Source organism: Nuphar pumila, chromosome 4, assembly GCF_984573655.1.
Source record: "Nuphar pumila chromosome 4, dmNupPumi1.hap1.1, whole genome shotgun sequence".
Classification (NCBI taxonomy): domain Eukaryota; kingdom Viridiplantae; phylum Streptophyta; class Magnoliopsida; order Nymphaeales; family Nymphaeaceae; genus Nuphar; species Nuphar pumila.
This window is the reverse complement of record NC_143252.1, coordinates 5,296,813-5,368,901: the sequence shown is the minus strand read 5'-3', so window position 1 is coordinate 5,368,901 and position 72,089 is coordinate 5,296,813. Positions and strand designations below refer to the sequence as shown.

General features: G+C 38.9%; 2 protein-coding genes across 2 annotated transcripts; both read left to right on the top strand.

The window, feature by feature from the left end:
• Window positions 1–32,655: 32,655 nt before the first annotated feature.
• LOC149839148 (Golgi apparatus membrane protein-like protein ECHIDNA) lies at window positions 32,656–38,738 on the top strand. Its single transcript, XM_090004015.1, has 6 exons — window positions 32,656–32,801; window positions 34,920–34,976; window positions 35,081–35,284; window positions 35,444–35,503; window positions 36,188–36,314; window positions 38,373–38,738. Exons 1-6 carry the CDS (start codon window positions 32,787–32,789, stop codon window positions 38,459–38,461), a joined length of 552 nt encoding a protein of 183 aa, XP_089860141.1. The 5' UTR covers window positions 32,656–32,786; the 3' UTR covers window positions 38,462–38,738.
• Window positions 38,739–40,266: 1,528 nt separating this feature from the next.
• Window positions 40,267–71,725, top strand: LOC149839147 (AP-3 complex subunit mu-like). The gene is made up of 8 exons (XM_090002320.1): window positions 40,267–40,369; window positions 44,815–44,914; window positions 58,784–58,894; window positions 59,322–59,411; window positions 69,804–70,051; window positions 70,150–70,359; window positions 70,473–70,680; window positions 71,333–71,725. Exons 1-8 carry the CDS (start codon window positions 40,335–40,337, stop codon window positions 71,576–71,578), a joined length of 1,248 nt encoding a protein of 415 aa, XP_089858446.1. The 5' UTR covers window positions 40,267–40,334; the 3' UTR covers window positions 71,579–71,725.
• The last annotated feature ends 364 nt before the right edge of the window (window positions 71,726–72,089 follow it).

Sequence of the window (72,089 nt, the reverse complement as noted above, 5' to 3'; positions counted from 1 at the left end):
AGTTTTAAAGAGCATCGTTCATGGGTTTCAATTCATGTTATTTGTGGATTAAGATATATAGTTTAATGTACATGTTCACTCACACATGCACACACATCTATTATTTCCTTTAAAAAGTGAAATATATGTATATATATATATATATATAATATTTGGGTGGTGTGCTCAGAACACAACTAGGTCTACATGACCCTAGTTCACTTCCATCTAAATCACCAGGCCAATGAGTCAGGCCAACCTACTGGTTAGTCTGACCGACTGGGCCTGGGTCGGTTAAATCAACCAGGCTCAGTGGCGTGGCAGGGTGAGTTGCACTTGTGTCTGGTATCACTAATGTGCACATGATGAAATCTCTCTCTCTCTCTCTCTCTCTCTCTCTCTCTCTCTCTCTCTATATATATATATATATATATATATATATATATATATATATATATATATATATATATATATATATATATGAGGCCACCAGTGATGTACACTCGCCTATGCGCACGTGATTAGCATAGGTGCACGCGCATGCACAACCACCCAAATGAGCCAATTGCGCATAGGACGGCCAATAGCGAGCAAGGCAGAAAGGGCGCAGTCTCAAGAGCTCACATAAGATCATGGCCAGCGAGACTTGATGTGTGGGCCGCCCATTCCTAAGGGGCGTATTATGTGTAAGCACTATAAATAGTGCCACCTTGTGTAAAAATAAAGAAGATTGGAAATTGAATGAAATTATCATTTCTCTTAAGTCTTTAATATTTAATCTCTAGAGTAAATTTTAGTTCTTAGAGTAGACCGAATAGAAGTAGATCCCTTTAGATAGATCAAATTGTGATCTTGAAGAGTTCAAGTAGTGCATCGATAATCCAACTTCAGTTGCAACCTCTTCTCCGGTCCGATCGCACTTGGATTGTGGACTTTTCCAGCTGATCGACCCATTTGAGCATCGCCTTGATGCATCTAAGAGTTTATAACTCTTGATCATCTAATCTGAGTATTCAGATGAGTGTTTTCACACTTGATTGATCCTCTTTATCTTCTGTTCACGTTAATTGCCAAGTGCATGTACTTTTTTTGGAAATTTGAGGTGATTTACGTATCAAAACCGCAGATCAACCCTTAAGCCAGATCGACTGCAATGCATTGCTGCACAACGTTGTCTGCAGCATGTGCGTGAGATCAAGAGCGTCTGTAAGATTTAGACAGTGTCTCTACAACCAGTCTTCACCTGCGTGTGTGCTATTATGTTTATACATGCATGTGTGTGTCATATTTCTCTTATGCATGCCTATGTGTGCAGCTTCATACTGAGCGTCTGCATGCACTGCTTCACAATGAGTGTCTGAGCTTGTTGTGTATGTCTGCATATGCCACACTGTATGCCTTAGCGTCTGTGTGTGCCATACCCAGAGATTGTGTATTTTGCACATGCGTGTGCAAGCATTTGCAGTTTCAGAACATGTACCTGCATGCACAACTGCATAAGTCCTATGCGTAGGTAGCTCAAGCACATGACGCACACGCTCCTGGCATGCACGTGCATGGCACACATGCACACAACATGCATGTGCATAGCGTTGTGATGCGAAACACACATGTGCATGCACATGCGCATGGTGCCTATATGCAAGGCACCAGTAACGCACATGTGCCCACGCGCAACTTCTACATGCACAACACGCAAGCGCAGAGTGCCTATGAGTTGCACGCGGATGTGCAAGGTTATGGACCGTCGGTAGGCTATCAACTCGGTGTTTACATGCCTCGTGCTCATGTACAAGACAATAGTGTGTAAGGCTAATTTGTGCAACAAGCCTATGCGTCACACGCCTATGTGCAGTTCGGATATGATTAGCATGAGCTTCAACAGGGCATGCACACGCACAACACCAGACCACACGGTGTACCCGCACATGCACATGATGAATTGAATGAGAATGACCATCACAACAAAAGTAGGCCAGGCACGGTCCAGCCATGTTTACATTCAAAAGGGCATGCATTTGAGCCCAATGCTCAATCGCTTGAAGCATATGATGATATAGGTCTGGGCATGAATCATGTTCACTCATTGTATGATGCACTGTATACACTGGATTACCCACACATGCGAAATGAATGTCATGAGTAGCTCAACCCATGCCGCCGTCCATCAAAGTGTCATTTTCAATCTTTTTTGGCAAAGAGCCATTAGATTGGATTTACAAAGTTAGGTAATATTTTATAATCCATAATAGGGGACAAGAACACAAGGTGAAGTGTGCAGTCATGAACCTAGAAGGCGAAGCTCTAAGGTGGTTTCGTTGGTATGATCAAAGACATAGTCAACCAACTTGGGACATGCTAGAGAGGGAGTTTCTCAAGCGCTTTGGACCTACTCCATACACAAACTATGGTGTAGAAATGAAACAAATTAGACAAATGGGAACAATCCAAGAATATCAAGTTCAATTTGAGGATCTTTGTTCCTTATGTGATGCTTGGAACAATGATGCTTTATTGAGTGCATTCCTTGAAGGATTGAAAGAAGAGATTCAGAATGAGCTACTCACTCAAAACCCTCATACACTTGAAGAGTGTTACATGCAAGCAAGGGTTATTGAAGAGAAGCAAAGAAGAATGTGGGGAATTCGCAAGAGTTTGTCAAATCTGAATTCCAGTACTGTAAGACCCGCAAATTTTTCAGATAACTCTGAATAAATTCCTGAGGCATTCTTCAGTGAAAAATAGCATTTTTACCGTAAAGCGAATCGAACCAATTCCTGCGAGCCAGTTACACTTAGGATATTCGTCGAATCGCGAATATATGCTCAAACACTCTGGAAGCCATAACTTCCTATCTGAACAAAATCAAAGGATTCCTGCGAGCCAACTTTCTTAGTGGCATCAATACGAAGATAATGGCGTACTCAGAATTTTTCGGAAAAAAATCGCCGAAAACCCGAAATTCTTGCGGGACCCACAGAAATATGGGTGGGACCCACAGAAATATTTCTCAGAAAATATTCTAGAAGATTCTAGAATATTCCAGCACCTTCCAGAGCCTTCCAGCTCCTTCCAGCACCTTCCATGGAAGGGATTCTCAGAAAAGCCCAAGGGTAAAGAGGGGATTCTGAAACTTGGGGCCCAAGTTTCAGAACCTATAAATAGAGGACCCCCCCCTCCTTTAGAAAATTGCCAACCCCTCTCTCTCTCCTCCTTTTCCAAACCTCCTCTACCTAGCCTAGCCCACCTGAGCCCACCTGACCTGGTCTGAGCCTGCCTGACTTAGCCTGAGCCTGCTTGACCTGGTCTGAGCCTGCCTGACCTGGTCCTAACCCACCTGACCTAGGTCTGAACCTACTTGACCTAAGTCTGAACCCAGTTGACTTGACTTGAACCTGGTTTGGTTCAAAGTCAAAGTCCAAGTCCTTTTTCGTCCAAAGTTCGAAGTTGATCCTTTTTCGAAGTCGAGCCTCGTTCGAAGCGTTTGAAGCAATCGGAGTCGTTTCTTCCTCAAATTGAAGTAAGTTCGCTTCATTAAACCATCTCTCTCAAGTATTTGATTGTTTGTATATAGCATATACTTTCTGAAGTAGTATCTTGCTTTAGTTCTTGGTTGAGCCCTCTAGGACACTTCGGTGTTCACGCGCTCGCCTCGTAACTATCGTCGGATATATATGTTCGAATACGCAGTATATGCGTTCTTCAAAATAGTATCACACCCTAGTTCTTGGTTGAGCCCTCTAGGACACTTCGGTGTTCACTCGCTCGCCTCGTAACTATCGTTGGATACAGATCTAGGTGTATATCTGCTGATACTGCCGACGCGTCTTATATCGCACAGGCCATGTAATTTACCTTTGCCGTCGCGTCGTATGATGCCAAGGCTCCCTGCTTTCTGTACTTCCGATTACTGCACTTCCGATTATGCATTTACTTACGCTGTCGCGTCGAACGATGCCAAGGCTCCTGCTTTCTGCAATGTATTTACTTACGCCGTCGCGTCGAACGATGCCAAGGCTTCTGCTTTGTTATATATGTAGAATATTTCGTTCAGTTACACACCCTGAACAATAGTATATGCATTTCCTTTACGCCGCCGCTGTATAAAGCACAGGCTTCTGCTTATATTACATATATGGCGCGTAAGTGAGCGTTCAAATGGAGATCAACTCCAAAATCGCCCATGCGATTCCCTTACCGCTCCTCGTACAAGATTCTGCTTGACGAATGAAGCCCCTATTGGAAAGGCTTCGCCTTTTGGCAAAATGCTCTTTACGTAAAGACTAAATCAATTACGTATGGCCTGGCTATGGCCCAAGGTTCCTGCAACCTTGATGGATGCAAAGTACGCACAACGGTGCGCATCCATTTCCCAAGTTAAGCGTAGCGATTTCCCACCAAAGAGGGGAGATGCCGCTGAAATGGATAAAAGAAACGCACGCTTTCTCCGTAAAAGAGAGGAAGTGCTGCTAAAATTCCTGAAGGGCTAAGAATAGCTCAGAAAGAACGTAGCAGAAGTGCTACCCAGTTATGGAACGCCTTCTACGATGTAGAAAGGTTCGTCGCACCACTGCCGGTAGAGCAGAGAAGGTGTTGACAGAATGGTTGGCAGAAGAGCTGCCAAAACCAGTTAAGTGGCACAATGATGTCCTTTGTTGGAACGATGTCAGAATGACTCACCTCCCTGACACCTGCAAGAGCATCATACTTGTAAGAGCCGTTGCGCCAAAGTAGTGGTAGCGCCTTGACGAGGTCCTGAGCTCGTTGCGTAAAAATACGCCGAGTAGCCGATCCGTAGAGATCGAGTCATGTGCATGCTCATTGAGAATTATCAGACAACCAGACTCGTAAGGGCCGCTGAGCCGGAGTGAGTTGTTTCCACCGAAAGAGGTGAAGTGCTCGTCAAGGCCGAAGTGCCGAGAGCAGAGTTAAGCATGCATATGAATAAAACCTTTATTCCACGGTGAAAACCGTGTGGTTGATTGGGGTCGGGTACATACTTCTCAAAGGCTGCCCTATAGGCATGCAATGTTCGTCAAGTAATTGTAAGACCGGCAGGCCCCTTTCAGAATTTCTCACCGAGGAAGACGGTGATGGCGCAGCCTTGAGTGACATATATTTCACCCGAACCTGATAGAGTTCATTGATGGCCTTCGTCACTCAGAGGTATGGAGGTCGTGGTTATCCTTAAATATCTAAGGATTGAACCCAACTACTGCAGTAGCAGAATGCATTCGGATACCTAGTAAGGATCTCTTCCGGTATGTTGTACCGTCCTACTAGGGGGATGGGGTCAACAGGCCTCTGGGGTATCTAAAATACATAGAATAATCAACCCCCAGATCGTCGCGTTGTCGCCCAGATATGAGTCCCCTAAGCCCAGGGGGAGGTGCAATTATCGAAACAAAGCATTAGCTTAGGTACAGCGATACTTTGAATGTATGAGTGGATGACGTTGTTGAGTCAGTCCTGCATAACCTTTGTAAAGGTGTCATGTTCGGTATACTACTGGACCGACTGGGCAAAGACCCGTGTTGTATCCGCACGACTAAGCGAAGCTCGAAGAGTTGTCCTTAGATGCGTGGGATACGGATGTGCCAAGTATGAAGACTTGAGCTAGACATCACTTTGAGACCCGGTAGAGGTCATGGCTAAGTCATGGAGACTTAAGCGGCTATTCAAATCACAGCCCTGAAAAGGCTTGCTCTAAGTCATGAGGACTTGAGCGGATGCTCAACTCATAGCCCTGAGGAGGCTCTTGCGAAATACGCTAAGTCTTGGAGGCTTGAGTGTCGTTATTGCGTATTGCGACCCTGAGTGGTCATTATCATATTTGAGTTGAATGGAGATATGACTGCATGCTTACCAGACCATCAGTGGTTCTGACCCCGTTTAATGGGGATTTCAGGTGTTGGATCTGCGTGGCGATATGCGGAGCAAGGCGGCATCGAGTTCCAGGGTTTCTCTAAACAGAGTTGTACTGCTTCCTTTTTATTGAACCTACACTGCTTTTCTAAGCAGTAGTGTTGTAATAAACATGTGCTTTCGATAAAATTGAACACTTTGGTGGTCAATGAGTTGCTTGGCCACATACCTGCAACGTGCTCGGAGTTTTCTAAAACCGACGACTCATTATCGTCTTATTCCGCTGCTAAAAGCTTTTCTAAGTTCCGCTGCAAAGAAAAAAAAAAGAAATCCATGAAAATTTTAACTTAGCTTTGTTTTGAAAATCCGGGGCGTTACAAGTACCAAGCCAAATTCAAAGACAATGCCGAATAAGGGGATAAAATTTCAAGAAGATGCAAACACTAAAACCGAATGTCTCTTCCAAGCCCAAATAGATGAGTTAAAAAAGAAGGGGCATTGTTTTGTGTGCAAAGTGGAATGGAAAGTGGATCACAAGTGCAAGTCAAAAGCACTTAAATGTTTAATGATTATGGAGGATGAGTTGGATGAAAACTTGAAAGAAGAGGAAGTGCTAAGATAGAAGAAGCTGAATTCATCCAAGAGGCAAGTGGACAATGCTATGCATTGGGAAGCAAAGGCACATCAAATTCTATGAGAGTGTTTGGCACTCTTAAAGGGAAGAGAGTAGAGGTTCTAATTGATACGAGATCTACTCACAATTTTGTGTGAGAAGACTTAGTGCCAAGACTCAAATGCAAACCATATTCGCATCATCATTTTGATGTCATGGTGGGAGATGGAAGTCATCTCAAGTATGGGCAGCTTTGCATAGATGTGTAATTGAATTTGCAAGAATCTCAATTCATTCTTGACTCATTTGTTCTTCCAATACATGGGGCAAACATTTTTTTGGAATGTATTAGTTGAGGTCCTTAGGGAGCGTGACATGGGACCTCTTGAACATGGAAATGTCATTCATCAAGGCAAAAAAATTTATGGTTTTGAAAGCTAATGACGCTCAAGGTGGAAAGGTCGTAGATGGTGAAGAAGCTCTTAGAATATATAGAGCTACACATATGAACATGTTGAGTGAGACACCATCAAACACGACTTCACTCTTGATCACTTATGAGAATGTTTCTCGGGAACCAAAAGGGCTACCTCCAACACCTCAACAAGAAAAACTATTAAATCTGTTAGTTCGTGACTATGAAATCAAATAAAAGAAAGGTGTCAAACACATATTAGCTAATACTTTGGCTAAAAAACTAGGAGAGGATTCTCTCATGGTCATTTCTAAAGTTACTTGTCAAATGGGGAAAATATTGAATCGTGCTCAAAGCAAAGATGAGAAGATTCAACAAATTATTAAGGAGATGCTTGAAGACCCTAATAGGCATCCCTAATACTCAGCGAGAGGAGACAAACTCTATCCTGAAGATAAATTTGTGTTGCCTAATGACTCACCTATTCTCATAGAAATATTGGAACTTTCATAATTCTAGAGAATGAGGTCATGAGGGAGTTCACAAAACTTGACAAAGAGTTAAGGCAGAGTTGTATTGGCCAAACATGAAAAAAGATATCAAGAAATATGTGTGTGAATGTCTAGTATGTCAAGCAAATAAGTATGAAGGTATCCGACCTCTCATATTGCTTCAACCAATATCATTTTCTCCACACACATGCACTGATATAAGAATGAACTGCATTGAGAAGCTTTCTTGTTCTTCACATAGGAAAGAAGTGATCTTTATGGTAGTAGAAAGACTTACAAAGTTTGCCCACTTTACGGCATTGCCAAGTACTTATTCCGTTCAGATGGTGGCATGGTTTTTTTTTTAATGTGCTATATGGGATGCTAAAAACTATCATTTGTGATAGGGATTCGATCTTCTTGAGTGGGTTTTGGAAGGAATAGTTCATATTGATGGGCACCGTGATGTGTTATAGTACAACAAGTCATCCCCAAACTGATGGGCAGACCAATGTGGTCAATAGATCACTTGAGATATATTTGAGGTGCTTCACAAGTGAGGAGCAAAATACTTGGGTCGAGTACATACCATGGGCTGAATGGTGGTATAACACTTCTTTTCATTCTTTCACGAGAATGATGTCATATGAGGCTCTATATGGTCAACTACCTCCTCAACCAATTCTCTATGAAGATGGCATGGCCAAGTCTTCCATGGTCGATAGGCAATTGAGACAAAGAGATGAGATTTTAAGGATTTTGAAACAAAATCTTGAAAAAGCTCAAAATTGAATATGGCAAGTTTACAATTGGCAAAGAAAGGATAGAGAATTTAAAGTTGGTGATTGTGTTTAGCTCAAAAGAATTTCACATGGTCAGTTCTCTCTAAGCAAAACTCTGATCACAAAACACACATCGAGATACTTTTGTCTTTATGGAATTCTTGAGTGCATTGGTCAAGTTGCCTACAAGTTGAAGCTTCCACAAGAGGTGTTAGTGCATCTGGTTTTTCATGTATCAAGGTTGAAGGCCTATCATGGCCCTACTCCTATTGAGGAAACCTCCACAATTATTACATGGAAACCTACAAGAGTATTAAAGACTCAAAAGAAGAGATGTTGTAACAGTATAGTAAAGAAACACTTGATAGAATAGGACAACGAAGGAGAAGACACAACTACTTGGGAGTGGGATTTTGATATCCATAAGAAATATCCAGGCTTCCTTCCTAGAGGACTAGGGAGCTTTCAAGAGAGAGGGGATGATGCACACTCACCTACGTGCATGCACATGTACAACCACCCGAATGAGCCAATTGCGCACAGGCCGTCCAGTAGCGAGCATGGCTGAAAGGGTAAGGTCTCACAAGTGCGCATAAGATCATGGCCAGCAAGACTTGATGTGTGGGCTGCCCATTCATAAGAGTCACATTATGTGTAAGCACTATAAATAGTGCCATCTTGTGTAAAAATAAAAAAGATTGGAAATTGAATGAAATTGTCGTTTCTCTTCTTTAGGCTCTAGAGGAAATTTTAGTTCTTTGAGTAGATCGAATAGAAGTAGATCACTTTAGATGAATCACACTATGATCTTGAAGAGTTCAAGTAGTGCATCGATCATCCGACTTCAGTTGCAGCCTCTTCTCCGGTCTGATCACATGCGGATTGTGGATTTTCTAACTAATCGACTCATTTGAACATCGCCTCGACGCATCTAAGAGTTTATAACTCTTGATCGTCTAATCCAAGTATTTAGATGAGTGCAATCACACTTAATTGATCATCTTTATCTTTTATTCACATTAATTGTTGAGTGCATGTACTTTTTCTATAGAATTGAGGTGATTTGCGTCTCAAAACCGCAGATCAACCCTTGCATCAAATCGAGTGCATGTGCACTGCAGCACAACATCGTATGTAGCCCATAGTGACATGTTTTTATTGGCAATTTCTCATTTTCCAAAAACTTGCAAGAAATTGAAAAAAAATCATAAATCTCGCATTTTTTGGCAAAATCTCGGCAATAAAAAAATAAATTTAAAAAAATAAAAATCTCATAAATCTCATGTTTTAAGGCTAATGTTGGTAGTGAGTGGTCACCCTCATCTTTTGGTCCTCTAACGCATGGCAGCTAGCATGCTGCCCTTCCAGCTACGCCTTCTTCATTCTTTCCTTTCATTTCCTTTTTCGAAAGTTGCCATTTTTGGTTCAGATTCATCGTGTCCCTCCTCCCTCGGACATGACTGTCGGCCTTCTCCACTAGGGCTTCCTTTTCTCTGGTGGTCAGCGAGAGCAATGACTGATCCTCTCTTTCGGTCGTTTGTTGAAGGTTGTTATCTTCTGCTCCAGCCTGCATCACCTCTACTGAGTCCAAAGTCATCCCTTCCATTGCGGACGGCTCCTCCCCAATGTCCCCATGCACAGATGACCTCCCATGGCTGGACTGCTATTCATCCTTCCTTGTGACTAAAGGTTGGTCGAACTTCGAAAGTGCCTGGAAGCCGTTCACCAGTTTCTTCCTTTGTTGGTCTTGTCGCTGTTTTGGGGGTTTGTGGGTCACCGTGACCTTATCACCATCACATTTTGGGTTTTCTTTGGGCACCACCAAGCGTAACCAGCATCGATCCGATGCATAAGAAATGGCTCTGCAAAGGTTGTTGTATCTATTACTCGTCTCGTAGAGAACATCTGGGCACCACCAGGCACAACCAGCGTGTAAATCGTGATAATTTCATAAATATCACGTTTAAATTGTGCTATTTATGTTTTTTCATAAATCTCGCGATATTTTGAAATTCTCGCAAGAAATTGCCGTTTTAAACTTTCAGGCAATTCTTTGTGATATTATCGCGAGATTTTCATAAATTTTGTGATATTTGTCACACTGTTGTAGCCTATGCACAAGATCGAAGAAGTTTGCAGGATTTAGGCGCTACCTCTGCAACCAGTCTGCACCTGCATGTGCGCTATTTAGTTTGTGCGTGCTTGCGTGCGTCACATTTCTCTTATGTGCAACTGTGTGTGCAGCTTCATACTGAGCGCCTATGTGTGTTGTTACACAATGAGTGCCTGAGCTTGTTGTGCGCACCTGCGTGCACCACACCACATGCCTTAGCGCCTGTGTGTGCCAGATTCAGAGATTGTGTATTCTGTGCCTGAGCACGCAAGCATTTGCAGTGACAAAATGTGCATCTGTGTTCACCGGTTATCAGTTTCTCCTCTATGCCTACACGCGCTTGTAAAACAGGCCCTGCGATGTGTGATAGTAGAAAGCCTCGTCAATGAGGTACAACACCAGTGCCTAGTCCGCTACCCATTTCCTATGTAGTCCAGTGTCTATTGCTACCCAACAGTAGACATTTATCTGAAAAGATAATAATAAATAAAATAACAATAAAAATATATATACCGGTGAAAAAGAGAATATACAACAGGCCGGCGGGATCTGCCTCCTCAAGCTGGCTGCCATTATGTTTTGCAACCTATGCTGCTGCCCTACAAAATACAGCAGCGCTAACTGTTGTGTGGAGTCATAGGCTACATCGACTGCCCCAACTAGGTATGCAATAGGCTGGGTTTGCCGACCCCAATCCACCTAGCTCAGACTTGGCAGCCAACTCAGTGTGACACCCTTAATGGTGCATTATATATATATATATATATATATATATATATATATATATATATATATATATATATATATATGTATTTGTATTGAACACAAAGAGAGATATATGAAGAAAAAGATCATTCTTGGTTGTATGTGAATGGCAAATACTTGAATATAGTTTGACTAAATATAGATCCTAAATATTTGTTTTGGATAATAGTCCAAAGAAAATTGGAAATCTGATAAGTTTGATCATCATGTCATGCAAAAATATGCATGCAGGTGTACTTTCGCAAACATGGCTCAATTATTGCTTTATGCTCAAATCAACACATTATTTATTTGAAAGGTTTGCAAAACAAATATTATGATAACTGTGATGTTTCATCTGCAAATGCTTTGTGAATTGATGGACATGACCGAGTTTCATTCACGAACCATGTCCTATTGAATGTATGATTTACAAATATGTTGCATTACAAACTAATGTTGGTAGGGTCATGCTAAGGCCCAAAGATGAGCATGAGGTTATTTAGAACCTTCACGATGTCATATGAGCACTTATAACATTCTACATGTGTCATGCGATCTTATGAATCGTATTCTTAGAAAATTATTGGATCAATTCGTCATAATTTTTATTGATGATGTATTAATTTATTCTAAAAATAAGAAATAATGCATAACTCACCTTTGGATTATGCTAGAAACATTGAGAAAACATTAGTTGGATGCCAAGTTTTTAAAGTGTGAGTTCTGGTTGGATCATGTCATATTTTTAGGATATGTTATCTCAGGCAATAGTATAGAGGTTGATCCAGCCATGGTCGAAGCAGTGTTATCATGAAAGCAGCCAAAAAACATTATCATGATCCACTATTTCTTGGGTTTCAAATATTATCATTGGTTCATCCAAGATTTTTCAAGAATTGTGGCTCCAATTAATTACTAAATTGTTGAGAAAATGAGCTAAGTTCATACGGACTCCTCAGTGTGAAGAAGGCTTCCTTCCCCCAAGTAGACAATTGAGGATGCTATCACTTCTCATCCTAGTTAATGGCATGTTGCTTATGTGTTTACATTGTTGGTAGCCCTGTCTTGGAGAAAGAAGTTGATGCTTTCCTCTCAGCCCATCACACTGATAGCCAAACTTCTCTTTCCTTTATGCATGTGATGAGAAATTTATAGGTAACTTTTTTTACTCTGACCTTGCTTCTCCTCCAAACTTTTGTCATGTTAAGAAGCAAGAGGTTTATATATTGGCTAAGGTTCTGCAATGATCCTTTGCGGGATCTTGCTCCATTACCTTCGAACATGGTCTGGGATCAAGATGTGCTTAGTTTTCATTTGTAATCTCTATCTTGTTGGCTCTTTACCTATAGGATGAGTGAGTACCATAAAATGTAATCACCATCTCATTCAGAGTGTTGATTCATCAATTAGAATCTTAGATGAAATTCATTTTTAAAATAAGAATGAGAATGTTTTTCTGTCAAAAAAACTACTTATATACAGTGCATCAACATGTTTACCAATTATTAACTTGGTTTACTCTTTTTCATGTTGCTTTTGATTGGTTCTCATGGTCACACCGGCTACAATATATATAATATAAGGTCAATAGGTAGGAGGAGTGTAGTAGTTAATCTTCTTGGTATCTGCTGTTTTTTTTTATGACGAAAACCTTCGCCGAAGGAAGAAAAACCCTGGGTGGGGGCCCCACGACCACCCTGCTTTAAGTAGCCCACCTCTAAAAGCTATGGACACACTCATGCACCAGCAGGGTTTGATCTGGTGCCTTCGTCTCGTCACCCTCATAAAAACCTTGCTGGCCACGTGGGTGCGACCCCCACGGTGGTGGTATCTGCTGTTAAATCTACTTTTATGATCTTGCCTAAATGTAATTGTCACTCTTTTTGGTTTTCTAATGCAACAAGAGAGTGTCTCCTATTTTACATATGTCATTTTCTCTCAAATAAAATATTTTACATATTTCATCTGCTTTTTGGATTGTGGGATGGAATTATAATTAAGATGTCATGTGCAGTATAAAACTGTAAATCATAGTCATGGGGACTTAATAATCATCATTATTGGGCCAAGGTCGCACGTAGGTCCAGTCCACACTAACCCAAACTACCAAGTTAACATTATTAGCAGTCTAGAAGGTCCATAATCGATAACCATGCCTCTAATTCGGTCTAACTCATAGTCACAAATATCGGTTTAGGGATTTTCAGAGCAAGGGATAATCTTGTGATATTTTTAAAAAATTGTTTTTGTTAGGATAGTATCGTTATATTTTTATTTTTAAAATTATGTAATAAGATAAGTAACAAATTTTTTGAAATATAAAAATATACGAAAATGTTAATGTCACATTAACAATGCAATAATATCAAGATAAAACTGTTATATTTTCAAAATAGGTAATATTTTGAAACTATCTTGTCATATAAAAAAACAGTGATCATAATAAGTTCATATTTTTATCTCAATTCTGAGTTTCAGTGCAACAACCCTTTTTCTGGCTAGGCTTAAGGGAAAAAATCAAGGCCACATTTGAAAGTGGAAAAAAATCTTAAACTTCCAAATACTCTCTTGTTTGTGTGATATGAGAGCATGGACTTCGAAAAATGCTTGAGTGTGTTGATTACAGTGAGGGCCGCCCTCAGAAAGTTCTCCATCTCTCAAATGTCAAAAATTTTCATATCAAAATCAGGGAAAATAGGAATAAAGGGAAAATGTTGTCATTTTCCTTTCCAACTTGCATTTTTTCCGCTTCCAAACGTGTCAATCTCATATATTGGAATGACCAACTCTCTCTCTCTCTCTTTCTGTGTTCTCTCTCTGTGTGTGTGCGTGTTGGCGGCCACCATACACCACCATAATTGAGCATTTGATCAAATTAGTAATATGTATTTTTTTGGTGTGAAGAGAGAGAGAGAGAGAGAGTTTTAAAAAATGGAAAGCATTGATCCGTATTAATTAAGCAAATAAAATGATATCTGATTAGAAAGAGACTCTTTTCTTTTAATTTTACTCGGAAAAACCAACCCAGGTGCAGAGACCTAGCCGCGAGGGCTCAGCCTGCCGTACCACGGTCTATGTCGGCATAAAACACCAAGGGCTTACCCCTCGACCCCAGGGAGTCGCCAAGCTTCAGATCATGCAGGGGGTGACGCCCATGAGATTTGAACCTAGACTGCCCGTCTAACAGTCTAGGCCCCTATGGGTCTTGATTAGGAGGAGATTTATTGCAAAGAAGAGACGATTCCTTTTCCAAACTAAGCCTCAATGGGATAGAGTCGGTTCCTCTGATTAAGGGCATCCCTACGTGTACTATGCACAAAGTTGGCTGTCAGCCCTCATTTGGAAATAAAATATTTGATGATTTCTAACAGCAAACCTGCTTGGTCCTTATCCCCTCCTCCTCCCAATTCTTATTTAAACCACCATATGAGCCCTCAATTCCTACAAGCTGACAAAGAGAGAGAGAGAGAGATGGCTAGCTCTTCCCTTCGTACCCTCTCTTGCATTGTGATCTTGGCATGCTTGTTGGCCTCACAGGCAGCCGCACTGGACTGCTTGAGTGTGGTGAGCGCTGTGGCTCCCTGCATTCCCTACGTCACAAGGGGAGGCTCAGTTCCTCCTGCTTGCTGCAGTGGGTTCAAGAAACTCATAGACAGTACTAAGGCCAAGGCCGACCGCATTGCTGCGTGCGAGTGCCTGAAAAAGACCGCAGCTGGAATTCCCGGCATCAACTATGGCCGGGTTAATTCAGCAATCCAGTTCTGTGGAGTGAACCTCATCAACATCACTCCCAACATTGATTGCAAAAGGTTGGTTACAATGTCTTAACCATATGATAACTTTCTTGATTTTGGTATATCTTCTTGTTTATTTTTTGAATGCACTGTGCACGCGCGGACACATACATACATACTCTATTATTTTTCATGCAGGTTTTGATGGTTCTAACGGGCTCACATGCATGCTACAACATAAAATAATGTGAGGAGAATAAGTGTGTGAAGGGTCGAGCGTTCCTTGCATTGGAGTGGTCTTCTCTTCTTGGTGTCTGATGTTAAACTTATTTTTGTGAGCTTGCTTAAATGCGATTGCCACTCTTTATGGTGTTCTAGTGCAATAAGAGAGTGACTTCACTTTTGAATATTTCATTAAATTAATTTTTAGATTGTGGGATGGAATCAGCTCTTGAATTGTTTGGTTATAACATGTAGGCAGGAATTTATAAGGCTTAAAAAATTGTAAAATTATGTTTTTTCGTCGAAAAAACATGATCCAAAAGCTGGTTCCCACTATTTTGAACATCATAGTCATGCAGACTTAATAATCGCCATGATTCAACAGGGGCTAGAGGTAGGTCCAATCAACTCGAACCTTGACTGCCAACTTAAAATCTTAAGCAGTCTAGAAGGTTCATGATAGGCTCAGTAAGAAGTTTGAAGTAATATAGTGGATTGATCCTGCTTCTAATTCGGTTTAAATCATAGTCACAAATCTTTGGGTTTGGCATTTTCTCGGCAAGATTGGTACATTTAAAATTTCAAAATATATGAGAAAATATAAATAATAATAACATTCAAAATATAAAATATTTACAAATATTAAAATCAAATTGATAATGCAATAATACCATTAATAATTTGTGATATTTATAGAATAGGTAATATTTTGATAATATCAAGATCATTTTGTGATTTTTTTTTGGGATTTCAAAATATTGCCAATTTTTGTTAGCATGGTAACTGAATGATGCCTCCTTATACTTGGTGACTCATGCCTAAAATTTTCACGTATCTGGTCAGACCTCAAAGAGACGTTAATTATATTTTAACTGTAATGCCCCACCTTTCAAATCTAAGAGATTTTTTTTTAAAAACATACAGGAAGACTTATCAAAACTACCCAAAAACTCCGACGCGTCACAATTTAGAATCAAACCATTACAATTCAATTAAAACCAAAATAATTTCATAAATGAGCTTCAACGTTTACAATCCAAAAAGGCAAAAGCAGCCGAAGAGTCCAGTTCAGTCTAGTTCATCCCAAAAACTTGAAGTCCGTGTGTACCTTAACATTCATCCTTCTACATCTGCGGATCTAAAAAACATTATGAGGTGTAAGACACATCATGTTTCAATACAATACCTCATACCCTTACTAGGACTCTCAAGCAATCACAACACAATGGTTATGAGTAACTGCGTAACCTTTACATCATTCTTAACAAATATAGAAAAGTATAGATTATGTATACTCATATGCATGAAAAATCACACAACATACGATATTCTTTATGTGCATAAAAACAAACAACTTACACATACCTCTATGAGTGCTTAAACATACAAGCCGTGTATACTTTTATATGCACAAGAAATTCAAACATATAATAATAATTACATGTACCGATGCATTCATTTATGTGTACAAGTCATTCGAGTGTACACTTATACTCTCATACAATTCATACATACAGTTATATAGTCGTTTCACTCAAGTCTATCATTAGACTCGCTAGCAACTCATGTATACAATTACACATGTAAGTCATGCTAGTAAATAATAATATTCACCTAAAAACTTATGCATACCATTATATACATTTATTTTATCATGTTATGTCAGTGCACTACTCCCAGCCGGTCTATGGGAACTCATGTCTCACAAGGGGTATTCATTCAACATATGTGTATTTTTTCACATTTTAACCCCAGGAAGCATAAGAGAACTCACACCAGAGTCTACAATACATTATTGCATCGACTCTCAACTGGAAACCTTGCAATACTATAAAGGTACATAGCTATAGCTCAAACTCTGCCAAGCGTATCAAAGTACAAATCCCTTTAAACCATTGGGGTAGAAAAAATGTCCACATTTGACTTGACGAGAATGACTTTTATCTACATTCACTTATTCCTTTGGGTTTAGTGTAGTGCAAGTTCTCATATGACTCACTTGATTGACCTCAGTAGTACGAGCCAAGGTTACGATATCATAGGATTTGAACCTGATCGTATTTTATGCAACTTATCTTATCTTATGAGAACTTTTTTCTCAAAGCTTGTCATTTCACAAAGAATATACATGCACATATATTATCACTTCAGCAATTGCACTTGGGTCAATACTTGTACATTTTATACAAACCAATCATGCATTTTATGCATATCACAGACTATTTATCAAATTTGCAGATATCAAACATGAACAGCATACCCATGTGTTTGAGAACTAATTTTGGACCATGCCCATCACTTTTGCATTTAAAAGTGTATATAGAAACATGTATCACATTTATGACCAACTATTTACCATATTCACAAATGCTAAACACAAACAACAAAACCTCACCTTGATACAGATCATTTGGAGTAATTACCCCCAAGTTTATAGGAGAACAATTACAATGCATTTACAGAAATGCATTTATCTATCTCTACGCGACCTATCATAATCAGATATTTCTAATGCGTGCAATCAGTCCTATGTAGTTAAATTCTAATGCATGTACCAATTCATTCTTTTTTGTTCTAAATGTGCTCCTAAACAATCCAGGATCACAGGTTTGCTTAATAGCACAACCCTAACCAGTAATGCATATTGCCAAGCTAGCATAGTTACATCACAAGGTCAACATTCATCATCAACGCGTACGACATATCAGCATGCCAATGTTACCTGATTTCAATTCAGTTATTTTACAACTATGAACATAAATAACACAAACATTTGTATGTATGTATCAGTTGCATACACATGTGTCGCATATCAACATCTAGTATTATACAAACCACTCAAGCACACGTATATCATGAATATTACCATTTACTCTACTTTTCCAACAATACGAGGCCTAATCAATGACGATGCTCCAACCAAACTAAGCACTAGATAGCCCGTCTGAGCACAAGTATAAGTATATATATATTAGTCCACTAAAAATTGGTTAGCGAAGAAAATAGACCAGATAAGAACTCAACTTTTTGAAAATGAATATTATACAAACCACTCAAGCACATGTACATCATGAATATTACCGCTTACTCTACTTTTCCAATGATACAAGGCCTAATCAATGGCAACACTCCAACCAAACTAAACACTAGAGGGCCCGTCTGAGCACATGAATAATCATATATTAGTCCACTAAAAAACGGTTAGTGAAGAAAATGGACCAGATAAGAACTTAATTTTTGAAAATGAGTGCAATGAAAATGAACACCATGGGTATGTGCACAACATAATTCTTGTATGTATGTCGTAATTGCATACATACTCATCAAAATACACACAATCATGTATATGCTTCTATTGCATAAGCACACAAATTAACATTCATTTATATATTGTTCTGACACACACACACAAATAACAACATATTTATCGTACATATGCTATGATCACATACGTATGTGTCACATCACATATGTCTATGTGTATGCCTTACTTGCATACATGCATAAATAAATATTCATATGTATGTCATCCTGACAGATGCACTCACATATCAAACATACACTTTTAAGAGTCTAACATGCAAAACACGAAGTTTTATATACCTATTTGTATCTTTTCATGTTTAATATTCATTCTCCAAAACAAAACAGTTTAAATGTTCTGGATTACCCTGTTCTATGATTTTAATCTCCTGTCCAGCAATTCTCAACTTCAGTTAGTGCATAAATAATAAATAAATATTTATGAACCCCAAAAAGCCTTTTTTGGGGTCTACATATCTCATCGAAAGTCAGGACAGAACTTGCCCTATCTTCATATGTGATTATCCTAAGATGCAATAAAGACACGAGGATCATACCCCTACAGTCGTGTCCTTCGTTCGAGCTCGGCATGCACTCCAGTGTAGTGTTGACCACGCTTGTGGAGTGTGGTGGGTTCGCACTCGGATCACTGCGAAGATCTGTGTCAAAAGATGTTTGCTCAGCAAAAGCACAAGCGGCGGAAGGGTACTCCAAAAACTACCCTACCCTTTTCAAGAGAAAATGAGGGTAACTATGTGGACGACGGTTCCTACGTTTGCACGAGTAAGGATCCAGCCTACCGAGCTAGGATCATCGGCCAAACCATGTGCCAACCAAAGGGCTGAAGTGGGGTGGCTCGTTTATGCGAGAGATTACAAGCTCTAAATCCACAATCGTGGAATGCTGGTTTACAAGCCTTTAAGGCTAGCAAGGGTGTGCAAACCCTATTTAATACAAACTCAATTGTGCTGTCTTTTAATAGATCAAGATAACTCACAATTATCCCTGGAAGGGACTGAGTTGCTCACACTGAACCGATCCTGGCCTGTGCTGAGTGACGCGCGCCTATGCGTGTTGTTGTGATGGGAGGTAGCTGTGGCACACGGACTGACGCACCCACCTGGCGCGTCCCTTCTGACGGAGTGACTGTTCACAGTGGCTAGCACACCCCTGTGTGCGTGCTTATAACGAGCCTGCCGCAGCTGGCTGTTTCATTGATCAATCTGCCTGTGGACGTAGACGTCGGAGAGCCACCAGAATCATCGGATGTACTCCAATCCGCCTGTGGAATCGATCACAAACCACGACCAGCCCAAGCATGCTACAACCGCCGGAATCCGAGGGTCCAGCAAGCTAAACATGGAGCTTAAGCTCCTGGTTCTACAGACCGCAAAAGAGAAAAGAGCAAACGCTCAAGAGAGGAGAGGAATTTGACTTCTTCAAATTGTTCAAAAGATACTCAAAAAATACAAAGTGAAGCCTTGTATAACAGGCGGTAAATGCAAAAACCGGAAACCATTAGCGGTTTGCGCCCGACTGCACTGAAGGGAGGTTGGGGAACAACTCCACCTCTGCAGGAGGTGGTTCTTGGTCCATGTGGCAGCGCACCCGGCTTGGCCATGTTGGCGCTAGTTGCCACGTCACACGCTGGTGTGGCAGGTGATGCATCATGTGCGGTGGGGCCTGACGCTGTTGCCTATGGTGCACAGGTTGTGCGTGTGTGGCTGCCTTGCTTACTGGTTGGACTGATGGTGCGCAACATAGGTCCGAACTGAGTAGTGTCATCACCCTGGGCTGACTCAGCTGGAGGACCGAGCATGTCTGATTGTGTGTGCTCGATCTCTGGTGCTGCAGGTCGAGGACACATCACACCTGACAATGGTTGTGTTGCGGGCATGCGACAACATGCACGTATATCACGGCAGCGGAGCGAGTGTGGTGCCGAAGCAGGTTATATGTCCCCCTCCCCCCGAAGATGTATTATAGCAAACAGTGTGTGTTCGGGGGTCTGAATGGGCGCCACATATATAAGCACGTGGGGCTCGTATCCCCGTGTGTGTCAGCATCACTTAGTGTCGGAGTTTGGTGTGATTGCAAAGACTTAAGAATCTTTTGTCATCATCTGCGTAGTGGCAACATCGTTGCCACCATTGGTTGTGTCTGCCTTCTGGGTGTTTCTCCTCCACTGTCAGATTACCAAAACTCGTATCATTTTGGTGAGTTTTGTTTAAGGTTTCATTATGCAAACAAATTGATTTGTAAATCTGAATGCTAAATCTTACAACTGGTTGTACTATTCAAGCTAAATAACACATATTTTCATATTGAAATAAATCGATGTATACCAATTCACCTTCTGGCCGTCGAAAAACAGTTAGCATGATTTATTCTTATGAAGCAAAAATGATTTATATGTTTGAAGCAGTAACGGTTTAATAAAATTATCACGATTTGTACTTAGGTTTGATAAATTGTACAACAATGTTTACGTATGAAGCTCGAATGTTACAACGATATGTACTTATGAAGGCTGTGATTTTTACAACAATTTGTAAGTTTGAAGCAACAACGATTTATACATTTAAAGCAGTAGTGATGTGTATTTATGAAGGTACCTCGATTTGTACTTAAGTTGGCTAAATCTTACAGCGATGTTTACTTATGAAGCCAAATATTATGACGATTTATAATGTTGGTGATTGTTTAATGAATGAGATCATTTGTATTATTATATACTTGGGGAGGCGGTTGTAACATATAATGATGTAGTGTCGATGTGCATATTCAACGATGTGATCTAGGTCTTACACCAATTGCATGTACTTCGCATGGATCAACTTTCTACCAGTGTCGATGAACACACATATGTCAAAGTAGAGCATTAATGTTTTCACCTTCTTGTCCACCTTAAAACCGTCCATCCCTCCAACATATGTCAGCCTCTTTTTCATTCAACTTATCTTGTTGGGGTCATAGTTGTTCATCAACCAAGATAACTTCAGCCATTTACTTTCGAACACATTCTCTTTCGCTTCCAAATAAAAATCATGCATGTGCTTGAAATCTTTCCACCAATGTGCACTCACAGACTCCCTATGACACTTAAATTCGGTGATATGTGTCATATCTTCTAACGTGATGGTCATATCAATATCTTCGAACTAAAGTGTATTGATTGTTGGATTCCAAAAATACACAACGCCTACTAAGAGATTGTGACTGATGTTCTATGATGTGACATTCAAAAAATTTTGAAAATGCATCTGATTCAATCAGTCCTTTACATGCCCTGATAGTGAGATGAATCACTCATGTGCTTGAAACTAGTAGAACTGGTACATGTAGCTTGTCGGATTCTCAGAATCTTGAGGTTGTGGGTCCTACAATCATAATAAATTTTGCTATCACTACAAGAAAAATATAAATTAGCGACAAAAAAAATCTACCACAAATTTGCGACGGATTAGCTAGAGAAAACTAGACGTCGCTAAAATTGGAATTAGCGACAGATTTAGTGACAGAAAAAATCTGTCTCAAAATCCATCACTAATTAGTGGCGGATCACGACGGGAAAAATTTTGTCTCAAACTCTGTCGCAACTTAGCAATGGATGAGCGATATAATTTTTTTGTCGCAAAACCGTTGCTAATTAGTGATGGATTTTGAATCAGAATTTTTTTGTCACGAATCTGTCGCTAAGTTTCGATAAAAATGACCCATCTAGGGCACAAAATTCTCCCTCCCTTTCTCTTTTTCTCTTTCTCTCTTTGATTACTCCTAAATCGGCTTTCTGACTGCCACCATGTCGCCTCCTCCCCTTCCCCATCCGCAGTCGGCCAGAGCCGGGTGCTATCGTTGTAACCACCACCGCCTCCGCCTCTTTCCCTTCTTTTCCTCCCTCTTCTTTTTTTCCTTTCCCCGTCTGTGGCCTTGCTGGAGCAGCATCGCCGCTAACACCTCCAGCCGATCCCTCTCCTCACTTTCTTCTCTTTCCCTTTCGTCCGAACGCCGACCATCACCGACGCCCGTCCTCTTCCCATCTTCCTCACCTTCTTTTTGTTTTTTCCCTTCTTTCTTCTTCTCTCTCCTCTGGTCTGTTGCTGCATTCCCCTTTTCGTTCGAGCGCTGACTGAAAGTGGTGTCGTGGCTCATCGTCGTCGCCTGGGTCTCCCGTCACCACCCTCATTCCTACCTTGTTCGGGTATCTATCGTATGAGGGCTGCTATTTGTTTATGTGAATGAGATGAGTTTGTTTTGATGTATGATGCAGATATTGGTTTTCTTGTGGGATGTACTTTTTTTATATGTAGATCAGGATATTTGTTTTGCTACTTTGTTGTTAAGAAATCTTTTATTCATATTGGTTTTAGTTTTTTTTAGTGTCCTCTGCTTTTGGGATCACTTTTTGCACGTTTGAGTTCATGTGGTTCATGAATACTGTGGATGGTTTAGTACTTTTCTTCTTTTTTGGGTTTTCAGTGCTTTCATTTTGGTTTATAAATGCATTTTTGGTTTTTGATGCTAAGAACTGGTTTAGGTTTTGTGTAAAAAAAAAGTTGGTGAACCCCTGTGGGGTTCTCTTAATTTGAGCTTAAAATATAGGGCTTTGGTACTTGTGGTGGTCTTTCTTTCCAAAGTTTTTTTTTTATTTTTCCTGTCTGATGCATTAAATGGTCCAAATTCATTGTCATAATTTGTTTTTGGTATTTTATGTTTGGTGGAAGAGGGAGTCTTTATTTCCATTTTAGGGTAATTTGGTGGGTTTGTAGTCTGGTAGTTCTTTTAGCACAGGGACTTTGATGCATTTGATTTTGATGGATAAGCACACTGGTTGTTGAGGAAAGGTTGATTAGATTTTTGGTGCTCTCTCTCTCTCTCTGCATTTGCTATTGGTTGGAAAATTTAGCTTTTGCTTTTATATATATATATAATTTAATTAGAGATGCTCCAAGTTCAAAGACCTAGCCGCATTGGCTCAACCTGCCAAACTTACGGTTGGCAAAATTTCTTCAAGTATTATGATATTATCGTGATATTTTGTCTTCTGGCGATATTTTAAAATATCATGAGATATTCTCTTTAATATTGGCAAAATTAAAATATCAGTATTTCTGGTCTCCCTTGTCAAAATGGATCTCTTTTGCTCTTTAATTACTATCTCATCTCAACAGTTGTTAATTCTTGCATATCATATTACATTTCATGCATACTTAGCATGTACATGCACAGTTCATGAATAGTTATAAAACTGATTCATGTAAGACCTTTAAATCTTTATATTTCATGCATATGTCATGTCTATGCATGTCATGCTAAGATCAAGAGTTATGTAACTAATCCAAATAACATTTTTATTTGTTAGAATATGGTTCATAGAGGTCGCAGTGGTCGAGCACCCAGTGGTCGAGGACCAAGTGGAGGCCGTGGAATAGCATTAGGTAGATGTCTTTGTATTATATTTAAATATAGACATTCATTATGTTTTTGCTTATATGTTGATATAAAAAATATTTATTGTTAATCATCTTTATAGGATCTCAGCTCAGTGAACGTCAGTCTCAGCCTTCATCTTCACATACACCTTTGATAGGTATATCATTTAAATAATTATATACTTGATTAGTTTAAATGTGCATTGTGTGAATTTCTAACTCATTGTTCTATAGATGATGTTTTGTCTCCACATGACCCACCTACATCAGCTACTCATACACATCACGAGTCAACGCCAGTTGGTATGTATAGTTCCATAATGGTTAAAGTTATTTACTCAACATGTAGATAGAATGTGTACATGAATTTTCTTTTTTTTGTACAACAGTCCAAGAGAGTCATACAGATGCTGGGTCTTCTCAGTCTGACACACGATGACTCATTGAAATAGTGTATATCAATAGTCGACCGTAAGTATTTCATTACCACTTGTCCAATACTTTTCTTATAAATAGTGTATATCGATAGTCGATTGTTAATGTGTACCAATTCATATGCAGCGCAAGATTTCAGCCACAAGAAGTAATTTGAGAAATTAGTAACTCACTAATTCAACATCTTTTAGGATCAGTCGCTAAATGGAAAGAGTACCTGAATGAGGTGTTGGACAAATTATGGTCCTCATTTATGATATACAATTGTTTATCATAGCTAATGTGTTTCATATTTAATTTTTTTTTATAGTCATGTGTACTAACTTTCTGAAATTATTTATAAGCTTTGAATCACTTCGCGACTGCGAAGGAGGAACAAGACGCGAGGATAGTGTGACAGAAGGTGGCTGTCAGTCGATTTGCCGACATGCTTCACAATATGAAGACTGCAACAATAAAAACATCTGGTGGGATAGATGATCCACTGTAGCGGAAGGGTTATGGTCTTTCTACTATCAGGATAGATTATTGGGATGCAATGTACGACAAGTGGGCGAGCCATGAATTTTGAAACCGCTTAACAAAGGCTGCACAAAATCAAGCGAAGATGCCTGATCATCTACACACATGTGGTTTTAGGACTTTTGGGAGCCACCAGAAGAAAATGGTAACTCATCAATATATATATATATATATATATATATATATATATATATATATATATATATATATATATATATATATATATTTCTGCATACTTTCTAATTGATTTTTTTATTATTTAACCTTGCAGAAAGTTAAAAAATAAGGCCATGTACCTTACAAGAATGTGTTTGTTGAAACACATAAACGTAAGAGCGCGGAAGAGTTTGTATCAGAGAAGGCAAGAGCGACAATGATATGTATTTATTGTATTAATAAACATTATAATATATAAGTTATCATAAATTACATTATCTTAAATATTAAAATTCTTATTTTGAAGTTAGGTTTTCACATCGTTAATTGTTTTAGATTTAGCCTTTATCATTAGTTGTTTCCTTATTTTGATTATCATAACTTCTTACTTGTTAATGGTTGCATTCACTTCATCCAGTGGATATTGCTGCCTTCTTGTCCTAATTAAGCTGAAAGGCATAAAGTTATTTTGTTTGTTTGGTTATTAGGTTGATGATACAATCTCTGCTTCAAAGAAAGCATTCTCAAATGTCCAGAATGATTGGAAGAAAACTAAAAGACTCCTGCAAGACATTGGACTAAAACCATAATTTTTGACATTTCGATCATGGCTTTTGCTACTGTGAGTGAGTGACTCTTGCTACCCAGTAATATCAGTTCTGCTTTTTCTTGCTCCTTCATACTAGCTAATTCCTATAATTGATTTGGTACTTGAAAGATTTTCTCTTGGTCACTGCATGTACCATGGGATGAAGCAGATTGTTTATGCTCTGTTGGGGATCTTTTCAATTATGATGCACTTGGAGTAGATGCACGAACCATAAAGCATGAAGAAGTGGATGAAGAGTTCCATAAATTAACAGATGGTGGATATGAGGAATATATAAATGCATATTGCTTTTATGCAAGGAAAAGATACAGTCAAGGAGAGCAGGTGCATGCTGAATCTTTTTGACTCATGAACTAACAGATTGAGTTGATGTGTTAGTACAAACTCTTTTGAGTGCTTTAAGTGTTCCAAATATTTTTTTTGTTGAAGCTTTTTCTAATTTTATACTAAATGTTCCTTGCTGATGACATTTTTAGCAGTTTTACTGTATTGAAGCTTTGTTGGTATCTCCGGCATTTAGCTATTTGTTTAATAGCCATTTAGAGGACATTGTTTGCCTAGATGAGCTATTGTTACTTTTATCCGATTTTGGAGATTCATATGTTGGACATACAAAGGAACAAAAAGAGATGCTAACACCATCCTCAAAAATCTTCTTTTGAGTATGCTATATTTATGATTTATCAGTGCATTTTTCTCCCGTTTATACTCTGTCCACAAAATATCCATTAAAAGAAGGGAAAATCCTTATAGTTTTATGAATGACAACTGTTGTTTATAAGAGGACATCTTTGTTCCATTTCAGTTAAAAGTTAGGATACTGCATTCATTCTTGTTGATATAGTGAACCACATGGCAAGTTCATAGACAATTTCAACCTGACGTGTGAACAGTATCTTGCAGGTTCTCTTGTGTTATGTAACCCATGCTACATGCCTGAAGCCAAGTTTTTCTATCTTTACCAGGGATTCTTTAGAGAATAACTCTAATAAGCACCTACCATCTGCTAAACATCTTTCCTCCAAGAAAGGTGATCAAGTGAATGAAGTGAGAAGAGTTGAAAATGGTAAAAGTTGGCATGCTATTAGTCAAGTATGAAGTTTTTTGTTATGTATAGTTGTTGATTCATGTGTATGGTCAGTGTGAAAGGTTGACTTTGATTGAACATCTTATCAATTGTTGTCATCAGTTTGTTATCATGCTACTAACTTCAATTTTTTTTATAAATGTTGTTCTAAATTTTTTGGGAAAATTATAGTGGCACATCTTGTCTTCATTATGTGCAAGCCACCTACCCTGTCGAAAATCAAATAACCATGTGACAGTTCTTGAAAAACATCAAGTAGGTGCCTCTGTTAGTTTCTTTTGTAAGTTATGAAGCTAACCCACCTGTCAAAACTTTTTTAAACAGATCATATGCATCCAGAAAATGGTAACTAGAATCTTTTGTTTTGGGTGATCTCATGGATGACTTGTGTTTTCTCTTTGTTTTATAGGTACACCACTACAACAATACTTGATCTTCTCCAGAAAGTTGCTCAATTTCCTGGTGTCAAAATTGATTGGAATAGATTCAGAGTTGATGTCCTCACTGTGCTTCCACTCAACAAGATGTGCTGGAAATGGACAGGAAGTTTGGTGTTATGTGAGAAAATCTAATTTCAGGGTCACCATCTGTGGATAAATGTTATAGCATTGTTTTTGGTTTTGATCTTCGACACTTTGCTCTTGAAGTGACTTGCAAGAACAAGACCCAAAACTAACAATGAGGATTTGAAGGTCGTTAGCTTCTGCACATTGATATGGTGTTCTTTTGATGAAAAATAAATGGCTCCCAAGGGGGTATAGTTGTTTTACAGTCGGTTGAAAAACTGCTAATGGAGACTTGAAGCCATCCTTGGGGGTTAAGGTTGACCTGGGTAAGTTGTGCAGTAGTGATGATGGATGTTTGTAGAGATAGCACATAAGATGTAACATGATGAATGTGGCATTGTTTTCTTAATTCAAATAGTTATCCACAAATGACGTGCATTGACTTCTGTGTGATTACTGAAAACATTGCTACAACTTTTTTTTTATGTTAAAGTATTTTCATTCCTATCCTCTGCTTTCACTTGTTTTATTGGTTTACAAAGTGTGTGATTGACATGATCTTGAAAGTTACTTGAAGTTGGTGCATGGGTACAGATATGCCCAGCAATTTGTTTGAAACTCTGTGTGGGTCTCTGACTGGCTCAATTTCCTAGTGTTAATACTTGGTCTGAAAGATAAAGCGTCTTGTATTTCAAACAAAATTTTTTTCTCGACATTTATATTTCAAACAATTTTTTTTTTAGATATTTATATTTCAAACAAATTTTTTTATTTATTTTTTAAAATTTTGTGACGAATTAGCGACGAATAATATCCGTCGCTAATATTTGGTTTTGCGACGAAATGTAATCTATCACTAATACAGCGACGGATATGTATCTGTCGCAAAACCAAATTCGTGCTTATTTAACGATGGATCATGTTTGTCGCTAATTAGAGACAAATTAGCGACAGATCATTTCTGTCACTACTTAGCGACCAAGGATATGTGACGGATAGCCTCCATCGCTAATCCATCGCTATTTCGTCGCTGAACATGATCGGCGACAGATTTGCGATGGATATTGTCCATCGCTAATCCGCATTTTTCTTGTAGTATAATGAATCAAATATCATGATTTAATTAATGAATATAAGACTCAAATTCAAATCAAGCATATATGACAAATTAATTAATGAATTATAATACCCATCATAGTTATCTTACAAATATGCTTCACACACACATATAGCATTTTAAATATTGAATTGCAATAATCAATCTAGTTATCCTAAAAATATGTTTCACACATACATGACAAACTAATCAATCAATTACAATATTCAAACTAGTTATCTTATAAACATGTTTCACATACACACATATATATAATTTTAAATATTGAATTTATCTCTATCTCAAACTAACTATCATAAAAACATGCTTCACACACACATATATATGATAATTTAATAAATGCATATATTCAAACTAGTTATCCTATAAACATGCTTCAAACATATATGATAAATGAATCAATGAATTTCAATACTCAACATAATTATCTTATAAATATGTTTCATACATATACAATACACACATGTATATATATAGGACGACTATTCGGCCCGCTTTACTATATGGTACAGAATGTTGGGCTGCCAAGAGACATCATATTCAAAAAATGAGTGTAGCTGAGATGCGTATGCTGAGATGGATGTGTGGAAATACAATAAAAGATAAGATTCAGAACGAGGAGATACGTAAGAAGGTAGGCGTTGCACCCATTGAAAATAAGATGAGAGAGAATCGTTTACGGTGGTTTGGACATATTTGGCGAAGGCCTAATGATGCTCCAGTTAGAAGGATGGAGAAATGGGAAAATATATTAGTTAAAAGAGGTTTGGGTAGGCCTAGGAAGACATGGATGGAGGTGATAGGAAAGGATATGAATGCTTTGAACCTCACCGAGGACATGGCATTGGATAAAAATGATTGGAGGAGAAGGATTCATGTGGAAGACCGAGAATGATTTTCTTTTTTGGTTCATATCGCTGACCCCAATTGTTTTGGGATGAAGGCGTAGTTGTTGTTGTTGTTGTTATATATATGTATATATATATAGTATTTTAAATATTGAATTGTAAGAATCAACTAGTTATCCTAAAAACATGCTTCACACACACACACACACACACACACACACACACATATATATATATATATATACATATGATAATTTAATCATTGAATGTAAAATTGACAATGATTAAAAATATCTTAGAAACATACATATAAAAAATAACAAATAAAGAAAGTACTTATCTATGAGCACCAAACCTTATTTGTCGTTGTGATAGCTTTTTGTGAGCATTTTTCTGTGCACTATGCACCCCAACCTCAACATTTGGCTGAATATTTGATCTAGTCAAAGGATTCTCATCTCTTCCACTTTTCGAAGACCCTCAATATCAATCTCTACCTCGACACCACCAACTTCTCTATTCTCCACTTGATGAGATACCTCCTTCACCCTTGCACAAGATTCTTCTTCTATTCTCCATATTCTCCCTCTTTATCTCACCACTGCCGCTACTGGTGGCCACATCTCCAACTTCCCCAGACTGAGTCAATGGCTCAAACTTCTTCACCACCGACCACACGCATGAGTCTCCCTCCTCCTCCATAGATGCTTTCGGAATGGAAGACATGAATGTGGCCATAAACTCACCAATCTTTTTTACATATTCAACCTTAGATTTGGGCAACACTGAAGGTGTTAACTGTTGCTTGGTTGAACACAATTTTTTGAGACTCGGCTGACTAACATTGAATTTTTGTAAAAAATATTGGATACCCATGCTTTTAGCCACAGAGCAGCCTCCCTCTCTACCATTTATCAGTCCTAATTTGTACTTTATAGTAGAAAGTATCACTTAACATATAAATCTTCTTCTTTGGGTTTTTCTGCTATGTTCCAACATTAGCAGATGGTGTAGGTGTGGCCCCCTCTGAAATAATATATTTAGTCATCATTTTGTAATAAAAAATTCAAAATTTTCTGTAATAAAAAAAAGGTAAACAAGCGGACAACAGAAACATGAAATATGATATTGATAAATCATTATAAAAAATCAACAAAATAAACTATTGAAAATGTAAAAATATCTAAAAAATGATGCAAGTGTTCCCTACCCATGTTTATAATGCAAGATACACAATAGATAATCAACCAAATTTAAGGATAGAGGCATACCAATCTTTAAGAAAATGAAGCGACAAGCAAGCACTCACATGAAAAATATTTAAACAAAGAAAAAACGTAATAAGTTATTGAATATGCAAAGATAACTTGAAAATCATGCAATTCTTCCACAAAATAACTGACTCTTGCCAATATTTCAAAAAAAAAACTTATTTATATCGTTATTTTAAAAAATAACAGATTCAACCTCTAGAGATAAAAAAAACTTGATGATGCTAAAAAAGTCACTGATGAATTGCCACCGATGAAGTACTACTAATGTATCACCTAAAATAGTTGCCAAAAATAGTTATACAAATTTTTTGCTAGGGGGAAAAATATTGGAAATTACTGATTAGGGACTACAAAAAATCATAGTTTATGCGAAAAATAGTCGCGAAGTGTGGACCATTGGTTTTAATCAAAGAGTCACATTTAATGCTCATATGGAATTTTGCAAAAGCATGAAAAATTCTCATTGCAATCATTCCCAAAATTTGCAAATGTCTAACAATTGCACAATTCAGTTAGCAGTTTCGTATATACATAGCATATTCACAATGAAAAATGTGAAAGTCATGATGACATTTGCAACAATAGGCGAATTTCAGCTAGGAAGATTTACAGAAATGCTTTGCGAAGGTCATACATTATATACAAAGTTATCACATTATTTATGAAGTTTGTTTTAGAGTGTGACATTCACAAACATGTATATGCGAATGTCGCTACACATTTGTGGACCTTCTAGAAGATCAATTACTTAAGGGATATTCACATGGTGGTTTGTGAAAGTCATACTACATATGTCAATGTCGTAGGGTATTTGCGAATCTGCATAGGTTTTCAGTTATAAGAGTTTTGCATAACTGTCTGGATCTGCAAATGCAAGGGGCAGACTTTTCAAGGTTGAACATTTTAATCAAAGCAAGTTCACATGGGTGTTGCGAAACAAATAAGATGCACACATTTGATGCATGAATCTACTTTGTTGGGATGAAAACTATCCAGATTCACAAATTTGTTTATGTGAAATTCGTGAGGTTCGCATAATTATCATGCAAATCTACTTATTAGTGAGAGTTTGTGATATCCGAACAACATACCGATATATCACACGAATCACAGGATTTTCGCTAGTGTGAAGGGTAAAAAAAGCTCCTAAAAAATTCGGGCAACCCCGATTTGGGACAATGGGCACATTTTGCAAATTGTGGGGCATTTTGGAAAATGTCATTTTGCAAGGACATTAGGATAATTTTCCATTTTAAATTTAATCTTTGGCAAAGATAACCAAATATAGTATGCTAAAATTTTTGCTAAAATATTTAATTTTTCCCATAAAAATATATACCACAATAAATCATAATATTCTCATACAAACAACAAAATTATGATGTTTTAAAAATATCCTGATACATCTCATTTTTTTGTTCAAAATATCAGGATATTTGTGACTATGATCACAATTCAAGATCGGTTTGGGTTGGTTCTTCGATTGGCTTTAGAGTAATATTCTGAAATTCAGTCCCCTTTTCGTCTGATTAATTGTATCTAGGATTGATAAAAAAGCCAATGGACCCAACAAGTGGTGCTCAAGCTTTGCTTTTTCTTATGACAAACCACGCTCAAACTAGCTTGTTTGTAATATATATATATAAAGCTGAGAATAATAGAATTTAGGCTATTGCTGCTGAGATAAGATCGAACTGGCTGATTTACAAAATAAATTATTTGATTCAAATATACAAGCAATAGGATTTTAATTTCAAGTTTTATTATTGCAAGAAAAACACTTAAATATCTACACTTTGAAATAAAATAAATATAAGGTACATTTATTAATAATGTCTTCTTCTTTTATGATGAGGAACCCTGGCCGAAATGAGAAAAACCCTATGTGGGGCCCCATGACCACCCTACCTTACGTGGCCCACCTCTGAAAATATATTTATTATTAATAATGAGCTGAACACTTGTTTATTATTAATAATGACCTCTTTACAAGCCAAACACAAGCGAAGCCAAGAGCAACTCATCCCATTTCCCATCCATAATTGTATCTGAGTCACCGGTGCATCCAACTTTAGACCTAGCTAAGGATGTCAATGAACTGGATTTTATCCAAAATATGATTGAATCTAACTCCTTTTAGTTAGATTCGGTAAGCCAAAACAATATCCGATTATAATAAGATAACCGGATTTGATGGATATCCGAATCTGTTTAGCAAATATCCGATTAGTCAGACTGGTATTAGCCGCATCCGATCCGAATCCGAACCATTTACATCCCTAGATCCAGCCCGGCTTTAATTTCGGGTTACAGAATATTGGATCCGACCCTGATCAAGCCGGATCCATTGATAACTCCAACGTTCCGAGGACAGTTTCGTCATTTCGCGACAGACGAGTTCCCAGAGAGGTCAGAGATTTAGGAGTCCGGGTTTGGTAGCTCGCAATCTCGATTTCTCAAGGACGTCGTGGTCGCGCGAAATCGTGATCAGTTCTCGCAGGGGAACCCTCCCGATCCCGATCTGCACGCGGAGCGATGGATCGAAATCAGGTTCTTTGTTCTTAATCCCTTGTCCTTATGCCCTTTCTTTTCGAGATTTTCCGGTTTCTTAGTTTGCTGAATATCAGAGACTTTTCTTGCTATCGAAGGATTTTCTTGATCATTTTTTGTGATTCCCGTTGGTTAGTTTGTGATTTTCTTTATTTTTGTTAGTTATTGTGATTTCTTAATTTGACGATGAATTGCTCGACGTGGTTGATAAGTTTGCATAATGTAGATCGTGTTTGGATCTAATCTTTTTTAAGTTCGATTCTTGAAGATCCTTCGTTTTCTTAATAGATTGTTTGGGTTGTGAACCGTCTAAAACGGTATAGTTTTCCTTTTTCTGGGGTTGCCAGAATTAGGGTTAGGGCATCGGAATTAGTGGGGAGGTAATTTGGGGTTCGTCTCTTTTGTCGGCGGGTTTGAAACTAGAAATAGAATTCTCCCCTCGATGCGCGTTGTCGAACTGTAGGTTTCTAGTGAAGGAGTAGCTGGGAAGTTGATTTCTGATTTTATTTTATTGTTCTTGTAAATTTTTGAGGATATACTTTTTTATGATATTAATGTTGTGAAGATGTAAATTATGCTATTTCTTTATTGTGCCTTCAAATTAGTTCCATGATTTTCTTTTTCCTTCTAAACCAATGTGTTGTTTCGTGAATCTGGCATACGACATTTTTTTGCCGTGATTTTCGTGAGTCTTGCTTCATGAGCATGGCATAGTTGGGATTTTATATGTGGGGCTTGTATTGGAGTTCAAAAATATTCATAATCGTAGGTTTTCTGTCATTTGAGGGTATTTGCATTTTCTAGAAGGTATGGTGCATGATATAGCGCGATACGGTCCCCGTGTAATATTTATCCTAGATTTATGGATAAGCAGGATGATTCTGTGTCATGGATCAAATCGTGATAGGGTTTATATTTATGGAATTGTTGCCACTAAACCCTGGAAGACAAGAGATCATGAAGTGCTGCTAATCTATCAATGAAGATGCAACTACCTAGATGTTTTGTCCAAAATAGCTTAAATTCTGCATTTACTATATTGGTTCTTCGTGGTTGGATTGGGCATTTAACCAGACCTATGAAAGCTGAACTGCTTAAAACTCTTGAAAGGTCCAGTCTTCCAAACCAAGCTGCTTGAACTATTCCAACAGATTTATCTCAAATCTACTGTTTTTGTTATTCAAAATATTTGGACCTATATGTCCGATGCTCTGCACTATTATGCCACTGAAAGAAATTATAAAATATGATAGCAGTTGTAGATTGCACTCGCTGACAATCTTCATAAGTTGATATTTTTTATTGTTTTGTGCAACAAAGATGCAGACGTGTTTTAGATACATTTATGCATATGTACTTTGCTATGTCCTTGCACTTATTTCCTAATTTGTCGATGATAATCCTACACTTTTCAGTTAGAAAAGAAATGATGCATTCCCACTAGAGGCACCACTTTGAGTACTCATTTCTGATAATTACCTTGTATAAATATGTTTGCAATTTCATGATCACATAGCATTTGTTAAACTATAGAAAATTAAATTTTCTGCTCAAACTAGTATTGTTTCTGGAATTGTTCCTCTTGTTTTATTTTGTTACTAAGCTTTTATCTTCAGTTTTTGTTTTACTAGTTTGATATACAATTGTGATGGCCCTGGTATTAGTCTTTCAGATAAAACAGCCAATTGGGTCTTCAGAAAGTTGATTCAAACTGCAAAAATGACAATGCAAGCATGTTGCTTGTATATGCATAACATGATTAAACAAGTGTCTAATGCACCCAAATTGATAGGAGAAATAATTTGCTGCATGCGATTTTGAGATATCTCTTTATTCTGTAGTGTTGGTCCAAGGCAGCGGCATGCTTTCAAAGAAGCCCCTCTGTGAACTTACAGATCTGTAAGGCAATGGAGTTATGACAAGAAAATGATTGATTGAATGGTTTAAGAGAATGGAGTTGTGGAATGAAAATGAATTATTGAATGGTTTTAATTTCTTATGTGCCTCAGACCACATTACATTTTCTCAGTTCGGTAGTGTCATTTACTATGATCGCTTCTTTCTTAAATGGATAAAAATTTAGCAGCATCTCAGTGAAGTGGCTGATTGTGTCTGCAGCTTACAGGAGAAAATTATGCAAATCCAAAGACATGTTTCTTTCATGTTTTGTTTAAGGTATGTACTCATTCTTTAATTTATTTATAGTGAAGAAATTTGTATTGTCTTTATGCTTTTGATGATGATTCTTTTGTTCTTTTTCTTCTTTTGATGTGTCGCAGGCTGCGGCACTGGCATTCTACATTCTATCAGCGCTATTTTTAAGCAACTTTGTCATCATATTTGTCATTACAGTGCTTCTATGTGCACTTGATTTCTGGGTGGTTAAGAATGTCAGTGGACGAATATTGGTTGGGCTGCGATGGTGGAATGAAATAAATGATCTAGGGGAAAGTGTTTGGAAATTTGAAAGCCTTGATCAAGAGGTTTGCATCGTTTACCATGCCTTAATATAGTTATGCACTTCATTTAATTCATTATATGCCATTTTAAGGTGCTTCATCCATTAATCTTTCATAAATCATTATTGGCACTAACCTTGTTTAGTTTACTTTTTCCTTCTCGCTTTTTTATCTTTACTGTAGTCTTTGGCACGGATGAATAAGAAGGATTCATGGCTCTTCTGGTGGACTTTGTACCTTACAGTGAGTTCTCCACTATCTTTAGATGTATTGAAGGCCTAAAATGAAAATTATGCTTATCAAGTTATCATTTAGCAAGTTTAAGTTCCTTGTGTTTTCCTTCTGCTATCTATATTGAATACAGAAGTATGTAAGTCATGAAAAGGTTTGATTGTATGCTTGAATAAATACTGCTGAACTATTATGGAGAAATAACAGTATGAGCTTAATTCTTTTGTCTGCTTCTACCTCTTCGGATATCTATAACCAGCCTTTTTTAAGTCTTTAAGTATTTGTTCTGATGCATCTTTTTTTTTCACTCAACTTCAAAATAGGAAATAATCATAGGCTTTATGCCACAGTCAATCTTTAGCACAAAAAGAATTAGTTGCTTCCTGATCATTGTGTGTCTGTGATTGTGTGATTGTGTGCATGCATGTAGTTGCAGCAGCAATATATAGGTGGCACGATTTTAGTCCATAGTGTTGGTCATCGTGGCACTACTGGTAGTATATAAGAATAGCTTTGCCTTTATGTCTTTGATGGCTCCTTTGGTTCTAGTGGACACATCAACACTGTCGCTTAGCTCTGATTGAGATTTTATTTTCCAGACAGTGATGCCTTTTATTCAAAACTGATTTGTTGCTTTTGTTTTTCTTTCACGATGGCTCATTCACCATTTAACATGTTATGGTTTTCATTGTGCAGGCTGTTGCTTGGATCTTCCTTGGAATATTTTCAGTAATAAGGTTCCAAGCTGATTATGTTCTCGCTGTAGGAGTTTGTTTGAGTCTAAGCCTTGCAAATATTATTGGGTTTACTAAATGTCGCAAAGGTAAGAATCATTCATTAAGCTTTTGTAATCAATAGGGTCCATCTGGTTGCTAATTTAGAGTGTTTTTGTGTCTTACATGCTATTATCATTTTTTAATTTTTTGCTTATTAAAGATTATTTTTGGTACTATAACAAAAGCTTATGCCAACTGTTTCATTTTTAACTGGTAACCTTGTTAAGCTTTTTTTTTTTTTTGTGTGTGTGTGTGCGCGTGCAAGCTTTGCATCTTAGAAGAAGAGGCTAACTTAAAATAAAGCAGGCACACTACCATGAATTTAAGATTAAACTTTTTTTTAATACAAAATTAATGATACAGACAATTTGATAAAATATGCAAATTTCTGCTTTTTGTTTTGTTTTTTCAGTGTGTTTCAAGTAGGGCTGTCAATGGGCTGAGTTTGTATTGGATACCCGATCCCGATCTGACCCGAACCGGAATTCTGAGTATGACCATAAACAGTGCCAACCTGAGCAATATGTGGGCCGAGTACCCGACCCGTTGATGGCTCTAGTTTTAACCATGCTTAGCCTTAAACCATGAAACGTGGTACTCCAAAATGCCCAGCATACCCATGCCAATGTTAGTACTTTAGGGTGCTGGTTCTAGGTGCTTCCATATATGCTACATATTGTAAAATATTATATGTTCTATTTTCTCAATTTTCAGTGAAGATATCTCTCTCTCTCTCTCTCTATTCACACACACATAGTGCTGCACACGAACAGGGTTCGAGCAGAGCTTGGGCTCGGCTCGGCTTGAGAAGAAAATCTGGTTGTTCAAGCTTGGCTCGAGCTGAACACCTTTAATTTAATAAGGTTTTCAAAGTTTTTGAAATTTGTGTCAAAAGTCTTTTTGCAAAGTTTTTGAAATTTGTATCAAAAGTCTTTTTGAAAGGGAGGAAGATGGTGGGATTTGAACCCACGCCACTTTCAAAGAAGACCAATGATTTACCCGTTAATTTAAGACCTCTATTTGTGACCATATTATGAACAAAGTGCATATGTATATAAAATCTAATTTATTTATATGACTATGTGAGCTGACCTTAATCGGGCTGACCGAGCTTATTCGAGCTAGACTGCCTGTTCAAGCTCAGCTCATTTACGTGTACCGAGCCTGAACCCCTGTTCAAGCTTGGCTCATTTATATTTTCGAACAGCCTGAGCTAGCTCAGCTCGTTGTGCGTACCTACACACACAAAGATATATGTATGTAAAATGTGGTATCCTTGCGCCTGTCTTTTGAGAAACACATCATAACGGCCATACATCCTGTACGATGTAACATAGCCTGTAATCTAATTTAAAAAATGGATAATCTTTCTCCTTGAAATCTAATTTGAGGAGGAAACTTATGCTTAAACACCTTCTAGGGACATTAAAAGCTTATGCTAGAACTCATCAGAAAAGAAGCTTTTGCTAGTTCTTCCCACTGTTAGATAGCTTCTGCACCTTAATTTATAGTTCATGCTCCTTATTTTTAAACTGGTCTGCTTGGACCATGGTCCGGCCAACTAGTTGAGCTCTATATCCTTTTAACAAGTGTTAGCTTCATAGGTTCTCTCCTGTGCAGTTTATCAGCCAATTGGAGTTAGAAAAGGAATATGCTATAGATACATATATTTTTAATGTGCCCATCCTCCAAGGCAAAGGATGTGAATTTCAAAATAGAAGTTCAATCTTGTATCTTTCAACTACATTGAGAGTTAATCTTTATGCATATATTGGTCAGAAAGCACTAGCATTTTGTTGGATGCTTGTTCTGATATGCTATCACACCTCTATGATTTTCATCTCAGATAGGGTATGTTTACCTAGTTTCAAGTCATTTTGGTCTTGATTTGGGTAATCTTATATATTTAGTAATATGTGCATGCTGTTCCGCATTGAGATCGTTTGGCTGGATAACTAGTCAGGATGTGCTTGGACAGCGGCGGTGATCTATGTCGGATATATTATCTGTTTTACCATGATTTTATCTATTTTAGTCCTTGGTTTTTTGCAGACTAGGGTGATGTAGTTGCTTCATTTGATGATTTTCATTTTTGTTTTCACCAGATGCTAAGAAGCAACTTCAGGCATTTGCGTCTCAAACAATTGCTTCTCGTGTGTCTTCAACATTACAATCTGCATTCAGTGTGGTCTAGTTTCATCAGCAAACTGGAAGAGTGTCTAATGGTGTTGAAGGTGGTTAGGCTTTTCCGGCTTGCTCGGTCTTTCATCGTTTCTCTGCGGCACCCTGCGTGTTTTTGTATGTAACAGTAACAGGGATGTAATTGAATTTTTTAGTGCAAGATTCTGGATCCCACCAATGGTTCTACTGTTCTCGATATTAAACTATGTATTTGTAGCTATGCAATATATAAATATGTTTTGGAATTTCGTTATAAATAGCCAATGCATCACTACTGTTTCTTATTCAAACTTTTTCCAAATATATTTTAGTATAAAAAATTGTCCATGGTTGCAATAATTTTCTCTTTTTTTATTCTTTGATTCTTTACTTGAAGAAACCACCCCAGGATCAAAGGCCTGGTCTCACTGGCTACTTACCATCGCTGTCCTGGCAGCGTAAAACTCCGAGGACTTACCCCTTGCCCCAAGGGAGTCTCCAAGCTTCAGCTTGCGCAAGGAGTGATGCTCCTGGGATTTGAACCTAGACCACCTGCCTAGGCTCCATACCACTACGTCACATCAGAGACCAGTTTAAAAGGCAACTTAGTCCTCAATAACTCATCGAGTGGTGGAGCCTGAAGCTGATGTTTTGGAAATACTGTTGTTTTGTTACTTTTTGCACAAAGAGGTATATAATGTCAATAAAATGGGACTCTCATATAACATGACCTTAGCAAGATATTTATACAGTTATAAGACTTTGGATTTCCATATTTTCATGTGTGCATACGCATCTTCGAGATTTTTTTTTTTATTTTATGAGATTTTTTTCATCCAACTTTTTTTATTTATCGTGAGATTTTTCCCTTGCTAAGAAAATTCCAATGCCAATGTCGAGCTATGAATTTAAACTAGATCCGAATACCAATTATGGTTGACCTACAAAATCCGAGTAATCTGTTAACCGAGGTCTCATTTAAAATTTGGAAGAATGTAGGTGGTCCTACCAAACTCAGTCACAAATATCGTCAATATTTTGAAAATGTGTATCAAGATATGTTCAAAGACAGGGCAAAGTGATAGTGATGTTTTCAAAATAATGTTTATTTTTACCAAACTAGTCAGAAATATCTTAGAAAATAAGTTTTTTCCCATTGATATCTTTCCAAGAATGAGATTTGTGAACATGGTTAAAATGGACGGAGATCAAGTGCAATCAGATTGCACACTTTAGTGTGCTGCTGTACCTGATCTGCCCTTCATCTTCCATTGAGCCCCACAGATGACAGGCTGTACCCTAGAGATGGAGGGCAGTCAGATGCACAGGTACACTCAAAGTGTGTAATGTGGTTCCGCTCTCATTCAAGTGAGGCATGGCGGGACCCATGTTCCATGTCACAGGGACACCCATTTTGGTGGCGTGTCCTTGGTGACACGACGGAACACGCTCAGACAAGTAGACACAGACACAACCATTTACTGTTAATACTTTAATATTTTTTAATGTTTTAGTATTATTTCAACAACAATACATTTGTATATTCAATATAGAAAACTAGTTTTTATTGATTACAAATTTTAAAAACTTTGTTTCCTTGTATCTCTATTTTTCAAAAAAAGATGGAATTTGCGAGTCAAACCTGCATCACGTGCCCTGTCTACGTATCTTTGTGACATGGTCCATAGCCATCCGGTAGCACAAGCACTGCAGCACATTATAAATTTATAATTGGATCCGAACCCCGACTCAGTGGTTCAGGAACAGGTCCGACCTGTTTAAACACTGGTTCATAAACCGCACGATCCAGAGCAAGAAGAAAAAAAAATTCCCGCAGAATTCCACGGTTTTCTCGAAGAGAGAAAAGGGAGGAAAAGAGTTTCCGGGGAATCTCGTTCTTCAGTAGGATGCTGCAATCCATCTTCCTCCTCTCCGATTCTGGGTGCGCAGATTCCACCTCCCCTCTAGTTTTGCGTTTTCCTTTTGCTAATTTTCCTCCTTTAGTTTTCTTTCGCTGAAATGATTCCACTGAATGGTGATGATCTCTACAATTCTTGCCCACCGTTTTTTATATATACATTTCTTGCTCAAAATCCTTTATCGGTGAGGTTGATCATCGCCTTTTTCGCCTCGATTCAGTGCGAGAGCAATTGATCGTGACCTCGTGAGATATTGGGTCTGTGATTCTCAAGGGGAAGAGGAAAAAGGTGGTGTTTCACGTTTTGTTTGATCATGCGTTTGGACCCAATTGGTTTTTTCTTTTCTTCTTTGGCCATCTAGTTTCCTCGACGTCCCATTTTCGCAGATTCAGTCGATTATTATGTAATCGTCATGTTGGTTGCTGATTTTTCGATCTCATTGTTGTATTTATTGATTAAGTCGGTTTCGTGCTCGTGGAATTGTTCATAGGGTGTATGCTTGGTTTAGTCTACTGTTTCATGGACCATCAGGTGTTCTTGTACTTGCACTGGTGTTGTGATGATGATATTGGGAATTTTCGAGTTGCTATATATTCTGAAAGACCAAAGATGTAACGCCCCAAAATTTCGACTTGTGATTTCGAAAACCTTATCGAAAAACCTTTCAAAGATTTAAAGTTTAATTTTTAAAAACAACAGCGGAAGACATTTAGAAAGGAACACAAGTCAACAATCCTGGGTACGTTAGCTGAAAAACCATCATTCACATCTTAAAGGAATTTAAGAAATAAGGCAATCGATTAAAATCTGCAGTTTATTACAAAATGAGCCTTTTATTCCAAAGTTCAATAAATCTAAGAAAAAAAACTCCAAAGAGTCCCAGAGCCAAGCCGCCAGCAGAAAGAAAATGAATCTTGATCCACGTTGCACCACGCCATCGGCCGCCAGTGAAGTCCTACTTCTCACCTGCCCATGAAATGGGTCAGTTTCATAACAAACTAGTAGGTGCACGAACAGATAAGTAGAATGAAAATAAAACAGGACATTCATGAGATAAGCAGTTATGATATTTAAGCAATTAAAGCAGTTGTAGTCTATTCTAGCAAATGTAATAAGTGCAAAGAGAAACAGTGTAAGTCTCAGTCATCTATATCTATTCCTAAATATATTCTTTAAGTTCTGATATTAACTGGCCTGTGGGTACGCACAGACGCGAAACGTAGAAACAACCGAGACCGATCCGGGGGTTTATTATGTCAGGTGTTTTCATTAACCCGGATGGCTGACTGAGTCCGCTCCTAAGGGGACGGTCAGTGACCAAGAGAGTAAATCCCCAAAGGCATTCGTGGCCCATGGATGCATCCAACTTCTGCAGAAGTGCCTGGGAATTACCACCTAGGATAATTTATGGTAATCCCAATTCCCCTAACTCCGATGACTGGGGAAAACCGAGTCTTTTGCTCGTGGGGTGGTTGTTAACAACCTGTCCATCGGAGTCTTTGTACCATCCATCCTCTCCCTTGATGAACCGTGAAGATCGGATGGGTACGACGGGGGTTTCTTAACCGCCGTCCCATTCTACATGCTCTGGTCCATTAGACCCACTCGAGCATCTTGCCTGTGAAGGCGAAATGGTCACCATTTTATGTGATCTCAGCTTTTTGCTAATAGCATTCATCGAGGTTGCCACAACCTCATCATCCCACCATCGTAACCCACATGGGACGTACTTGTCCAAAAGTACGATCGTACCTTCCTAGAGGTACAACTACGATGAGAGGGCAACATAATGGTTTATGATTCTTTTGTTTCCTACATGACATGTTTTGCTTTTCTGAGCAATTGACTTGTGGAGGCCGATATTATTAAATTCGGTAAAGTATAGATTTCACCCTTCAATACCCTCCATGATCTTACATAAAATTCATATTGTACCTGCCTTAAGGTTCGGTTATAATGGCAATTGCAGTGGTTTTGAATCTCTTCACAAAGTCTATCTCAAGTATGCAGTTTCAAAGGAATAAGCATGCATAATAGACAATTATGAGTTAAGCACTCGTACACGTAAACAGGCATGACAAGTAAACTACTTGATTCTTTCTAGAATGAGTCTACCTAGAGGATTTATATTATGAAATAAAAGAATCACAAAGAGTAAAACATGGATCAACAAATATTTCTTCAGAGTCGCAAATATGCAAAATAATTATTCTATCTCAGAAGTCTTATTTCATTTTGGTTCATACACACTATTCGTGCGACTTTCCCCTACCTCGGGATGTCGTGCAGCTGCGTGCGTCTACGCGTGTAGATGATACGAGGCTCGGGCCGCGGAGCCAGAGCGAGGGGTCCGATGCGAGGTCTGCAACAGTGCTACGTTAATTATCATGCGGAAAGTAAAAGAAACAAACCTGCCTACAGGGAAAGAGAGAGGCAATAGGGGTGTGCCCCTACTGGCTGAAATCAGGAAAGCGACAGGGGGCGAACCCCTGCCTGCCGACAACAGTGGGGCGACTGGGACAGAGCCCCTGTCGAAAACAGCGAGGCGACAGGGGGCCAGCACGAGACGACAGGGAACCAGCCCCTGCCGGTAGCATCGATGCGGCAGGGGGGCAGCCCCTGCCGACAACCCAGAAGCGGCAGGGGTTGAGCCCCTGCCGACAGCCAAAAGACGGCAGGGCTAGCCCCTGCCGACAGAGTGAGGGAGAAAGCTCGAGACGGGGGGGGGGGGGGGGTGACAGGGGAACAAGCCCCTGTGTGCCGAGAATCAAGGGGCAGCAGGGGAGTATCCCCTGCCCTCCCAGAAGCCAAGAGGCGGCAGGGGACGAGCCCCTGCCAGCCTAGCAAAACTAAGGGCAACAGGGGCATAGCCCCTGTTAGCCGAGAAAAATCAAGGGCGACAGAGGCATTGCCCCTGTCAGCCGAGCAAGACAAAGAGTGACAGGGGCATTGCCCCTGCCAGCCGATCAAGACAAAGGGTGACAGGGGCATTGCCCCTGCCAGCCGAAACAGGAAGGCGGCAGGGGCACTACCCCTGCGCGCCAAAACTTTAGAGGCAGCGGGGCTAGCCCCTGCCTGCCGGGAACCATGAAGCGGCAGGGGCACTGCCCCTGCCTACCTATGATCGAGGGGTGGCAGGGGGACTAACCCCTGCCAGAGAGAGTGATTGGCTTGGGACGGGGGTGACAGGGAGGGCAACCGACCTCCCGTCGGTTCCCTATCACCCACCGAGGAGAGGGAGTGTCGCAGGGGCCATTGGTCCTCTGCCGGCACTCCGGCGCACCCCCAGAGGGAAGAAGGGACGACAGGGGCCTTGCAGGCCACCTGTCGGCCCTTCGGTGAATACCGGAGAGGCAGGAGGGCACGACAAGGCTGTGCGTCGCCTGCCGGCCTCCCGGCGAGGTGACAACGAGGGGGGGTGAGGAAAAGAAGAGGGAGGAGAAGAGAAGAGGGAGGATGGCGTACCTGGGAGCGGTGGCCGGCGTCGGCGACAGGGCGCAGCGAGGGAGGTGACCGGCGCGGAGGGGGGGAGCGAGGGCTGCGAGAGGGAGGCGTGACTCCCCTCGCCCTCCAACCTCTCTCTTAAAGCCGCAGGGGAAAAACTGAAGGGGAAAGAAAAAGGGGGGGGGGTTGCGGCGCCCGAACGCTCGGGTTACTTAAAACCCTAAATAAAAAGGGGCCCGGGTCGGGTCCGGACCCGGCCCGGGTCCAAACAGATTTTTTTTTTAATTGGGGTTTTACAAAAGATCCGGGTTTACGGTGAAACTTAATCGTTTTTTGTAGGATCAAGGGTTTGGTGTATTGCAATTTACAAACGAATTTGGGCCTGATCAGCCAGACGCTGCCCATTTCACATTGGCCCATTGGGCCAGTGGGCTGGGCCACGGATGGGTCTTCAAACTCGAGCCCGTTAAGAATCGGGCCATCTCCGAGCCAAGCTGCACTTAAAGCCCTGTGGGCTGAGCCGGCCAGATGCCCACCCCTACTCTGAAACGTAATATGACGTTGGGGATTCCTTGACTCCCCTTAATAGAAGGTTTCCAAACAAAGCCTAAATAGACACTTGGGTCCAATTCTTGGTCAATATCTAAAATTAGGCTGCATCAAAGCTGGTTAAGGCAATCACTTAATCCGAGATCTGACTAGGCTCAAACAAGCCCTGAGGGTGCTATACTGCTGGGCTAGTCTTGGTTATGACAGGTTTAGTGTGGACATCAGTTCCAACACATGAACTAGGTAGTTGTTTGGGTATTGGGAATTTCATTTTTTTTCCTGTTACATCATATTATGAAAAGATGAAAAAGGATCAGGTGCAATATGATTGTACACAGTGTGAAATCACATTTGTTCCTTGGATGTTTTGTCATTTGTTTTTAGTTTTCGTGGTTCTGGTTCGGTTTTAGGATGGTTGGTGAGTTGCAGTGTTGTTGTTTAAGTGATGTACGATGAATTCTTATGCATTCTGTAGGGAAGTAATGCTTGAGAAACAATGGACTGGACATCAGGTGGACAGGTCCATATGTGCATGGTTCTGGGAGCATGCTTTGTCTCAGGGTGGTTCGTCTAAGGTAGGTGGAGCTCGATATACACTTTAAAAATTCGTTGTGTTTGTTCATGCCATACTAATACCACTTTATATTGTGTGTAAGTATGATTGGGAATTTTAACTGTTATCCTTTGCAAGGGCACTCAGTGGCTCAATTTGCAGATTTATAGCATGATTTTTTTTTCTTTGAAACAGAAATGTGAAGTTCCAGAGCATGATTTTCTTTGAATTTTTAGTCCATAATGTTTAATTAGCTTTTCTCTATGTGGGTGCATTTACAGTTGATTTTTCACTGTCATATTATGATTTTTGAATCTTTTTATCCTGATTTTCCTGTTTTTTTTTTGTTTTCACTATGATGTCTGTCACTGTATTAGGTAGTATTAGAAACATTTGGTTCCTATATCTAATTGCACAGAAGTCTGAATTATGGTTTGTATCTATGTCACACCGACACTCCATTTCACTCGACGTACCCGTGTCGACATGGTAGGACACGTGTACGGGTACTGGATGCGGTGAGGGTACGCTCCAGGTTGCGTCCAATCCTGACCTGACCCAAACACTGTTTTTCTATTTTTTGGGGGGGAAGAGAGAGAGATACCTACCTCCTCCTTTCGTTTTTCTTCATTCATGTATATATATATATATACATATATACACTGAGAGAGAGAGAGAGAGAGAGAGAGAGAGAGAGAGAGAGAGAGAGAGAGAGAGAGAGAGAGAGAGAGAGAGAGAGAGAGAGAGAGAGAGAGTCAATGGGTATGGTCATGGTTGTACTAGGGATGGCAGTGGACCGGGGGACAAGGTCTCCACCCCCGCCCCGTCTCGAAAATGTAACCTTCATCCCCGGTCCACCCCTGTGGCGGGGGAGACTTTGGACCTCCACCCCCGCCCCGTCTCAAAATATGAATCCCCATCCCCGTCCTGACCCACCCCTGCCTTACCCCCGCCTCGCCACTGCCTCGCCACATCCCCGCCCCATCCCTCTTCTCCCATCATCAGTCTGCTCCGGGAAAACAAAGCCCACAAGAGAAAAATAGAAAACTCTACAGTTACTTCAAAAACACAAAACTGAACAAAAACCCACTGGGAGCTGGCTTCCAAGCAGGAGGAAAACATCAAAACAAGTCCAAAACAATCAAATACAATATACAAGAACAAGAAATAGTCATAACAAGCAACACCCATCTTCTTCAAAGCACAAGAAACCAAAAAGAACTGAAAGGAAAACAACCATCGTAAAGCGAAGTGGGAAAACAAAGGGTGGTGATGAGAAAACCACATTACCTCATGAGAAGCAAGCACTAAAGAGGCAGTTGGGAAAGAAACGAGAAGATGGGTGTCGTCCTTTAGGGCGAGGAGCGTCGAAAACTGGTGGAGGCATGGAAGATACAATGATTGAAAGAAAAAAAACCCTTGAAGCGAGATGTGGAAGAATTGGGGCGGTGAAGCAAGAGGAAGGCTCTCAAATTCAAGCCCTTTGTGGGATTTCCTCTTCTGAGCCCTCTTCCTACACTCATTAGGAAAAAAAAAATACTTTCGGAGGTCCCCCTTTCCTTTTGGTGTAATTGCAAAATGCCGCACACCTTATCAGATATTTACTATGGCACCGACTGGGGATGGGGCGGGGCTAGGCGGGGATCGGGGCGGGGACGGGGCTAGGTGGGGATCGTGGCAGGGACAGGGCGGGGCGGGGAAAAGTGTAAGTCCATCCCCGCCTCCATCCCCGACCGGGGATGGATTTTAACCTTCGTCCCCGCCTCCATCCCCGTTTCATACCCTTCATCACCGGTCCAAACGGGGCGGGGCCCCGCTTTCCCTCGGTCCACTGCCATCCCTAGGTTGTACGTATCATATGATACAATATGATACACATTGTTACTTTTGTGTTTTGCGATACGATACGCACTTGTATCGCGATACAAGTGTATATCATTTCTGTATCAGATGAATCATACGATACACTCATGTATCATATACGATACAATGTTGGCACACTTAAAAAAGGTCAAAAGTTGTCCTTTTTCATTTTGAATTTGAAAGGCCTCTTGAGGGCCAAGTTCTCCATATGTGTAGACTTCGTTAAAAAGAACCCACACACCCTAGGTTTTGTGAGATCGATTTGGGGGCCGATTCGTGCGCAAGAGAGAGGGTTTTTGCGATTTTATCAAGAGTGTATTTCCTGATGTTTGACAAATAGGCTCTAGAAGATAGTTTAGTTTTAGGATCTTTATAGTTTAAAACTTTAGAGATGAAGATTAACATGTAAGACATTGGTTAAATGTAATATTTTTAGTTATCATAAACTCTTATTGGTTAAATGTAAGGCTTTAATTATGTTTAAAATTTAAATTATGTAGTTGCCTTTTATTTACATTGTCGGTTATCAGTTGCATGGTTTGTTATTAATTTAAATTATGCAGTTGCCTTCATATGTGAATTTATGGTTGTATTTTGTGCAATTCATCATTGTTTTATGTGATATGATTTTTTTTATAGTTTATGCTAAAAATTTCTATTTTTTTAGTTTTTTTTTTGAAAATTTTGAAATTTTTATTAAAAATTTACAATAAGTTTACGATACGGTGTTATTTTGGGTCTGATCGATACGGGTAATGATTTGATACTTACAACCTTGGGTATGGTTCCTCCTCCTCCTTTGTATCTCTAGAGAGAGAGAGAGAGAGAGAGAGAGAGAGAGAGAGAGAGAGAGAGAGAGAGAGAGAGAGAGAGAGAGAGAGAGAGAGTGGAGTTACGAATTACCCCCTTCCCTTTTATAATAATCTTCCAAACACACAAATTTTTAAAACACCCTCTTATTTAAAAAAAAATCATTTGACCATTCTTTTAAAAAAATTCCAAACACCACACACACACACAAAAAAAATTCATTTAAAAATATTACACACACACACACACACACACATATATATATAGCCATGTCCCCGTACCCACATTTTTCGAACTTACCGTGTCGTACCCTCTGTACCCGTACCCGCACCCATGTGACATAGGTTTGTATGAGCATGTATTAGCAACTTAAACAGCATGAACTGGTTAATTCAGCTGCCTTAGTAGGCTGTATTGATAGCAAATCTTAAAAAGAAAAGTCATGGGCAGGCATAATCTCACACATAATTGTCTTTCAAATGCTTGGTCATTGGAACTCTAATTATTATGGTTGCTATCAACATATATTAGCAACTGAAAGAAGGTTTGACTAGGCTAGTAGGCTGAGTTGATAGCAAATCTTAGAGAAGGAAATTCATGTTCATGTTATGAATAGCTATGTATTGCAATGTATTGGGCTGTATTTTTTGTATTATAATATATTGTTGTCACAAGGGTATTTGCATCCATTAAGTGAGAATTGGGTATATGTTTGTATAACCAGGGGTGTTCTTGTACAGTTGTACTTTTTTTTTGGCCATTATTTATTAACGAGATTAGGGGACACCAGTGAAGCTGCTTGTCATCGTCTCTTGATTCATCTCATTATGGTCTCCTCTTTCTACTACCTTCTCTTTCTTCTTGGGGCATGGTTTCCAAAATCTTCATGGTTAATAGGTAATCTCACGCCATTTGTCCAATAGCAATTGTATATCACCAATGCTGCATATGTATATGATGGAGTCTCGATATGAGCAATCATAGTTTAAATCAGAGTTACCAGAAACACCTAGGCAAGTGGGGAAGTGCGCTTCTCTGAAGCGCAAAACGCCGCGCTTTTGAAACGTGCTGGGAAGCACCAATTTTTTTTGGGAAGCGCATTTCCCTTTTATGGGAAACACACTCTCCCCACGCTTCCCCCTCGCTTCCCCTTTTTTTTCATTTTTTATAATAAATCAAGCTCAAGCTTGAGCAGAGCCAAGCCAGATGTAACATATTACTTGATAAGGTAGAAGGAATGAGATTGGAACCTGTCATCTCTCATTTAAAATGAAATGTCCTTTCACTATGATTCAAAACACTTTATAGACTAATTTACTCTAAACAAGTTTAACGAACCCGGCTCAAGCTTGTTTATTAAATGAAAGAGGATGAAGCCATGCCTGACCTTCTTGCAAGAAGATCAGCACCACCTTTTTGGCAGCAAGACACCCATTTGATTTTTACTCTGTAAGCAGTCACCTCAAAACTAACCATAATACTTTAGATGGTAGTCACTGTATCACTATCGTGGAAAAGAAAAAGAAAAAAAAAACTATGGAGAAACATTACACACACACATATATATAGTTAGAGAGAGAGACTACAGGATTACACTCTGTTAAAGACCTTTAGACAGCATACACCATCAGTGATTGGGCATTGTGAGATCAAAAGTGGGATCTGTGTGACATTCAGCTGTAACCAATAATAAAAAGGAAGTATAACAAAGTGAATAATAAAATAAACAAAGAGATATCAGTGCTATTATCACATATATCAGTGGTAGTTTGCCTGTATCAGCTATCGTAATACATACTGAACAGTAATTTCTTCCACCAGCATGTGAATCAAGTACCACCAAGTAATCAACAGACAAAAAATTTCATATGACAGTAGCCAAAAACAGGCACAGAGGCAGTAGGGTATATCATCTAAAGGGTGAAAACACAAATCAAACGGGAATATTCACAACTAAGATATGTGCCACCAAGCAAACAAAATAACCATTATACACAATTCACTAGCTGTCAAAACAATGTTTTATCAAATGGAATCTGATATGAAAAAAGTGATTACTTTCACTAGACAATGTTTTTATTTTTATTTTTGTTGAAGCCCTGAAAGCAAATGCTGAAACTGAGAGAGAGAGAAAGAGAGAGAGAGAGAGAGAGACGGCAGTATGAAAAATAGAACTCGTTAAACACATTAGGGCTGCTCTCTATGTTAAATAGAGAGAGGCCAAAAGAATAAATTACCTTTAGGTCCCTTATTAAGAAAATAATTCAAATAACCTCCAAACTAAGAAGGTTTAACCTTAAACCACCTATTCTCAACACTCCCTCTCAAGCTGGAGCATAGATATCAATCATGCTCAGCTTGTCACAACATTTTGAGAAATTTGGTCTAGCAAGGGGTTTTGTAAACATATCTGCAACTTGATCTTCCGACTTTAGATATCTGGTAGTGATATGTCCAGCTTGAACCATATCTCTTACATAGTGGCAATCCACCTCAATGTGCTTCGTTCTCTCATGAAAGACAGGATTGTTCGCTATATATGTTGCAGCCTTGTTATCACACATCATGGTCATAGGAGAGGAAACCTTCACCTGAAGGTTATGAAGAACAATACGAACCCACATCAATTCCGCAGTTGTTTGGGCCATAGCCCGGTATTCTGATTCTGCACTCGACCTAGAAACCACATTTTGTTTCTTACTTCTCCAAGAAATCAAGTTGTCTCCCAGAAACACACAGAATCCTGTGGTAGATTTTCTATCCACTACAGATCCTGCATAGTCAGCATCAGAATAGGCCACTATCTCCAGAGTTCCACCTTTCCTGAACAATAACCCCTTTCCAGGAGAAGATTTTAGATATCTGAGAATCACAATAGTTGCATTCCAGTGTACCTCAGTCGGTTTGTCCATAAACTGGCTAACTTTGCTTACTGCTAAAGCAATATCCGACCTGGTCACAGTTACATACAGTAGCTTCCCTACAAGGGAACGATAGCTTTTGCTATCAACCGGTTTTGACCCTTCTTCAAACAACTGAACTTTATAGTCCATGGGAATATTTGCTGGTTTAACTCCCAACATTCCCGTTTCCTTTAATAAGTCAAGAACATACTTCCGTTGAGACAACACCATCCCTTCACGGCTCCTGGCAACTTCTATACCCAGAAAATACCTGAGTGAACCAAGGTCTTTTGTAACAAAGTATTTTTGAAGATGAGCCTTTGTGGCTTCAATAGCTTTCTCATCATCTCCTGTAAGAATGATGTCATCCACATATACCACCATAACAACTATGTCAGAGCCAGTTTTCTTGATAAATAGTGTATGATCTGCTGCTGACCTATTAAAGCCAAAGCGTGACATCACTTCAAACAACTTTTGAAACCATACACGAGGACTTTGTTTCAGGCCATAAATCGCCTTCCTCAATCTACACACCTTCTGACACTCCCCCTCAACCTTAAATCCTGGAGGTTGTTGCATGTAAACGGTCTCAGATATATCCCCATATAGAAATGCATTTTTCACATCTAATTGGTACAAGCTCCAACCATGCTGAATAGCTAATGAGAGAACAAGACGAATGGTACCCATCCGAACAGGAGAAAAGGTTTCAAAGAAATCAATACCATATGTCTGAGTATACCCTTTTGCTACTAATCTGGCCTTATACCGTTCAATAGAACCATCATATTTGTACTTTATTATATATACCCATTTACATCCAACAATGTCAGCATCTGCTGGGGAATCAACTAGATCCCATGTATGCTGAGATATTAAAACATCCATTTCTTCTTGCATAGCCAGCTTCCAACGAGTATCAAGCTCTGCCGGCTGATAGTTCAGAGGAATAGTTTCAGCAGATAAGGCTGAAATAAAAGATTTCATCTGATTTCCAATTCTGGCATCGAAGACAAAATGAGATATGGGATATAAGGTACATCGTCGTGTCCCCTTTCGTAGAGCAATAGGCCTGTTATCATCATCATGAAGATCACTATTGTCAGTAGAACTTACCTCAGGGGAAGAAGAAGATGAAGGCACTTGCGAAGGTGGATCTCTACGCACATATACCAATGAAGGATTATGAAATCTGGAAGAGGATGAAGGTTGGTTTGGGAATGAGGGCACAGATTCCAAAGGAAAAGGAGGTATATGTAATGAACAAGACTCAGTTGGATCAACCTGCAGCGTGGAACCGGTACTAGAGTAATATGGAGTTGATTCCAAGAAAGAGACATCCACACTAACATACTCTCGGCGAGAAGTAGGATCATAACATCGATATCCCTTTTGATTTTTGGGATAACCTATAAATATGCATTTTGTAGCTTGAGCAACTAATTTATCACGGTCATGGCCAAGTTTGTGTACAAAACAAACACATCCAAATACTTTGGGCGAGAGGGAGAAGAGGGGGGTATTGGGTTTTAGGATATGAATTGGAATTTGATCACCCACAGAAAATGAAGGCATGCGGTTGATCAGATAGCAAGCAGTTGTAATCGCATCACCCCAGTATAACGCAGGAACATTTGATTGAATCATAATGGTCCTGGCAACATCAAGCAGGTGACGATGTTTTCGCTCAGCCACCCCATTTTGTTGAGATGAATAGGCACATGAAGTTTGGGGTTGGATGCCATTATCTTGGTAAAATTGTAATAGACCTTTTGATTTAAACTCGAGAGCATTATCAGTGCGAACAATCTTGACAATAGATTCAAACTGAGTTTTTATTTCAAGAATTAAAGATTGGAGAATACTTGGAACTTCAGATCGTTCCTTTATTAAAAACACCCATGACAACTTAGAGAAATCATCAACAATAACTAGATAGTATCGACACTGAGTCCTAGTAGGAATCTTACTAGGACCCCATACATCTGCATGAAGAAGTTCAAAGACTTTATTACTGGACTGACTCTGACTCAAAGGGAATGAACTTCGATGATGCTTGCCCAGCTGACACGGTTCACACTGAAATGATGTGGTGGAAGGAATCTGAGGAAAGACCGACCGAAGCTTTGACAATGAAGGATGACCAAGACGACGATGCCACTGAACAGGACTGAATGAATGTTCCACTGCAGCATGAACAGTACCCATTGGATGATGTAGGTAGTAAATTCCATTTTCTTCATAGCCTCTGCCAATCTTCTTCCCCGTCAGCAAATCCTGAAAATGACAACCCATTGGATCAAATATTACTCTACAGTTTTGTTCTTTTATAAGGCAACTAACAGAGAGTAAACTTTGAGGAAAGTTTGGAGCATGAAGAGCATTTTTCAACTGTAGTAAGGAGGATATAGAAATATTTTCCTGACCGACAACCGGGGAGGAGCTCCCATCGGCTAATGAGACTCCAAGCTGAGCCTTAATATCCTTTAGATCTGAAAAAACAAGTGAATTTCCACATAAATGTCTGGATGCACCAGAGTCAATAATCCACTTACTGTTAGTCGGATGAAGATGATTTCCGGTTGAATAGGCAACACCAGCTACAGGAGGGGTGAAACTCAAAGGTCAAAGAGCTACCAACTCATCATATTCAGCACGACTAAGGGTGATACTACTTTCACTTGCAGAGATATTTTCCTGTGACTTTGTTGCCTCGAGAGTAGTAACATTTGCTTTAGGAGCATAAGACTTTGATGAAGAAGAGGTTGGCCGACCATGCTTATCCCAGCAACGATCTTCTAAATGTCCAGATTTTTCACAGAATGTACATTGAAGTTTTCCTCTGCCTCCCATACCTCGTCCACGACCTCGTCCTCTGAAATTCTGAATATTTCCACGTCCAAAACCAGATGAGACAACAAGAGCAGATGACTGAGTCACAGGCTGAGATTGTGGAAGAGAGATCGCAAGTCTACTCAGACAATTGTATGCCTCAGCAAGAGTAGGTACATCTGATCCAGTCAACATTTGAACTTTTGCAACAGAAAATTCTGAGGAGAGACCTGTAAGAAACCGAGCAACCATAGTTTGTTTTTGATGATCCTTTTGCTTCGAGCAACAAAGAGGCCTGTGAGCATTGAGTCTTTCAAACGCAGCTTTGACAGAGGCATAATATTGAGACAATGTTTGATCTCCCTGTTGCAAATTATATATCTCCTGTTCGACTTGCAGGATACGACTCACATTAGTCTCTTGTGAGTACGTATCTCGAAGATTATCCCACATCTGTTTGGCTGTATGATAGTAAATTAATCCATCGGCAATATGGGGTTCGACACTATTCATGATCCATGACATAACTATGTTATTATCTTCATCCCAAGTAACATATTTTCCAATCTTTTCATTAGGTTCATCTTCCAATAAAATATGTTTTCTACGATGTCCAGATACAGACATCATAAAAGTTCGGGACCACCTGACATAGTTAGTTTCATTCAACCTTACAGAAGAACCATACGAGAAGGGATTTGCAAAAGCCTTATATTCCCCAATATGTTCAGTTTTGGAGTCACATTTCGAAGATTCACCCATACTGATTATGGAATCCTATTTCAGCAAAAAAAAAATAAGACTTACTCATGTGAACAGCAGGTGTTATAACCCCACGTCAGGCAAGTCCACGACTACACAAGCTGTCACACCAGAAAAGAAGCCTTGACAGGTGACAAATGTGTCCACACAGCAGTAGCAAAACAAAACTTTTCACAATCCAATGCTACGATATGGCCCAAACAATAGAATCACACAACATATGTTTCCACACAGCAGCAGTTCTAATTAAGAAACTTGTCACAGGCCAATACTACGACACAGCCTGCTACTGCCAAAAAAAAATTGCTATTAACATCTGTTTTCGCAGCACTCATGCTACGACTGAAAAGCTCACGACACAGCAGGAATCACGCCTGCCAATACTACGACACAACCTGCTGCTTCCAAAAAAAAATTGCTATTAACATCTGTTTTCGCAGCACTCATGCTACGACTGAAAAACTCACTGACACAGCAGAAATCACGCCTGCTGATATTCATGTTCTGAAAATGAACAACCAAATAATATCCGAGAAGAACTCAACACCCAGATTCACAACAAATGACAGCATGTTCTGAAAAACTGGAAGAAAGCATTTCACGACTCAGCAGGGAACTTGTCAACCAGATTCACAACAAATGACAACATGTTATAGCTGGAAGAAAAACATTTCACGACTCAACAGGGAACTCGGCAACCAGATTCACAAACCACGATAACAGGAGCACGCAAAAGCATAGAGATCACGACACCCAGAAATTTCCGGTTGGTTTTTTTTTTCTCAGCAACCAAAAAAAAACTTTTTATATGCAGATCTTAAGGACCCACACTCATCGTGTCAAAGATCTGTCATCAGAGAAAAAAAAAGGAATCGACACACCTGTTTCCACCTCTTTCAGTTTTATTTGATTTTTTTTTTCTGTGTTGTGTAGATCGATCACACTCCCGAGATCTACCACTCTGATACCATGTTGAAGCCCTGAAAGCAAATGCTGAGAGAGAGAGAGAGAGAGACGGCAGTATGAAAAATAGAACTCGTTAAACACATTAGGGCTGCTCTCTATGTTAAATAGAGAGAGGCCAAAAGAATAAATTACCTCTAGGTCCCTTATTAAGAAAATAATTCAAATAACCTCCAAACTAAGAAGGTTTAACCTTAAACCACCTATTCTCAACAATTTTTTTTTTCTCTTTTTTCGCTTCCCCCTCGCTCTCTAGGTCGCTTCCGGTTCACTTTCTAGGTTGCTTCCTAGACGATTCCTAATTCGCTTCTAAGTCGTCCCACGCTTCCCGCTTCTTAAAATTTTGAAAGTGCCTCGCTTCCCGCTCCCGCTTCCTCGACTGGCAACCATGGTTTAAATGACTACCTGAACATAATTTTCTTCATTGTTGCAAACAACATGACTTTTTACCAATTAATCCTAAGTTCTATTGGTACTTCCATATGTGGCAAGACAAGTTTCATTCACAACATTTGCTGTTTATGTCGCTCCTCAGATTAAGGGTGTGATTAACAACTTGGATGGGGAATAAGGAGATGAAATGATTTAATTAGCATTAAAAAAAATATGAATATCCAATTCTTTAAAGGGGCAAAAGAGGCAAACTACATGCTGGAATTCCTGACCACGAACAGAGTAATGCAAAAACTTGGTGGACAAGGTTGCCCCTAGAACTATCATATGGCACAAAAAATAACTAAAGTGCTCGGCAACACTAGTATTGATACATGTTCAAAACCATGGGATTTTCATCAAGGGTTTGTTAGGATGAAGGCAGAAATAAAGATATCATAATGACTTTGTGAAGAAGTTGATAAGCTTTGGAGGTGGAAGAGATGCAGGTTAATGTGATGATTACCATCTAGATTTTGCTCATGTACATGTTATCTGATCAACTCACCATGCTTTGTGTGTTAATAGAAAGCTTCACTGCTGGCTGCACGACAAACTTATTTTCACACATCAGTTGATGATATGTCAAGTTCAGAATTGTGCAACGAGTAAACTATGAAGGTAGATGATTATAGTAAAAATGGTTGAGGTCATCATCATAACCTATGTCACATGGGTGCGGGTGCGGGGGTGCGGCACTTTCAAAAAATTTGGATGCGGGGGTGCGGCAAAAAAAAAAAAAAATATATATATATATATATAATATAAAATTTGGCCCAGATGGTATACCTATCGAGGCTTGGAAATGCTTGGGTGAGAAAGGTTTAGAATGATTGACAAATCTTTTTAACAAGATTTGGCAGACAAATAAGATGCCTAATGAGTAAAGGAAAAGTACTTTGGTGCCTCTATATAAAAATAAGGGTGATATACAAGATTGCACAAACTATCGTGGTATAAAACTCATGAGTCATACTATGAAACTTTGGGAGAGGGTGATTGAGTATAGGTTGAGGAAGGTTGTCATGATATCGGAGAATCAATTTGGTTTTATGCTTGGAAGATCAACTATGGAAGCTATACATCTTCTTAGACAACTTATTGAGAGATATAGAGAGAGGAACAAAGATTTGCATATGGTTTTTATTGATTTGGAGAAGGCATACGATAGAGTACCTAAGGATGTTCTCTGGTGGACAATGATGAAGAAATGTGTTTCTCTCAAATACATTAGTATAATTAAAGATATGTACGAAGGAGTAGTAACCAATGTCCGCACTTGTGGAGGGGTGACAACCAATTTTTCTATAATGGTTGGGTTACATCAAGGATCTGTATTAAGTCCTTTCCTATTTGCTATAGTGATGGATGATCTTACGAGATCAATTCAAGAAAATATGCCATGGTGTATGCTGTTTGCTGATGATATTGTTTTGATTGATGAGTCGAGAGCTGAGGTTAATGCTAAGTTAGAATTATGGAGACAGACATTGGAAGCAAGAGGTTTGAAGTTGAGTTTGAGTAAGACAAAATATATGAAATGTCGGTTTAGTAAGCAATGAAGTAGTGATGGGAGTGTACTGAAGCTTGGTGAGCAAGAAATACCAGTGGATGACTGTTTCAAATATTTGGGATCTATCATTCAAAAGTATGGAGAAATTGATGGAGATGTAAATCATAGGATAAAGGTTGAGTGGATGAAATGGAAAAGTGCAACTGGAGTGTTGTGCGATCATAGAATGTCATTGCAATTGAAGGAAAAGTTTTATAGGATGACAATTAGGCCCGCTTTACTATATGGTACTGAATGTTGAGCTGCCAAGAGACATCATATTCAAAAAATGAGTGTAGCTGAGATGCGTATGCTTAGATGGATGTGTGGAAATACAATAAAAGATAAGATTCGGAACGAGGAGATACGTAAGAAGGTAGGCGTTGCACCCATTGAAAATAAGATGAGAGAGAATCGTTTACGGTGGTTTGGACATATTCGGCGAAGGCCTAATGATGCTCCAGTTAGAAGGATGGAGAAATGAGAAAATATTTTCGTTAAAAGAGGTCGGGGTAGGCCTAAGAAGACTTGGATGGAGATAATAGGAAAGGATATGAATGCTTTGAACCTCACCGAGGACATGACATTGGATAGAAATGATTGGAGGAGAAGGATTCGTGTGGAAGACCCAGAATGATTTTCTTTTTTGGTTCATATCACCGACCCCAATTGTTTTGGGATGAAGGCGTAGTTGTTGTTGTTGTTGTTGTATATATAATATAAAATTTGTGCAGGGGAGGGGTCGAGCTGATGAGTTGTAGAGCCCGATTCAGAGTTTTTGCCCTTGTAGAAAGGGGGGTCTGGGGGCTCCCCCCGATGCGCCCCCCCAGAACAAATTTTTTTAATAAAAAAATTATTTTTTTTAAATAAAAAAATTGGACAAAAATGACCCTGGGTGTGGTCGGGTTGACCGCACCCGCATTGAGTCGCGTCGACGCGGGTGCGACACCCTGCTAACCGAATCCCTGTGATATAGATTATAACTCAACAGAAGAAAGCGATATATTATTTGCTGTTGAATGGTGATTTCTTAGGAAATTTGAAATATTGGTTTCTTTGGAAAGATCTTATATACCTTTTTAGAGAGAGAACAATAAAATAAAAAAATAAAATTCAACTAAAGTTTCCTCTAGACAGAAAAAAGAATAAGAATAATAATTAGATGAGGAGGAGGAGGGAAGAAAAAGAAGAGGCGAGGGTTGGTGGAGATAGAGAGAGAGAGAGGAACATCGATGGGTGTATACCTGTCTAGTGCATACATACAAAGTTACAAATAGTATGTACATATGTTTGTAGGTATGCATGCATGTATAAATAATGGCTTATTTAATGGGAGATCAATTTACTGTTTTTTTGGGCGATGAATTAAAGATTCTATACTAGAAATAGTAGTTTTGAATTGATGATAGAACTAATTTTTTATTTATTTTTTGTACTGTTATTAGACATTCAAAACTAGTTGTGGTAATCTTGTTTATTTGGAGAAGTGAAAAATAAACTAGAGCAACAAATTCTGGCAGTGCATGTAAGAGTTTTTCCTGCATGTTTTAGCATTCCTTTGGCATAGTTACACCCATTCTCTGTCTCTGTATATTAGATATATTCCTTTTTCACTAGGTGTACATAAAGTTTTTGTGGTTTTGTTTGGTGGTTTTTCATTAAATCAAAATTTTGGGAATTCGGATACGTTTTCTTCTTTTCATCAATGGTATTTTTTTTGGAAAGTTATAGTTGCTTATCAGTTTATCACAGTTCTGTTTTCTTGCATTAGGTTCTTCCCATAATTGCCTCGCCAACACACTATCTTTTTCAAATTGTTCGAGAGGGAATTACTTTTTTAGGATGTTCGCAGGTCGAAATGCCACCATTAATGGCTCTGGAGGTGAGTTTCTCTTATGCGTTCATTGCTACATAGGATGAGTAATATATTGTAAATGGTGCATTTAAACTTTAAATCCAGTTCTACTTTAGAGCTAAATATATATCTAATATTATGAACTCTGTTAGCATTTACTTAAGCAACTGATGGAAACTGTTCTCTTTCTATTGACAGGTTATAAAATGAAAGATGGGTTGAAAAATTTTTGGAGTAACTTGTTTTGTGATGATCCTCACAAGCTCCAATTTGGTGCTTGTAGTCTTTTTTCTTTTCCTTCAAATTATCAAATAATTTTTGAGGATCACACCCAACCAAGTGGTTTATGCATTTGTGTTGTTTCCGAAGTTGTACTTTTCGTATGTTTCATTTTTATTAAGCAGAGCCAAAAGCATGATGCTGATTTATTTCTGACATGGATTAAATTTGTCAGTTTCTTGGCAGAGTAGCGGATGTTCTTTCAGATTATCTTGATGGTTTAAATGAGGACTTAATCAAGGATAATTTTGTCATCGTATATGAGGTGATTTATATTAAACCGCTCCTTTTCTGGTTGGTTTTGATAATGTGCTACATATCTGCATTGAAATGATAAAATTTCAATCCTCTGGGCCTGAGTGAAGAAAGATTCCCTTTTGTCCAAATGCATGCTTATTAAGTTCATATTTGACTGGCCAAGTGTGGAGTTTTATAAATTCATGGTTCATTGATTGGAGTAAATGATCATTTACTGGACAACTATGTGGACCTCTCCTGGTAGGTCATCAGGGACCAGGCTTGGCCAACCAGGTGCTTGGTCTGTGAGGAAATTGCATAGGCTAGTTCTGGATCTTAAAACCCACATGTCTCAATTGTAACCACTGTGACCAAGGCGATATTTTGAAATTATCCAATATTTTAAGGTAGCCAATATTAAAAGAAAATCTCATCATGTTTTAAAAATATCATGATAATATCATGATATTTTTCAGAAAATGCTTTTTTTATATTTTAATTTTGCATTTCCTATTTTTTTGTTCCTTTTATATTTTTAAAACCTTTAAAATTTGTTTCTTTATATTTTTGGAAAACAAATATTGCAAAACTTATTATGTTCTTATTTTTTGGTTATTATTTATAATTTGTTTTCAATTTTTTAAACTCCTGAGATTTTTCAATTTTTGAAAATCTCTCTGAGAAATAGCCTCTCCAAGATAATACTTTGAACGATATAGGTGACTATTGTTAAAATATGATGTATATTTATATATATATATGTCTATATATCTATATATATAGATTACGACACATACACATATATATGATATATATATGTCTATGTGTCTATAACAACAAAACAACAACAACAACTACGCCTTCATCCCAAAACAATTGGGGTCGGCGATATGAACCAACAAAGAAAATCATTTTGGGTCTTCCACATGAATCCTTCTCCTCCATTCATTTCTATCCAATGCCATGTCCTCGGTGAGGTTCAAAGCATTCATATCCTTTCCTATCACCTCCATCCATGTCTTCCTAGGCCTACCCCGACCTCTTTTAACTAATATATTTTCCCATTTCTCCATCCTTCTAACTGGAGCATCATTAGGCCTACGTCGAATATGTCCAAACCACCGTAAACGATTCTCTCTCATCTTATTTTCAATGGGTGCAACGCCTACCTTCTTACGTATCTCCTCGTTCCGAATCTTATCTTTTATTGTATTTCCACACATCCATCTCAGCATACGCATCTCAGCTACACTCATTTTTTGAATATGATGTCTCTTGGCAGCCCAACATTCTGTACTATATAGTAAAACGGGCCTAATAGTCGTCCTATAAAACTTTCCCTTCAACCGCAATGGCATTCTACGATCGCACAACACTCCAGTTGCACTTTTCCATTTCATCCACCCAACCTTTATCCTATGATTTACATCTCCATCAATTTCTCAATACTTTTGAATGATAGATCCCAAATATTTGAAAGAATCATCCACCAGTATTTCTTGCTCACCAAGCTTCACTACACTCCCATCTCTATTTCGTTGCTTACTAAATCGACATTCCATGTATTCTGTCTTACTCTTACTCAACTTAAAACCTCTTGCTTCCAATGTCTGTCTCCATAATTCTAACTTAGCATTAACCCCAACTCTAGACTCATCAATCAAAACAATATCATTAGCAAACAACATACACCACAACATATTTTCTTGAATTGATCTCGTAAGCTCATATCACTATACCAAATAGGAAAGGGCTTAAAGCAGATCCTTGATGTAACCCAACCGTTATAGGAAAATTGGTTGTCACCCCTCCACAAGTTCGGACATTGGTTACTACTCCTTCATACATATCTTTAATTATACTAATGTACTTGAGAGAAACACCTTTCTTCATCATTGTCCACTAGAGAACGTCTCTAGGTACTCTATCGTAAGCCTTCTCCAAATCACTAAAAACCATATGCAAATCTTTGTTCCTCTCTCTATTTCTCTCAATAAGTTGTCTAAGAAGATGTATAGCTTCCATAGTAGATCTTCCAGGCATAAAACAAATTGATTCTCCGATATCATGACAACCTTCCTCAACCTAGACTCAATCACCCTCTCCCAAAGTTTCATAGTATGACTCATGAGTTTTATACCACGATAGTTTGTGCAATCTTGTATATCACCCTTATTTTTATATAGAGGCACCAAAATACTCTTCCTCCACTCATTAGGCATCTTATTTGTCCGCCAAATCTTGTTAAAAAGATTTGTCAACCATTCTAAACCTTTCTCTCCCAAGTATTTTCAAGCCTCGATAGGTATACCATATGGGCCAACTGCCCTTCTTGATTTCATTTTCTCCAAAGCCTCTGCAATTTCTTTCTTTTGAATCTTGCGCATGAAGTCACGATTCATCTCATGAAAATGAATGAAAAAGTCTCCAAGATCCTGAGCATGACTTTCATTAAATAGCTTATCAAAATAATCTTTCCATCTCTCCTTAATCTCCTCATCTTTGACTAAAACCCTTTGCGTTTCATCTTTGATACATCTAACCATACCCAGATCCCTCGATTTACTATCTCTCATTTTTGCAATCCTATAAACATCCTTCTCACCCTCTTTGGTATCCAACTTGTCATAAACCTCCTTATATACCTTATCCCTCGCGTTCCGAACTACTTTTTTAGCTTCCTTCTTTGCTATCATATACTTCTCCAAATTCTCATTATCACGACTTTTACTTAGATTTCTATAACACTCTCTTTTAACCTTAATAGCTAATTTGACATCCTCGTTCCACCACGATGTATCCTTACCTAACGGTGCACCGCCTTTTGACTCACCCAATACCTCCTTAGCCACCTTTCTCATGCCACCCGCTATCTTATTCCACATAGATTCTGAATCCTCCTCGAGACACCAATCAACTTCCTTAACTACCCGCTCTACAAACATTCCTTGTTTAGCTCCTTTCAGTGCCCACCACTTAATTCTAGGATCTATCCTATGTCTTTCCCTTTTGCGGCATTGTCTAATTCTAAGATCTAAAATTAAGACTCTATGTTGTGTAGCTACACTTTATCCCGGTATAACCTTACAATCGATGCAACAACCCCTATCTCTCTTTCTAAGTAGGAAAAAATCTATCTGACTCGTATTAACCCCACTTTTAAATGTTACTAGGTGAGACTCCCTCTTCCTAAACCAAGTGTTTGCTAAGATCATATCATAGGACAAACCAAAATCTAAAATCATTTCTCCACTATCGTTTCTTTCTCCTATACCATAGCCTCCATGGATACTCTCAAATCCATCCCTACTAATGCCTACATGCCCATTAAGGTCACCGCCGATGAAAAGCCTTTCTCCATAAGATATCCCTTGTACTACTCCATCTAAATCCTCCCAAAATTGACGCTTAGTGGAATCATCTAAACCTACTTGAGGTGCATAAACACTAATAATATCCGTACCTAATACTAATTTAATAAGTAAAATCCTATCACCCTTCCTACGGACCTCAACTATATTATCTATAAACTCACGACTCGTAACAATCCCTACTCCATTCCTATTCCTATTTATTCCTGTATACCAAATCTTATATCCCCAAGGTTCTATCACTTTTGCTTTCTCACCTACCCATTTGGTCTCTTGTAGACATAAAATATCAATCTTTCTCCTACACATAACATCTACTAACTCTACCAACTTACCAGTTAAAGACCCTATGTTCCAAGTAGCTAACCTAATTTTATGGTCTTGGACTAACTTCTTTACCCCCACCCGTCCAACAAAGTGAGGGAACCCTTGCCTATTTGACACCACACCCGGGCGCCGGTGTGACGCGTCGCTTCCGGGCGACGACCTAGCAACCCTTGCCCATTTATCACTGCCTCCGGGCCTATAGAGTACAACACGTTACTCAGTAGGGAACGCCCCAACGAAATTCTCATATTGGTTGATATTCATAGGGTATGACTAAGTTTTTATGCTGGCTGTCACAGGCCTACCGCAACCCTCCTCCTTTATCCGGGCTTGGGACCGGCAGTGTATAACTAAACAGTTATACACAGGCGGAGTTATATGTCTATGTGTCTATCTACATATATAAATATATATATTTCTTTTGTAATACCCGATAGGGGTAATTCTGTCATTTCACGTGTACACGCATATCCTTGATATGCTTTCTTTTCTTCTTTTTCCTTTTCTTCTTTTTCCTTTTTACTTTTTAGTTTTTCTTTTTTATTATTTGAGAGGGGTCCACATAGAGTCGTTGGACCCCTCCAACGGTCATAAATATGACCGTTGGAGACTCTATGGGAGCCCCTCTTTGGGTCCCTTGCTGTGTATAAATAAGGGGCATGGCCCCATGTATTCTTCAAGCTTCTTGTGAAGCATTCTATGAGTGAAATATATTTTTTTACCTCTTTGTGTGTTTGACTACTTTTGTGGTTTATTTTGCCCATTAGTGGCCTCTTGTGTATGTACGTGCTTCCGTGCTTTCTCTTGGAGACTTCGCCTCTCTCATTTGGCACTTCATTACATGGTATCAGAGCCTTGGTTGAGAAGACTTCATCGGATCCTCTCTTGACAAGTAATACCTCTCCTCTCTCTTGTCTTCAAAATTCTTTTTCTATAAATGGCCAACAAAGATGCAAAAATCGATCTCTCATTCAAATTGGATGAGACCAATTACCGCATGTGGGCGTCCGCTATGGAAAATAATCTCAAAGGTAAAAAACTTTGGGGTTACGTATGTGGAACCATTCCGGAACCACAATTGAAGTTAACTAAGTTTGAAGGAGATGAGGAAAAAACATTGAACGAAGAAGAAAAAGAAAAGGCTATTCTTGATTACTCTTCTAAAATGGAAGATTGGGAAAGTGAGCATGCTAAAATCTGGTTCATGAATAATGTTGAATTGAAGATTTGTGCAAATCTTGCAAAATTCAAGAAGGCTAATGAAGCTTGGTTTTTTATGAAAGGCATGTATACCCAAAGAAACCTTGCTAGGCATTTTTTTCTACAAGAAAAGGTAAGAGCTACCAAGCAAGGTGATATGAGTATTAGGGACTACTATAGTGCCCTATCCTCTTTATGGGATGAGCTTGTTCTTCTCGAACCGCAATGGGAAGGAAGTGCTATTGCCATGAGACAAGAGCAAATGGAAAAAGAGAGGTTCTTTCAATTTATTCATGGGTTTCGTCCCGAATTTGAGCAACTTAGAGGATCTCTTCTTCATAGGGCCTCTACTTCTCTAAGTGATATTTTGGCCGACTTATGTCAAGAAGAAACCCGTTTGGCCTTGAAAAGAGATGTTGATGAAGTGCATGCCATGTCTAGACCCGGCAACAATATAAGATCATATAAACCACCACATTTTTGGAAGAATAATGGTGGTGGAGGAAGAAAAATCATTTGTCATAATTATAATAAACCGGGCCATATTCGTCCCGATTGCCCTAAATTCAAAAAGAAGGTGGCTTCCGTGGGTGAAACTCCTCCAATCATCAATGAAGATTCAAAGAAGGATGGTGACATAAAGGAGTCCATCGCTCATATAACCGAAACTCTTCAACAATTTATAAAGATGAACTCCTCTACATCATCCTCTTCACCTTCCACTTCCGGTGCCGCCATCTTCTCCTTTTCAGGTATGACTTCTTGGATTCTTGACTCGGGTGCCTCTTTCCATATGACTCCAAATGCATCACTTTTGTCAAAACCAAGTCTCAATAAATTCAAATCATATGTATCCACCGTCGATGGAACATCCTTGAATGTTGAAGGCATTGGAAATCTTGAGAAAACTTATGACAAAAACAAAGAATTTTTTGTTCCCAAAATCCGAATTATTCCAAAACTTAATCTAAATCTTTTTTCCGTTTCTCAAATTACCGATTTTGAGTGTAATGTCTCGTTTTCACCAACCCATTGCTATGTGCAGGATCTCCGGTCCGGGAAGCGGATTGGGCAAGGCCATAGAAGAGGGGACCTTTATTATATGAATTTTTTGTCTTTGCCATCCAAATCATTTTGTAATCATGTTCAATCCAAAGATATTGAGACTTGACATAAGAGACTTGGACACCCTAGTATTTCCAAGTGGTACCTCTTTCCGTTTTTGGAAAAATTTTGTAATACAAATACATTTACATGCAATGATTGTATTCTTAGGAAAATTCACTCTCTTCCATATTCACATAGTAATTTCGTGTCAAAAAGGCCTTTTGAACTTGTGCATTTCGATGTATGGGGACCAGCACCCGTTATGTCCAAAGGGGGTTATTCTTACTATGTTTCTTTTATTGATGACTTTACTAGATACACATGGGTTTACATTATTAAGAATAAATCCGATGTCTTCACTAATTTTAAAGAATTTCACGTTCTTGTTCAAAATCAATTTCAATACAATATAGCCATTTTTAGATCTGACTCGGGAGGTGAGTGCATGTCTAAAGATTTTCAAAATTATTTTAAAACAAATGGAATTTTGCACCAACGATCTTGTCCTAAAACTCCGCAACAAAATGGTCTTACGGAAAGGAAACATAGACATTTAATCGAAACCACAAGAACTCTTCTTGTGTCTAAAAATGTTCCTAAAAACTTTTGGGCCGAAGCTCTTCTTACCGCAACATATCTTGTAAATCGTATGCCCTCTTCTTCTTTAAAAAATGTTTCACCCTTTGAAAAATTATTTAAAATTACTCTAGATTTTAATAGACTAAGAATCTTTGGATGCAAATGTTTTGTACTTAGTCAAGGACAAGATAAATTGTCACCTAAAGCTCTTGAATGTGTGTTCATTGGCTATGGTGAGAATAAAAAAAGCTATAGATGCTATGATATTCGAAACAATAAACTGTATGTGTCAAGAAATGTAAACTTCATTGAAGAACAAAATGGTTTCGATATCCATACATCTAGGGAAGACATCGATTATTCTTTTCTATTTGACTTAGCTCCTAGAATTGAGTCCCCTGAGGCAATTATTTGTGATACTACTTGTGATGGCATCTTACATTATAATGATATACCACAACATGATAATGTTTTCTAAAATGAAAACCTTAATGATATAAATGTATATACCCGGCGGTTAGGAAATAAACATCAACCTGTTATTGACAGATACTCTCAAGAGTTCTCTTTAGAAGAATCTATTGACAACGATCCACCTAGGAGATCTTCTCGTACTAGTAGGCCACCACAAAAATTTGTGTCTTATGAATCATTTTCTCCTAATTATAGGGCTTGTCTCATGTTAATACATTCGTATCATGAGCCTACCTCATTCAAGGAAGCTAAAGATCATCCACATTGGATTGAAGCTATGAAAATCGAATTAGAGGCTCTTAACTAAGCCCAAACCTGAAGCATTATTCCTCAACCTTTAGGAAAAAAGGCAATTGGGTGTATATGGGTATAAAAAGTCAAAACCAAATATGATGGGTCTCTTGAAAGATATAAAGCTCGCTTGGTTGCAAAAGGCTACGCCCAAGAATATGAAATTGATTATGAAGAAACCTTTGCTCATGTAGCCAGAATGACTAGTGTACGAACCTTAATTGCTTTAGCATCCATCAAACAATGGCCGATATATCAACTTGATGTTAAAAATGCGTTCCTAAATGGAACTCTGTGTGAAGAAGTTCTTATGGACCCTCCGCCGGGTCTTGAAATTGGGAAAGAAAATATTCTAAAATTGAACAAAGCTCTCTATGGTCTTAAACAAGCACAAAAAGCTTGATATGATCTTTTTATCAAAGTAGTTCTTGATAATGATTTTTTCTCATGTTACACAGATACTGCTTTGTTTGTTAAATCTTCTAATGAATACATAACAATTTTGTTGTTATATGTTAATGACATGATTATCACAGGTAATGATAAGAAAGGTATTGACCCTATTAAAAATATTCTTAAGAAAAATTTTGATATGTCTGACCTGGGTTTTCTAAGGTATTTCTTAGGAATTGAAGTTGCATACTCCCCCAAGGGGTATGTCCTATCTCAGATGAAGCTTGCCTCTGACATTATTGCTAGGTCTAGGCTGACAGATGACAAAAGGGTGGAGACTCCAGAAGTGATCAATGCCAAGATGAGAGTCAGTGATGACACTCCTTTAGCAGACCCCACGCCTTACCGTCAATTGATTGAATCTCTAACATATTTATCTATCACCAGGCCCGACATTTCACATGCAATTCATAGTGCAAGCCAATTTCAGACTGCTCCTACTACTACTCACATGGCAGCAGTAATGAGGATTATCAGATACTTAAAAAATTCAATAACTAAGGGAGTATTCTTATCCTCTTCTTCACCTCTTATTTTACTTGCGTATACTGACTCCGATTGGGGGGGTAACCCCGATGATCGTATTTCTACCACAGGTTATTGTGTGTTTCTTGGTGAGTCACTTATCTCCTGGAGGTGTAAGAAGCAACATAAAATCTCTCTCTCATCTACCGAAGCAGAATATCGTGCGATGGCCACTACCACAATTGAGATTATATGGTTAAGAAGCTTACTTAAAGATATGGGTGTCTCATTCTCAACTCCTTTAAAGTTGTGTTGTGACAACAAGAGCTCTATCTATATTGCTAGCAATCACACTTTTCATGAACGAACAAAGCATATTGAGATGGACTGTCATTATGTTCTTGATGAGTTCTTATGGGGCTCCCATATGTTCCTACCGAATATCAGTTGGCGGACTTCTTCACCAAAGCTTTGCCATCGCCTCGCTTCTACTTCCTCCTTAGCAAACTCTCGGTGATTTCACCGTGTGTTTGAGGGGGGGTGTTAAAATATGATGTATATTTATATATCTATATATCTATATATATAGATTACGACACATACACATATATATGATATATATATGTCTATGTGTCTATCTACATATATAAATATATATATTTATTTTGTAATACCCGATAGGGGTAATTCTATCATTTCACGTGTACACGCATATCTTTGATATGCTTTCTTTTTTTCTTTTTCCTTTTATTCTTTTTCCTTTTTCTTTTTTATTATTTGAGAGGGGTCCACATAGAGTCGTTGGACCCCTCCAACGGTCATAAATCTGACCGTTGGAGGGGCTTCAACGACTCTATGGGAGCCCCTCCTTGGGTCCCTTGCTGTGTATAAATAAGGGGCATGGCCCCATGTATTCTTCAAGCTTCTTGTGAAGCATTCTATGAGTGAAATATATTTTTTTACCTCTTTGTGTGTTTGACCACTTTTGTGGTTTATTTTGCCCATTAGTGGCCTCTTGTGTATGTACGTGCTTCCGTGCTTTCTCTTGGAGACTTCGCCTCTCTCATTTGGCACTTCATTACAACTATGATTGTAACATTTCCATCTTTCCCTGCCAACCCAAACCTAGCTCATGATAGGCCCTTAAACATCTCCTCTAACAATGCACAAGATAAAAGTATACCTCAAAACAAAATGATTGGAAGTGACCTGTAGATCTTTGGAAAAATCCTGATATTTTAATAGCAATTTGGAATTGTATGGTCCTAGTGGTTGATTGAATGTTGTTGAAATTATTAATAATTCAATTTCTCTGTTGGTCAGCCATGCGTATGGCTTGAACTGAATTGGAGATTGCATTGATGGCATGCAGAGAAACTCTCTTGGAGAAGATTTTGAAAGTCTCACAAGTTCTTACTTCTTACTAACTTGAGTTATAAAAATTGAAAAAGAATTATTACATTAAATGAACTTGGCAACCTTTTATGAAATTAAAATCTCAGCTCATTTAACATGGTAAGAATATCTATAACAGAACCATTTAGAAAGGACTTTCACTGATTGCAGTGACTTTCACTGATTGCAGTAGCTTTCATCCAGTTTAGGTAAAACAACAAGAAGCTCCATTCAATGTAGGATTGGTGAAAAGATCAATTACAGAGGCACCTCAACAGGACTTTGAGATAACAACTAAGTTCCATCCATTGTGAACATGATGGAACCTTTTAACTGCTTTAAGATATCTTTGGAGTTAGCCCTTTGGGTCAATGGCTGTTTATTATTGGAGCCCAGATGCCACAGTGGTGATGGCTATGTTTGGAGGGAATAATTGTCGACATTGGCTGAGCCATTGAACATTTATTTTTTACATACTGGCCAAACTGAAAAGCTGAGCATTTAGAAAAGGAAATATAAAAAAGACTTGGTGTAAGAATCTCCTTGTTAATCAGCCCTTTGCTCATTCATTGATTTGAACTATCTAACAAGCTTATTTTGTGATGCTTAATTATTAAGAACCTTAACCTTCAAGGTTTCAATCCTCCATAATAGTTTTCCTTTTGCATGCAGGCTTGGTTTTCTGTGTTTATTGGTTTTTTGCATCAGATTGGTCTAAAATCAATAACATTGACAGGGATATTTGGCACGACTTGCAGCTTTTAGATGAGATGATGGACAATGGCTTTCCCTTGACAACAGAATCAAACATCTTGAAGGAGATGATAGCCCCGCCTAATATTGTCAACAAGGTCTTGAATGTTGTGACTGGTACTTGTTCAAACGTGAGCAACACGCTTCCGAGTGCAACAGCTTCCACTGTTCCATGGCGAACAAGTACAATGAAGCATGCCAACAATGAGGTCTATGTTGATCTTGTTGAGGAACTTGATGCAACAGTGAGCAGGTCTGTGAGAAATGTTTCTAGTTAACGTTGTTGGTTTCTCTATGCATTATTTCTTTACAGTATCCAATATTGTTTTTCTTCATTCCTGTGTTGTTCAGAGATGGGCATCTGGTGAAATGTGAAATTTATGGTGAAGTGCAAGTGAATTCTCGCCTTTCTGGGCTTCCTGACTTGAAATTGTCATTTGCAAACCCACCAATCCTAAATGATGTAAGGTTTCATCCTTGCATCCGATTCAGACCATGGGAAACACATCAGATTCTGTCATTTGTGCCTCCTGATGGGCAGTTCAAGTTGATGAGCTACAGGTTTGAATTTTAACTAATCAATTTGACTTGGTGTGGTTGCAATGTTTTTTTTTCCTGGTGTCTTTTGAAATGTGATCATCACTTCAAAATAGTTCATGCTTATTTCTGAACAGGGTGAAGGAACTGAAGAACATTCCAATCTATGTAAAACCTCAATTTAGCTCTGATGCTGGAACTTGCCTTATGAATGTTCTGGTTGGAATGCGCTGTGATCCAGGAAAACCGATTGATTCCATTACAGTTGAATTTCAGTTGCCAATTTGTGTGGTATCATCTGATCTAACTACAAACCTTGGCACGGTGAATGTTCTGACTAACAAGGTGCGTTTTCTAAAGTATGTGTGCATATGTGTGTGTGTGTGTGTGTGTGTGAGAGAGAGAGAGAGAGAGAGAGAGAGAGAGAGAGAGAGAGAGAGAGAGAGAGAGAGAGAGGTTCTGACTGGTTCTCAAGACAGGTGAATAGACAGCATAGATGGCCAGGGGTGTGTGGATCCGTCCAAGATCTTCCGATATTGGTGTTTTCTTTTTGGTGATAATGGCGAGAAACCATTGCTTTGGTTTTGGATGCCACATTGAGCGCGGCCTTGTTTTGGTGTCTGCAATAAAACTCTATAAGTGCCCACCCCCTACCCACGAGGGATAATTTCCCCATTGGCTTCACCCTTGCAGCAATGAATGTGCACTCAGGATATCAAACTCTTGATGCTCTTCAACTCGAATGCCTTAAGCCGACCCACTTAACCAGGTGTTTGGGGACCTTATGGGTGGCAAATATTGGTCGATTGGAGAACCAATAATTTGCAAGGTGAACAAGTATTGGTTTCCTATTCAGTTTTGAGTGCTATGAAATTTACTGCTCAAGGGGTCGCTTGTTCCTTTGCACTGCAGGAAACTGGCACATCATTGTGTGTGTGTGTGTGTGTGATGATTCAGCTGGTGAATATCACCGTCTTATTGTGTAATGTTATTGCAGGTCTGCTCTTGGTCTATAGGCCGAATACCAAAAGATAAGGCACCGTCATTGTCAGGGACACTGCGCCTAGAGTCTGGTTTGGATCGTATGCATGTGTTTCCCACATTCCTGGTTGGTTTCAAGATCATGGGTGTTGCTCTCTCAGGTCTGCAGATTGATAAATTGGAACTCTTGAACGTGCCGTACAGACCATACAAAGGATTCCGAGCTCTCACGCGTGCGGGTGCGTACGAGGTAAGGGCCTAGCATGACACAGATTATGGCGACCTAGGACGAGATCCATGCTTGAATGCATTTTGTAACAAAGGCATGAAATTTTCAGAAGATTTGGTCCAAGATTTTTATTTTTTGATTTATAAGATCATTTCCATTTTGTATAAAGCGCAATTGTCTCCATTTTTATCCAAATTTTGCGAGATTGATAATTTCTGATGGTGGCATGGCTAGGTTGGTGCAGTCATATATGCGGATTAATATATGATTCGGGTGCAGTGTAATTGATGATAACTGATTGTACATAAAGGTTCGTCGGTTATATTCAATCTCTGCTGCGCATCTCACTTGGGATATGTGAAAGTGGGCCCAGCTACACCTCCATCAAGTGTGATGTACTTCGGTGATGGGATATAAGTAGTAATTTGGTCGCATAACTGTTTTCACTTGCACCTAAAAAAGAGCTGATGCTCCTGTTGATTGCTCACAAGGGCTCCCCTCATCGGGCAGGGGGCGAGTTGTGAGGGTCACAAGTCCCACAGGG

Coding starts and splice junctions, on each gene's coding strand:
- LOC149839147 (XM_090002320.1), top strand. CDS start 40,335: ATGCTGCAATCCATCTTCCTCCTCTCCGATTCTGG. Junction 70,052..70,149: donor CTTGATGCAACAGTGAGCAG/GTCTGTGAGAAA, acceptor TGTGTTGTTCAG/AGATGGGCATCTGGTGAAAT. Junction 70,681..71,332: donor TGAATGTTCTGACTAACAAG/GTGCGTTTTCTA, acceptor ATGTTATTGCAG/GTCTGCTCTTGGTCTATAGG.
- LOC149839148 (XM_090004015.1), top strand. Junction 34,977..35,080: donor TCTTTCATGTTTTGTTTAAG/GTATGTACTCAT, acceptor GATGTGTCGCAG/GCTGCGGCACTGGCATTCTA. Junction 35,504..36,187: donor GGTGGACTTTGTACCTTACA/GTGAGTTCTCCA, acceptor TTCATTGTGCAG/GCTGTTGCTTGGATCTTCCT.